The sequence below is a fragment of the Paramormyrops kingsleyae genome, chromosome 16 (genome assembly GCF_048594095.1).
Source record: "Paramormyrops kingsleyae isolate MSU_618 chromosome 16, PKINGS_0.4, whole genome shotgun sequence".
NCBI classification, from domain to species: domain Eukaryota; kingdom Metazoa; phylum Chordata; class Actinopteri; order Osteoglossiformes; family Mormyridae; genus Paramormyrops; species Paramormyrops kingsleyae.
Genome location: NC_132812.1, coordinates 10,385,019 through 10,457,107, shown reverse-complemented (window position 1 = coordinate 10,457,107; position 72,089 = coordinate 10,385,019). Strand labels below are relative to the sequence as shown.

General features: G+C 42.9%; 2 protein-coding genes and 1 long non-coding RNA gene across 6 annotated transcripts in view; all 3 read left to right on the top strand.

The window, feature by feature from the left end:
* The window catches only part of LOC111845441 (SH3 domain-binding protein 4-A-like), a 23,247-nt gene extending 1,137 nt beyond the window's left edge, over positions 1-22,110 (top strand). For 2 of the 4 annotated variants that reach the window (XM_023814856.2, XM_023814857.2), the window contains exons 2-6: positions 11,351-11,409; positions 11,537-11,743; positions 11,896-14,264; positions 19,973-20,161; positions 20,550-22,110. In XM_023814856.2, coding sequence (XP_023670624.2) covers positions 11,623-11,743; positions 11,896-14,264; positions 19,973-20,161; positions 20,550-20,774 — 2,904 coding nt within the window. In that variant the 5' untranslated portion in view covers positions 11,351-11,409; positions 11,537-11,622 and the 3' untranslated portion in view covers positions 20,775-22,110. The remainder of the gene's footprint in view (positions 1-11,350; positions 11,410-11,536; positions 11,744-11,895; positions 14,265-19,972; positions 20,162-20,549) is intronic. The other 2 variants (XM_023814858.2, XM_023814855.2) reach the window with 2 other exon arrangements.
* A 19,500-nt stretch (positions 22,111-41,610) lies between these two features.
* LOC111845390 (ADP-ribosylation factor-like protein 4C) lies at positions 41,611-43,271 on the top strand. The gene has a single exon (XM_023814781.2). The coding sequence runs from the start codon at positions 42,260-42,262 to the stop codon at positions 42,836-42,838; it is 579 nt and encodes a 192-aa protein (XP_023670549.1). The 5' UTR covers positions 41,611-42,259; the 3' UTR covers positions 42,839-43,271.
* Positions 43,272-64,762: 21,491 nt separating this feature from the next.
* LOC111845387 (uncharacterized) lies at positions 64,763-71,348 on the top strand. The gene is made up of 3 exons (XR_002838600.2): positions 64,763-64,872; positions 65,029-65,129; positions 71,079-71,348. It is a non-coding gene; the product is annotated as an uncharacterized lncRNA (long non-coding RNA).
* The last annotated feature ends 741 nt before the right edge of the window (positions 71,349-72,089 follow it).

The window sequence follows — 72,089 nt, the reverse complement described above, 5'->3', positions numbered from 1 at the left end:
TCGATTACTAAACAGCATAATGATTCCGGAGCTTTGCCAGATTAAGTATGGTCAGAGACGTGTGTAGCCTCACCGTGTTTTCTTTGCTTTACGTTTTGCTACCACAACTGCTTACGTCGTCTGAATATATTAATCAGAAAGAATAGACTGAATAAAAAGCAGCCATTAATGTGTTTCTTAATTGGAAAGCACGAGATTACGATTTTCTATGGGCGGTTAATTAAATGGCTAATTTGTAGACATCTTAACTGCATAATAGATGGAAACAATCTTAAGGGTAACATCTTCTAGACCAGAACACAGGAACCTCATCCCTAACGCACTGCTACAGCGCCTCCTATTCCCAAGTTCTTGCTTAATTATTTATACACTAATGCATGTTTTATTTATACCGCCAGACCATAAGAGGTTCTGCTTTGTTCTGTTTCCATATGTATAATTTTATACTGCAAGGTTTTCTAGGTGCGCTCACTGCTTGTGATGATGGACAGCTTCATTCTTTAGTTCATTCATTCATTCATTCATTCCACAGATGTTTGAGGAAATTATAAATACCTTTGCACAGGTTGCACTGAGACAGCTGGAATTAAAACATGCTTTTTCGTAAGGAAAAGGATTGAATGGGTTTGGATGTACTGGTTTGTGGGGTATTACCAGTCACCCTCAGGGTCAGTCACTCTCGGTAACAGGGGGAAAAGGACCGTGGTGACAGCTATGGTCACGGTAATGGCCATTATGGGTTTGGTCGTGTGGTTTTTTTTTTTCCTCCCCAGTATCAGATTTTACTTTATTGGCTAGGTACACCTACATGTACCAGTTGTATTGGTGGTATTAATGCATACCTAAAAAATCATTTAAAAAGACGCAGGACATAAATAATAATAAACAGATGCTTGTGCCTATGGTAAGTACTACACAGAGCCAGTATATTCTGTCACGCACGCGCACACACGCACGCGCACACGCACACACACACACACACGCACGCGCACACACATACGCACACACACAGTGCTCAGCATTTCAGCATGCTTTGTAAGGCTTCTGCCTCATACCGCTCAGTGTGCCTCTTGGCTGCCCAGTGCACCTGTCTGTCAGGCGAGGACAGAAGAACATATTTGCATGTTGAAAGGCGCACAGAGGGGGGTTGGGTTCATCCAAGGGCGCATTCAAGCTCTTGGAGCAAACAGACCCCTCAGAGGTGTGACCCATATGCTGTGGCTCTCCACTGCTACTGGGTACCGATCCTAGATCATACTGGAGCAAAACCACTATGAATAAGGTCTCAGACTGGGCCTTTTTATCATGCCCCCCCACCCTTATTTGTACATATGAGTTCAGAAATAAGTGGTGGATGGTGTGCGGATGGCAGTATATGCAGTGCGCCAGGTGCTGGGCGGTGTGCGGACGGCAGTATATGCAGTGCGCCAGGTGCTGGGCGGTGTGCGGACGGCAGTATATGCAGTGCGCCAGGTGCTGGGCGGTGTGCGGACGGCAGTATATGCAGTGCGCCAGGTGCTGGGCGGTGTGCGGACGGCAGTATATGCAGTGCGCCAGGTGCTGGGCGGTGTGCGGACGGCAGTATATGCAGTGCGCCAGGTGCTGGGCGGTGTGCGGACGGCAGTATATGCAGTGCGCCAGGTGCTGGGCGGTGTGCGGACGGCAGTATATGCAGTGCGCCAGGTGCTGGGCGGTGTGCGGATGGCAGCATATGCAGTGTGCGTGGAAGGCATTATATACATACTACAGTGTAGTTTCTCCGAGTTTCTCGTCCATTTTGCTCCATAGACAAAAAAAGAAACATCCTGTTTCTCTTAATACACAAATTACTTCACTGCCTGCCTTTCTGGTATTTTTTTTATTCTTTATCCCAGGCAAATACCCAGCATGATATTTTTATCATGGAAAAATTAGACCAGGGAGGCTATTAGTGTATTATTCACAGCCATTTAAGGAATTAGACATATGGCTGTTTGTGGGTAGCATGCCCTTCCGGCGCAGCCAGAGCCTACACTTTAATCTACTCTGCATCCTAGGATAAAATATTCAAGGATTCAAAGGATTCAAAAGTGTTTGTCATTTGTACAATGATATACTTACTTGCATGTCTCCCTGGAGACTTCAACAACATGTAACAATAAAGAACAATAAATAGCAACAGATTGAGAGGAATAAATTGAATTCAATATACATACACATGTACAATAACATGCAAGTAGGACAACAAGGTTGTCAGGTTAGAGTGGCAGTGGTTAATAAATGACAGTGGCCTTACCTGTCTAGTTTTGTTTTTATGTAAATGAATCCTTACTTAGGGGGGAACAGAATTAACCTTTCCTGAGATGAAACGATAAGAATGAAAGGTAAAAAAAAAAAAAAGGTCATTTTCAGTGTTTCATTGGTCGCTCACTGCTTATTGGTTACAGTGTGTCCAATCAGCTGCCGCTTGACTTGAAAGCCTGTGATGACAAAGTGCCTCATTTTCTCCATAGAGCCTCATCAAGCCGCCTGGCAAAGCATGCAGCCGTAATTAGAGTGCTTCTGACTGCAAGCCAGGCAGAGTTTAGCATTTCTTATCTATGAAGATCTTGTGAGGGATTAAGGAAAATGAACTCCCCTAAATTTTAAACAATTCTGTGCTTTTTCTGAATAGTCAGTGGGTATTATAAAGATGCATAAATTTTTTGGGGGCCCAGAGAAGTATGATGGATTTCTTTTGAAATACACGCACTTTATGTCCAATGCCTGTTTAGGACTTGACTAATAGAATAACAGTAATGAGTGTGGATGACCCCCATGACAGGTAGTGGATCGGGTGACAGTCGAAGGCAGGAGCTTCGGCAGACCGATCGTTGGTGACCAAACCTGGCTATAGGTACATAGAATGTAAACTCTCTGGTGGGAAAGGAGCCTGAGCTGCTGTGGGAGGCACAGATGTACCAACTAGATACAGTTGCGTTGGCGGACAGGTATGGACTGATGTCTGCACATGTGTACCCAACATCAGCAGTATCTGACCTTCTTGGAGACCTTGTATGGATGCTGGAAGGTGCTCCTGCTGCAGATTCCATTGTTCTTGGGGACTTTAACGCTCACATGGGTAACCACAGTGAAACCTGGAGGGGTGTGATTGGGAGGAAAGACCTGCATGATCGGGATCTGAGCAGTGGTCAGTTATTGGACTTCGGTGCTAACCACAGTTTGTCCAGGACGGGCACCATGTTCAAACATAAGGGTGTTCATAAGTGCACCTGGCACCAGAGCAGCCTAGGCTGCAGTGCAATGATCGATTTTGAAATTATATTATCAGATCTGCATCCGCATGTTTTGGACACTCAGGTGAAGGGAGAAGCTGAGCTGTCAACTGATCACCATGGTGGTGAGTTGGACAACGGTGGGGGAAGATGTTGGATAGACCTGTTAGACCCAAACACAAAATGAGGGTGTGCTGGGAGCATCTGGCAGAGGCCTCTGTCTGGGAGATCTTCAACTCTCACCTCCTGCAGAACTACTCCTGCATCCCTTGGGAGTCAAGGGACATTGACCCTGAATGGGCCATGTTCCGGGACTCCATTGGTGAGGCGGCTTTGAGGAGCTGTGGCCGTAATGTTGTTGTGGCAACCCCCGTAGCCAAAAAGGGAGCCGTCAGGCTGAAGAAGGAGGCCTTTGGAGCTTGGTCGGCTTGTGGGACTCCTAAAGCAGCTGACGAGTACCAGCAGGCTAAGCGGAATGTGGCTTTGGCAGCTACTGAAGCAAAAACTTGGGTGTGGGAGGAGTTTGGTGAGACCATGGAGAAGGACTTTCAGTCGGTCTCAAAGATTCTGGCAAATCATCAGGTGACTCAGGAGGAGGAAGCAAGGCTTAACCCTTGCTGTTTACAGCAGAGATGGAGAATTGTTGATCTCAAATGGGGATATGGTCAGGCGGTGGACGGAGAATTTCGAGGATCTCCTGAATCCCACTGATGTGCCTTCCTTGGAGGAAGTAGAACTGGAAGACCTGGAGGAGGACTTGCCTATTATGAGGACTGAGGTCACTGTCTGGTAGTAAGGCTCCGGGGGTGGATGAGATCCACCCTGAGTTCCTGAAAGCTCTTGATATGTTCTAATTTGAGGGGGATCACACTCCTCCAGCTCCCTGGGAAGGTCTATCTTAGGGTACTGGAAAAGAGGGTTCTTCTTCTGGTCAAACCTCGGGTTCAGGAGGAACAATACGGATTCCGTCCAGGCTGCAGAACACTGGACCAAGGATACACGGGAGTTTGCATGTATTTTCTGGACTTGGAAGAAGAATATGATCGTGTCCCTCGGTCTTGTGGGGGGTGCTCCAGGGGTATGGGGTACGAGGTCTGTTGTTATCGGCCATCGGATCCCTGTATAAATGGAGTAAGAGTTTTGTTTGCGTTGCCAGCAGTAAGTCAGACTCGTTCCTGGTGCTGGACTCTGCCCGGGCTGCCCTTTGTCACTAATTCCATTCGTAACATTTATGGATAGAATTTATGGGCAGAGGGGATTCAGTCTGGTGGCTTCAGGATCATGTTTATTTTTGCAGATGTTGGCTTCATCGGGCTGTCACCTGCTGGAAAAGGGTGTATTGCCATCTTCTGGTGAAGGATGAGTTACTGGCTCAAGTGGAGGAGTTTAAGTATCTTGGAGTCTTGTTCACGAGTGAGGGAGGGAGGGAGGATGAGATCAACAGTCGGTGCAACATCAACAATAATCAGACACTGTACTGTTCTGTCATGGTAAAGAGAGAGCTGATCCGAAAGGCGAAGCTTTCAATTTAGCAGTCAATCTATGTTCTTATCCTCAACTGTGGTCATGAGTTAGAGGAGGTGGCTGGTGTGAGGGAGGTCTGGGCATTCCTGCTTAAACTGCAGCCCCTGCGACCTACTCTGGATAAGTGACAGAAGATGGATGGATGGATGGATGGAAGGCGGAGGCCAGTTTTGCATGTTTGATAAAGTATTTCTCTATGGGGATCTGGAAATATTTTCACCAAACAGGACAGTTTTCACATTTCGTTTGTAATGTTTATGTAGTTACCAAATTACTGCTGTAGGGGGAGGTTCACCTTTTCTGACTAATGTAAAATATTGATGCTCACTGGCAAAGGAGCTCTTTGCGTAATGTCCAACAGGTAGTGATGCTGTAAGCACTCGTGTATATAATTGAATAGTTCCTCAGGAATTTCACAAGGATCCAGGATGCAGCTCCCAGTAGCATCATATTTAGTGAACCTAAGGGTATCTGATCAGTACTACTGACCACAAATGATCTGCTTAATGAGTCAGTAGGTGAATGTCTGCCTCTGTGGTGACCCATGTGAAGCCCTGTGGAGCACCAGTGAGGCGTGCAGGAGCTTTTTATAGTCTTATAACCTTCTCCCCAGATCATCCCAGAATAGCCAGACCCATGGCATGCTTCCAGGATGGAGGACATGGAGTAATTAGGAGATCTGGGCTTATCTGATGACCAGCTTTGCATTAGCCAAGGTCATGACGGTGCTGGATAACACCACTTAGCTCACGAGTCACGGTCACATCTGCGTTTCCCGTTTCCTCTGGGTTCCGACCATGAATCATACGCTGTAGGCTCTATAAACCTCGCCTGGCTTATCGGGCTCAATGATGTAGAAAGCAAACACACAAGATTTGTCTTTGATCTTAATGTGACTCAATCACAAATACTGCTGAATATTATCTGCATGAAGTTATGGCAGATAAACATGCAAAGACACCACATTCCTGATAATGTAATGTGACCGCAATTATGCACAAATAAAATGGTGTCCAGATTTTTAATATGTGCAATACACTGTAGGTCAGAGTGAAAGGTAGCAATGAAATACATTAGTATTCAACTGTATGGACATAACTGAATAACATTAATTTTAAGGGCAATACAGTCCCATTTATATGCATAATTTTATATAATAGGTGGGGGGAATCAAGAAGGGGGTCATTGGCTTGCTGGTGGACTTTTGCCATGGAAGCACATGCATACAGTTGCTCCAAAAACGACGACGACCTCAGCTCGAGGCCCAGCAAATGCACAATTCCCACACATCCCCCACCCTGCTCCCCCAGACCCTAAAATAGGCCCGGGAACACTGTCTTAATCATCCAATGGGCTTTTATGAGGTTTCTTAGTCTCAGGGAAAAAAAAGAACTCTCAGCTGTAGAGTGATAAATGAGGCAGACTTGTGATGTGTTTGAGTGTAACCTCTGAATGGATCCCCAAGGGGTGTTTATACTGTAGCTCATTTTATAGTATCGATACACAGCCGAAGTCAAGCATTGATTAAGGAGTTATCATCACATGTTGACATTTGAAGCTTCCAGGTTTTTATGGCAGCCGATGCATCTGTGTTTATGTGGTATGAGTGACGAATGCTTTTCAGATGGATGTAGCGTAGTGGTGTTATATTTTGTAACTCATTGGCCATGATTTACTTGATGGACCGGTGCACCTGCTATTGTCTCAGTTCCCTTGGTCCCAAGGACCCCAAACACACCAAGACTGTTCCTGCCTAAACAGATGCTCCTTTTTTTTTTTTGGACCCTTCAGTGCTCAATCTCTCAGTCCTCCTAGATTTGTTTTTGTCAGGCTTGAGCGTTTAATAGTTCTGGGTATTACTGATTTGTTATCTCACACTTTGGGTGATATATGCAAAACAGGCATTTGGAGTTACGCAATCACCCATTGGTCTGACAGTTTCTCAGCCCGGTCCTTGGTGACCTTCAGACTGTCCAGTTTTTTGCTTGCTCCAAGCTCCCTGCCAGACTGTCCATGTTTCCACAAAAACGTGGACTGTCAGAGGTCCCCATTGACTGGGTGGAGAAATACTGGTTTATGATATGACCGTAGCTGGATTTCAAAGATATATTATCTGTTTCACTTCCTAGTTCAAATAAGCATTCTAGCTTATCTTGGCTTCCTCAAAGGAATGAGGCCAAGTCATCTTTATATTTTGCCAGCTATTTCATTGACTGGATGAATGTTCAGAGGGCAGTCCTTCGGGAATTATCCAGAACCATGTCCAAGCGCTGTTTTGGCTCTGTGCCCTACAAAGTATTGGTACATTAGCAGTACTACACTAGGATCTACGTATGTTATCAGAAGTGGAAGCAGTTAAGATACAATGATACGGTTCCCATCGGAGATGCAAGGTCTTATTTGTGTGATGAACTGGGAGAAGGGAGTAACCAATACACTCATCATAGACTTCTCACAGAAATGTGTGCTGCAGTGAGTATTTCCTTGCATTCATCTGTCCTCCGGGGCCCCTGTGGTTTTCTGTACTGTAATTGTCAAGTTAACATGGGCCACTGGGCTTGGGTTACATTTTGTCAGAGCCTGACCAGCTCTACCCTGCTGCCTGCCTCTCCAGTTTAGGTTTTGAGCCAGTGGGATAATGCTACAGGGTTGAAAGCGTGGAACGGGGTGTTTGAGTCTGAGTGAGGAAGTGAGGTAAGGATCCTGAGTCATTCTTAGCTAGAGGCACAGCCAAAACAAACAGAAGTGCTATAATAGATGGAAACGGACACATACTCCAAGGAAGGTTTCTATACACTCCCAGACATAGGGCAGGTTTTTGCAATCTAGTTGTGAAAAAGTGAGTCCTCTGGGCTCATTGAGTTTGACTTTGTGGTGGTGGCTGGCCTTACGACCAGAACATGCCATAGTTTTTCCGTATTATTCTGTAATTTGACTATACATGAAATTCCAGCAACAATACTGCGAAGCATAATAACTAATGCATACTGGTGAACACCTTCTCTCCCTGCAGGGTTTCAGTATTTTTTTATGAATACAGAGTAGCTGGATTTCAGTTTGTGCTTGTTAATTTACAAAGAGGAATGTAGCAGTTCCGCACACAAAGCAGGGCCAATCCAGTGGGGGAATTAGGAATGGTGTGTGACCAGTTAATTACAGCATTGTTTTGTTGCTGAGTTTCAGTTGATGCAGCATTTTTAATTTGTTGAAAGGCTTTATTTGAGTTCATGCTAATCCCTTCCCTCAGCATGGATTGAATATTGAAATCACCCACAGACACAAAGGCGTACACATCGGTAAGGTTTGATGTGCTGGTGTAAAGTGTGTGTGTGTGTGTGGTTGGGGGACTTCAGTGTATTTCTGGTTTCTAAAGTCTGTTTTGTCTCTCAGAAGCGGAACTTTTTTAATGTAATCTCGAGGGCAGGTGCTCAAAGGTTAAAAAGGGGGCACTCAGTGTCTATAAAGCTCACACACAAGTTCACCTTAATTAGTTTGGACAAAACGGGCAGCTGCTTTGGAACAACCCCCACCCCCCAACCACCCCCAGCACATGCCTCCCTCAAAGGGCCCAAAGGTGATACGATAACTTTACTAAACTTGGGTTTTATACCCATGACCATCCAGGCAGGTCTCTACCCCACTGAGATAAACACCACCCTATGTCCACTATAGGCTGCAGTAACCGTTATCTTTTTTTCCCACTGGGAGTCTATAATTGTGGTTTGCCAGCTCAGTGGTGCAGTAATATCAAATATCCAGTAATATTCACGTGACCTGCAGGAACTGAGAAAACAAGCCTACAGCCAGAACCTGCCCAGAGCCGAAGATGCTGGCTGCCAGGATTTCGCATCCCCTCGTGGGTTAATGCCCGAGTGCCTTCATTGTGAAATCCCATTGATCTGCTATTAGAGACTGTACACTGGAATAGGTTGTGAAAAGACTGTGACCTTTACAGAGAGATAATCTGGGTTGTGTCTGATGTACCAGCAAATAGTGTCTGGCATGGGGGCTCCCTCATCCATCATGGTGGCTCTTGACTGCTGTACCATATAGAGGAAAGCAGACCACTGTGTTCATGGTCCACACGCATTAGAGACGTGAGGAGCCTAGTTTGCCCACAAACTCACTGCACTAAATAGTAAGCGTTCCTTATTTATTAGATGCTGAAGCAACATCTGCCAACTATAAGATCTTCTGAGTTTTACTTGCTAGCTATTATAATTTTCAAATCTCTTTTGGGGGCCCCACGCAAGTCAGTTTTGGGCCCCCGATAGGACCAGCCTGCCCATGGGACGTCACACTGCACACCGCATACTACATGCAAGGCACGTCTCAATATATTTTCCTGGGAGGTGCTGGGAGCCCCACTGCAATATGCAGTTCCATATGTTTTTGGAAATTAAGGGAAGCTGGGGGGAGCGTGTGGCTCAACAGGTTAAGACCCATGATCAGAAGGTTGCAGATTCAAATCCCGTGGTCGGCTGAGTGTCTTCCCCACTGGGCCCTTGAGCAAGGCCATTAATCTCAGTTTCTTTAGAGACAGGCTGACCCTACTTTGTGTGTTGCTATGGATAAAAATCTTGAGCTGATATTGCAGTGAAATTTGGACATAGCTGTGCTGGCTTCTCCCAAAGCGGACGTTTGTGTTGCAGTGACCCACTTCATGTTCCTGGCAACAGACTGTTATGTGGATACCACACCGTGCCAGATGTGTGCGTTTCCCGTGCCGACACGGAAACAGCTTTAACGAGAGGCTATTGGACGGTTTGCTGTGAGGGAACATCTGCACTTCGCTTTAAAGACGCTTTTGGGTGCAATGCTGTGATCTTGTCCTTTTAGAGATTTTGCTTGCCTGTTAAACAGCAGCTGTACAGGAAGTTAGCAGATGTACCAGTTAAGGTGCTAGGGGTGGGAACGCAACCTACCAGCGAGAGATTATTGGTGCAAACTGGTCTGCAAACTGGTCTGCACACAGGATGTCCATTCTCAGTCAGTTCTTTTACCTACTTGGAGTTGGGAAGGTGTTACCTTCCCAGAAATGAAGGCTTTGAGAGATTTTAATGCAGTTTGATGTCTAAGACATTTTCTGGAAGCATCTGTAACACCCCTACTGGTTGAAGTCAGAGGTTTATTATCTTTTTCCGGTAATTCGTCACACTAATAAAGCCAACTGTTGGCCCACCACCGAAAGTCCGTCTAGCTGAGTAAGAGGCAGCAAACAACCATAACGGCGGTGGGCTTTTTCAGAACATTCACCACCTCCACAGCTAAAACCATTTCCCGTGTTTATCTACCCTGTCGTTGCTAAATCACTTTTCCCTGTCGAGCTTTTACTGTGTGTATGACTTGGAATATTTCTTTTTGTGTGTTTTATTTGCGGTTTATCAGCAACCCCCCCCCCCCCCCCCCCCCTTCACATTAGATATGCCTTTGATGTCTGTCTGGTGTATGACCCACTGCTGCTGCAATGGGGGAGACTGCTCCAGATGGATTGAATATAAACTCAATTTAGATTTCACTCTGAGCCCCATGATTAAAGGTTTTAGGGATGTTATCAGAAAACCTCTTATATTGTGTTCAGCAGATATTAAAATGGGGGAGGAGAGGGAGGGTTAATAGCTGTAAAGTAATGCCAGAGTTTGATTTTTATATTAAGATTCAAACTTCTGAGATATTAAACATCTGTATATTTTACTTATTTTTGAAGTATCTCTAAAATCTTCAAATCTTTAAAATCAGGAATGAATCTCAATTGTAAGACTATCTTGATTTTCTCTGGCATCTCATATTAGTAATATGAATGATATGCAGTGCTCTGCTTGTTCATTTATTATTCATCATAGCAGGGTAATGCAGCTTGAGGCCAGAGATCAGGGAAAGAGTGCAGTGAAAAATGAGCTCTGTGTGTTTTTTTTTCGTTAAGCTGTCAAAGGTAGACCCCAATGATTTTTCTTTGTTTGTCTGGTGCTTATAAGCCGTGACCCGGCTCTTTTCCATGTTTTCCATACTACCTCCACTAATCCAAAAAACAGGAATGGAATGAGTTCTAGATCTGTTGCAGAAAGTACCTGGCATGCTGCAGGAGGCATCCTGGGTGGAGTTTCACTCCCCCAGTCACAGTGATGCACCATGGGGAGGTTTAGACACTGATTCACAGAATGTGGGAGGAAACCTGAGTCAACATGGGAGTAACATGGGAGTAACATGGGAGTAACATGGGAGTAACATGGGAGTAACATCACACGCATGACAATAAGATAGGGATAATTGGAATTCTGAGGCCTGGAGCACCAAGCCACAGTGACAGTTAATCAGTTTACATGCTGGGGGAAAGAATAATGAATAAGTATGAATCCAGGACCAGCTCTTGTATATTCCATTTTCCCCCTCATGTTAGCATGGATGGTGAAATATTTTAATGATAGACGAAAAAGAAACACTGAAAGTTTCACACATCGGCAATAATTAATCCTCTTGTTTGAATTAGTTTGTCTGTGCTGGGATGTTGTGGTCTTGTTTCTAAAATGGTTCTTATATTTATAAATTGAAAAACATTTTTAAACACCCCTTAGGAACACGGAGGCTTCTGATGTGGAGATGTATAAGCCCCCCATCTGTGGTTTTAATCAGTGTAAGTGTTTTTGTCCTAATTGATTTTGCAAGCAGATCACAAGGAGCTCTTTTTGCTGCGTCCAGGTTCTCAAATGAGATTGTCAGGCATGGCTAATCGGGATTTGCCTCTGTTGCTGTTCATGCAGGCCGAATGGAGGCCCACCAATGACCAATTTTCATCCTTGATGGGTTAGCTGTGAAACGGTAGCCTGACTGGGGAGAGAAGCCGACAATGGCAGCCCATCGTATCCGAGCAACAAGCAACAACAATGTCCTCCCTCGCTGCAAGTCCGAAGGGACGCTCATCGACCTCAGTGACGGAGTGTCTGAAGCCAGCCTCATTGATGTCAAAGGTCTGTGCATCTCAACACAGCATCCCCTTGTGGTGTTAGAGGTTTAGGGTCCCTTTGCTAATGTCAGTCTCCCTGCTTTGAATATTTTACTCTAACTTCTGCTTTAACATTAGCATTGACACTAATTGAGCTTCTAACTTCTTTCTCAACAGTGCCTTCTCCCAGTGCCTTGAGACTGGATACGTCTGCTTCCCTTGGGACTGCACGGGAAGTCGTTGCCATCAAGGATTACTGCCCTTCTAGCTTCAGTACTTTGAAGTTCTCCAAGGGCGACCACCTCTTCGTGCTTGACACATCGGGGGGAGAATGGTGGTATGCTCACAACAACACAGAGATGGGTTATATCCCAGCTGCCTATGTCCAGCCAATAAACTACAGAAACTCCTCTTTTAGTGACAGTGGGATGTTTGACAATCTTGGGGATGGCTGTGATGAGGGAGCCAAGGAGCTGGACCTCCTTGGGGAATGGACTGGGGTGATCCTAAAACCTTCTCTGCATTATAATGGCAACCCTTTCATCACTCGTTCCTCGACAAACCCATTCCTCCCTAGGGGTCCAATGGGCACGCTCGATCAGAACAGCAATGAAAAGAACAATAGTGTGGACCTTTTATTCTTTGATACACCTACACCTTCTCCACCCAAATCTTCTGCTACTACAGCTGCCACAGCTACTTTGTTTAGCAGCAGCTTCTTTGACATGACTCCCACAAGTCCAAGCTTGGATTTTGCACAGTCAATTAACAGGGACAATCCATTCTTCAGGAGCAAGCGATCCTACAGTCTATCCGAGCTCTCCATACTACAGGCCCAGTCCAATGGTCAAACCCCCTCTACTAGTTTCTTCAGTGGTCTGAAAGCTCCATGTCCTGAGCAGTTTCAGAGCCGGGAGGACTTCAGGGCTGCATGGTTAAATCACAGGAAGCTAGCACGATCCTGCCATGATCTCGACTCCCTTGGCCAGAATCCCGGCTGGGGCCAGACACAGCCAGTGGAAACCAATATCGTGTGCAAACTGGACAGTTCCGGTGGGGCCATCCAGCTGCCTGACACATGCATCAGTGTCCATATTCCAGAGGGACATGTTGTGTCAGGGGACACACAGCAGATATCCTTAAAAGCCTTGCTGGATCCCCCACTGGAACTCAACAGCGATAAGTGCTCCACTGTAAGCCCAGTGGTGGAAATAAAACTCAGCAATATGGAAACAAGGACTTTCATCACCCTGGAAATGAAGGTGTCTGTCATGGTAAAGAAGGAGAGTGAACAGACCGCCAAGGTGCTATGTGTTCGAAGCGACTGTAAGGAGGGCCCCTACACCCCCATCCCCCGGACCTACATGTATGGAGACACGGTCCAAGTCCAGCTTGACAATTTAGAGCCCTGTATGTACGTGGCTGTCGTGGTACAGGCACAGCAGATCTCTCAGAATTCAACAGTCTGGGATCATATGATCAAAAAGTTAACCTTGGGTGTCTATGGTCCCAAGCACATCCATCCATCTTTCAAAACTGTTGTGGCCATATTTGGGCATGAGTGCGCCCCAAAAACATTGTGGGTGAATGAAGTGGGGAAGCAGGCTAATGCTGCCCCTCCTGTAGCCCTCCAGCTGTGGGGGAAGCACCAGTTCATCCTGGCGAGACCTCAGGATTTGCAGCTCGGTGTCTATTCCAACATGGCCAACTATGAGGTCAAAGGTCAGGAGCAGGCATGCGCTGTGCGGGGTTTCCAGCTCAAGCTGGGCAAAGTGAGTCGACTGATGTACCTGATCTCCTCACGGAACATGGAGGACATATCTGACTTCACTCTGCGTGTTCAGGTCAAAGACGACCAGGACTGCATCCTGGCGCAATTCTGTGTGCAAACGCCACAGCCCCCGCCCAAAACAGGGGTGCGCTCCACAGGCCAAAGAAGGTTCCTGAAGAAGAAGGAAGTGGGCAAGATCATTCTGTCACCTCTGGCCATTACCACGAAATATCCCGTTTTTCAGGAACGTTGTGTTACAAACTTAAAATTTGGAAAGTTGCTTAAAACAGTAATCAGGCAAACCAAAAACCAATACCTTTTGGAATACAAAAAGGGGGATATTATTGCACTACTGAGTGAGGAGAAAATTAAACTTAAAGGACAACTGTGGACTAAAGAGTGGTACATTGGATACTACCAGGGCAAAACTGGGCTTGTCCATGCAAAAAACGTCCTGGTCATTGGAAAAGTCAAGCCTATTTATTTCTGTGGGCCTGACCTTACCACCACCATGTTACTAGACCAAATCCTGAAACCCTGCAAATTTCTCACCTACATCTATGCCTCTGTGAGGACCGTATTGATGGAGAACATTGGAAACTGGAGAGCGTTCGCAGATGCCCTGGGCTACAACAACCTGCCTTTGACCTACTTCTGTCGGGCAGAGCTGGACAGTGAGCCAGAAAGGGTGGCTTCTGTGCTGGAGAAGCTCAAGGAGGACTGCAATAACGTGGAAAGCAAGGAGAAGAAGTCGTTTCAGAAGGAGCTCATGGCTGTGAGTGTCAATGCATGCATCCGTCATCACTTCGCTGGCAGGAATTCAAGGTTCAGTCCTCTGTAACCGAAACTACTTTCTCATTACAGTAGCAGGATCCCAATTTAGCTGAAAGTCAGGGAGTGAATACATCGTCTTCGGGATTATAGAGTGCAGGGGAAAGATTTTGACTGGATACTCCTTTGAAGGATTCTGTACTTTTATCCTTCAAATCTCATATTTATTCGTTTTTCTCTAAAGCTTTTGTTTCTGCTGGCTTTCACTTTTCAATGTAGGAAAGGGGCGAAATTGACGGTGAAGTTACACTCAACCATGATGAGCTTCTGGTTTCTGCCGTCAGCATGGTTGTGCATCATAAAGCTTCAAATGTTCATTGACACTTTGCTCTTGGGTGCAGTCATAAATCCACGCACTAGTCCGTTAAGCCCATTTTTCGTCAATAGTATCTGTCCCATGCCATCAACTCGTATCTCACCAAAGGAGGGGGGAGTCTTAACAGTGATTATAAAATATGGTTTCCATTAACATTGATAGAATATAAATGCAAGATAAGAGTATCTCATGAACCTGAAGTTTGCATATCTCCCTGGTATTGCTTGTCAGTCTTGGTCAACAGTCTTTTTGTCCTAGTATTGTGACTGCTATGTTCCTTTCCATTGTTTGTAGTGGTACAAAAGAAAGCGTTTACCCAAATGTAGCCTCCACAGAGAGACCATCTCTGTGTAACCTGAATATCATTAACCTGCATCTAAGGGAGTTCAGGAGCATTGTGCAAGCACTTTAGTGCACTTAAACATTCATGTACAGCCTGTTAGAACAAGAACTTAGAACTGTGGTGACACACTTTTGGACTGTTACTGTATTATTTAGAAGGGAATGTAAGTGCTGGATAGGGCTGGATAATAGCCTTAGTGTTGACTTTGTGTTGGTAGAGATGCTGGTCTCCCCACAGGAGAACCATACCAGTTTCTTAATAAATGATGCCTGATGTTAAGGTTCTCTTATGGTAATATCTGTGTAGTCTTCATTAAGTAGTTAAGAAGCAGTGATTTTCATATGTGTTTTGCTCTGGTTTATGCCTCTATTCTGACAGCATGATTCCCAGGCTGTCCGTTTGGGATTCCATTTCCCCAGCTCCAGGCTGAAAGCCGGCCTTTTGAGTGTTTAGCAGTGGGCTGGAGGAGACCAGTGTAGACATGCACCGCATGCATTTCCAGCTTGATGAACCGCATCGCTCCGCCATGAGCCTAACAAATCGATCTCACTATAGAGGCATTTGTCTCAATAACGGAACCTCAGCACTGAAAGATACCTAAACGCCTTTCATGCCACATCCTGTTTCGGCGATTATGCGACGCCCCACACTGACCCCCCCTAGTGTCATCCTGCCTTCCAGTCTTGTCAGGAGCAAATATTTACCAAATTACAAAAGGCACTGAGATTTTTCCCTCTCGATGGAAGCGGTGTGACATTTAAACTACGTGTGGCATTAATTTTTAACCGCCAGCAGCAGTACTGCGGACAGCTTTCAGCATTCGCTGTTAAGCTTGCTCTCTGGAGGACAGCCGTACGTGCTGCGCCCAAACACAAAACTACAAAGTCCATCGGACGTGTTCCCCTACCAGCGGTCCTTCATGTCTTACTGGCAGAAGGATGGAAGTTTGTAACGTTTCTTCCTAGTGCCTGAACTTGTCTGAGGAGTTCGTAATTCATTAGGGGAATCTAAAGCTAGTTCATGCTGAGTCACGGTCATGAGTCAGTCACTCCCAGCCAACCGTCTCATGTTAAGATAAATAGGAGGTCAGGCAGAGTGTTGGCATCAGCACAGCTCTCTTAGATCAGCAGTTGAGGTGGATCTGTAGAAACACTGCTGGGATTCTGTATGGTTCTTCAGGACAATGGTTCTTTGTTCTTGTTCCTCCTATCCTCGGTGTTCAGCAGTAGAATGATTTAGCTTGATCTTCAGGAAAGAGATTGGGTTTCAGCCTGAACAGAGTGTATCGGGGATGAAAACCAGCCTGTAGATCAAAACTGCAGTCACCTCTCCTTCCCGCTGTTTCTTGCAGTGTATTTGCACTTTCCTCTTCAGTCCTTTGATGGCTGAGCTGATGCCTTGACTTGCTGCAAGAAATGAATGACGATCTAGTCACACTCTGTAGGATGCAGTTAGCTGGCTTTGGAGCAGGGCCTTTTTAAAAGACAAACGACATCAGACAACATCCATTGTGTTTGATGCGGATCTTTATCTTGGGGCAAAACAGATTTAAAAAAAATATATATATTATTAAAATGTTTGCCAAATGTTGGCATTAATCTGTACCAGCAATTCAGTAAACGGTCGTACATAAGACAATACTGCATTTCTTTGCAGTATTCCTGCATATTTTAATAGCTCCAGAAATTACATTATCATATAATTTATCTTGTTATATAACTACTGAGTCGATTTTGCATATTTAAACCATTACATTCACGGCACGACATGAGTCTCAGACTTTTTCATAATACCAGTGTGTGACATGCTTATTCTTCAGGAGCGAGAATGGTTAAGCTTATGGAAGTTCAGGGTTTAAGGGATGTAAACAAGCATGTGAAGTCAAACAGACTTTCCACTCTGCTCTAGGAAGGGAATCCAGTGACTCTTTACTTGAGGGAACACAAATACTTTACTAGTCAGTCAGTTACCACTGAAGTACAAATCATGAACAAATATAGTTCCTGCTGGAGATAAAATACACATGATTCATTAACGATGAACAAACATGAGACCAGTATTTCACTTATGTTATACATTATTTGTTATGTCAGTAGTTCCTTAGTATTTCACAAAGATTTACAGAATTAAGATATAGTAACAAATATAGTAACTGCTTGAGAGAAAACATGAGATCAGTATGTAACTGATCTGTATGTAAAGAATTAGTTTGTGGTTAATTAATACATAAGTAATTACATAATACTACATTATTTGTGCCCCCTCAGTTAAAATGTTACCAGGGGATCCTGTAGATGTGGACCAAAGCTGGGTATGGAGGTGTCTTCGGGGAGACTCCGTAAAAATAGCTCCCGACAAAAGAGCTGTGTTCATTACTGAGCTATGCATGTTACATCTCAGGCTCAGTCTGGAGGAAAAGCAAGTGTCACACATCACCCAATCTCACCAGAAAGTCAGAGGAGGAAAAAAGAAAACTGAAGAATCTTTGTTAAATACAGTGTATTACACTCTTTTTATATATATATTTCTATAATTTCTGAGTTACTCTTGCAAAAAAATGTAAATCTGAATGCATGTACATGTAAGATCATTACCAACACACTTTAGATTCAGGGGCGGATTAATTTTCCTGGCAGCCCCAGGCTTGCATCAGCTTGGACTGTCAGGTATTCTCATTTTAACTGACCGCCCCATTTTCCCTGAGGGGGGGTGGGGCCCTGATGTTTGCTGGGGCTCTGGGCTATAGCCTAGGGCAGCTTATGCATTAATCCACCCCTATTTAAATTGAAATAGTAACCAATTGTAATTGAATTACAAATTTGAAATTTTGATGGAATGGCTTAAGGACTACAAATCCAAAGACATAATTGTTGTGATTCAGTGACCATGTAGTGAGCTGTGTTGTTGCTCACGCCTTCCTGTTTCGCTTGCTGTGTGAGGGGCTACATGTCCATTTTATTTTTCCAGTCAATGTACACGCAGATACGCCAGGGGTAGCGGTAGCAGATGAACCTGCAGGCCTGTCTAGATGAATGACCTCGCGGCTCGATTATTTTATTTTTTAAAACCGTTTCATGAGTATTATCGAGTCCCCCGACGCGTCATTTAAAACACAGAGGAGCACACATTCAAAGAAACGCACACAAAGAGACGCTCACACAGATGTTTGCTCTGGAATGGGTCATTTCCACTTCAGAGCTAAAACTACAGAACCACAAGAGAACACAACAGTGCCTGTTTACCACGATCCTCTCTGTCACACACACAGACCTCATTTGCAGGGGGTTCACAATTCTTGGCTGTAATGAAACCTCCTTTCTTTATCTTCCCTTTTTCCCTGTTTCATATACCATTTTGTATAAATGGTGTAGTAATGTATTGCCACACACTCTTGTCAAGTGCCTTGGGGCAACTGTGTTGTGAAAGGCACTATATAAAAATGAAATGACTATTTTAAGATCGTCTTTACAAAGAGATGTCTTCATAATATTTCAGCCTATATTTTTGGCAAAGTGTACACATATCTGCAAAAATGCACAACATGCTGATGTGAATCATGCATCACTGTTTCCTGGTGACCACAATGACAATTGCCTACAGTGTAGCTGATACTCATGGTATTGTGTATGATGACGGCTAACACCAGAATCGCATTTCTACAGATGTTTCCTCTTTATTGTTAACTGTGAAATGCGAGTTGCAGTTTGGGTAAAAATCCATGCTTTGGAGAGCTATATATGCCAGGCTAAGAAGGTCTCCATTTTGACATGGTTGGAACTAAAACTGGTTTCACCAGTTCAGCTTTTTTAAAGGACTTTGAAATGTGGTTTTGGATGATTCGGGGTCAAGGATCTCCACAACCGTGTCAGGCCAGCTGAAGTGGGCTCAGTTCCTGGAACTGGGTATGGGGTTGATGAGGTCGTCGCAGGTTCTAGAAACGCTGTTTGCATGATTTTAAGAAGTGTCTAGCGATCTGCAGAGTCTAGGCATTACGTGGTTTCATCTCAGAATCAGCTGCCCCTCGCGTGGGAACAAACTACACCATCTTCGCTTAGACTGACGTGTCTCTCGTGACTCACCCCTGTATATAATTTCGCTTTGCCTTACATTCTTTGTTTTTTGGGAGGATCTGCAGCCTGAAGGGGAACATTTTTAGATCAGGCCCCAGCTCCGTTAGGAGTTTCCGCAAAGTAGGAGTGTGTATGAGTCGTCACGCCCCCCCTGCATGCTGTCACCATGCTCCCAAATTCCCAGATGTGTGTACCTTTCTACATTTTTGGTGGAAAGTTGACCAAAGTATCTGTACTCCCCATGCTTCTCCAAATATGGCAGTTAAAGACTTGATATATCTAGAAAGTGCCAAATCTAACAATGTAACAACTTTCATGTGTTTTGGAGTTTTTGTTTGTTTTTGGGGGGGGGGGGGTGGCACTCTCAGCCATATACTGCATTAAAGAGTCAGTGTGTGTCTGTGCGTGCGTGTGGCACGGGGCATACGAGTGTTACTGCCATTGTGCTTTTTGATTGAGTGCAGAACAGCGGGGCAAGAGAATGCAGGCCGGACCCAGGGGGGTGTCCTTGTTAGTCCGCAAGGCTGGCTTTGTGAGTGGACATTCTTGGCCGGTTTTTGTATATCTTTCTTAGATTAGTGGAATTTTTTATTCCCGCACTTTAGACCAAACTAATTGTACCCAAAGAATCTTAGGATTCTTTCATCCACCCTGATAAAGTGCTTAGCAACTAGCTGGCCTGCACCCCGGAATGAGTCCATCAAATAAAGCAGGGAGAGAAGCGCTCCGGCTGATTCCAGAGCTGCTCATTTGCTCAAGTTTGCGAGGCTACAGCTTTTTAGACCCGAGCAGCTCCAGTGGTCGATGTTCCTTATGCGATTTCTAGGTTGAGATTCATACTTTTATATCAGTGCACTGTCAGCTGTGTTCTAAATTCTCTACCTAAGATGTCTGATCTGCTCACACGGCCCCCGTTTCCCCAGGCCCTGCTGAAGATGGACTGCCAAGGGCTGGTGGCCCGGCTCATAATGGACTTTGTGCTGCTGACCACGGCCGTGGAGGTGTCCGCCCGCTGGAGAGAGCTGGCCGAGAAGCTGGCCAAGGTATCCAAGCAGCAGATGGATGCCTACGAGGCCCCCCACCGGGACAAGAATGGAGTGGTGGACAGCGAGGTGGGCGGAACCCTTAAGTGCCCTGATGCATTATGGGACACCCTCAAAACCCGACTACCTGAATGGGTGGTTAAAATTCATCCATGTGATGTCATAGCCTTCATTTTCTGCCTATGTCATCAAACCCCGCAGGCCACAGCAGGTATTCCACTGGTGGCAGCAAATGACCCCCCCCCCCCCAATTGATTAGTTATCCTAAACCAGTCCACAGACATCAAAAGGGAGGAGTCCCCTATACTAAATCATTGCTACCATATATCATGCATGAATTTGTGCAGTTCTGGCCTGTCTCAAATATATAAAAGTGTCGCTTATGTATTGACTGTGTTATTGCCTTCGTTAAATGTTACATCTTCGGTCATACGTAACTCTTTCTTTTCTGACGTAGTCCATGTGGAAGCCTGCCTATGATTTCCTGCTGACGTGGGCGGCACAAATCGGGGACAGCTATCGGGACGTGATCCAGGAGCTGCAGGTGGGCCTGGACAAGATGAAGAACCCCATCACCAAGCGCTGGAAGCACCTGACTGGCACGCTCATCCTGGTCAACTGCCTGGATGCCCTGCGGAGCTCCGCCTTCAGCCCCGCCGCGCAGGACGACTTCGCCATCTAGCCCCACCCCAACCTCCCCTCGCCCCACCCCAACCTCCCCTCGCCCCACAATTTGACTTTGGGAGAGACTCTGAGGTTTGGCTGTAGCCTTTCTTTGTAGATGGTCAGCCATCCCAGCCAAAACAGTCACGTGTGTTAAATTATTTCCCAAAAGTATTATCGTTGCTATTATCGTCAATATTGAAAATATATATATATATATTTTTTACTCGCAAGTGCACAAGCGCAATTTTAGTACCACTTGATGAATTTTCTACATTCATTAACTGATTGTCGAATAATTGTGATATAAAAAAAAATCATGAATTATTTCATATAGTCTGATGTTTATAGCCGGTTGTTTTTCGTGACAATACAATAATTTGATAGTGTTCTGGATTTTTGTCTTGCTGTATATTTCATTACCTTAACAGGCTGAATAATTACCCATAAAGGTCAGGTTCATGTTCGGTCACAAAACGGAATAGGATGATTTCTGGCTAAACAGCTATTTCTCTTCTGCATACTGACACTGAAGTTCCCTGTTTTCCAACAGCAGCCTTTATGGAAACATCCCTAGACTTATTCCGGTTTTTGTATTTTAAACTACTTCAACCTGGGTTTTATAAATGCATTTAATATGCTTTGTATTGTCATCTAAAAATATAATTTCAACCACTGTTAGCATATGTATTATACAACCACCCCACATCGTTAATCCAGTGTAAAATCACTCTCTGCATTGTAAAAGGCTTTTTGGTTGAATTTGTTTCTCACTGCAGAATGCTCTATAAATGGTCAATGCACAAAAATTTTGTATAACTTTTCGTGTGCATCAAACTGTTGAGACATACATATGTAAATATCTGGAGTGAATGTTTAAGGTGAATGCATAAATGTTTAATACTATTTTTCTTTCTGACTGCTTTTTGGAGGAATATGTAGGTAATATATTCTGGGTTGTTTTGAAACACCTTTAATGTATAGTTCCCATTTGTTTTTGTTTTTCTGTTTAAGATTTTTTGTTTCCAGCAAATGTAAGGTTGCATGTTCATAGTTAATGTCCTTACTGTTGTTTTACCATTGAATACTGTCAGGAAAAAAAATGGTTCATTGTTTTGTCTTTCATTATGGATTGATTAAAGTGGCCCTTTGCCAATTTTTTTGGGCTGTAACCCTTATGAAGTCACTTGCCAGGGCTGAACACTACACAGCCCATGATATTCTAACTTTCCACAAGACATGAAGGTATTTGTATAGGCATTTAATGAAATCATGGCGTTTTATTTGTGTGTGTACGCATATTTATGTTTATTTGTAATACAATTGTGCTTTGTTATAAACAGGGTAGCAGAGTAGTTTTTTGTCATGTCTTGGCTCTATGGACTGATTTCCTCATTGTCAAACATGGGGAGAGCGACTTGTATCTCCTACACGAACAAAGCTGGTTTTAACCTCCCATGTGTCCCGGCAGGAAGGCGACTCTTTCTGCCACACATCCGCCTGCGTACAGAATGGAGTGACTTTAAGCAAGTTTGTGTTGCTTTAGGGTGCTACGATCAGTGTAACGCATCAGAAAGCTAATACTTTATTACAGGAACTGCTGTTTGTTGAAATGCAGAGTATTTGAATTATGATGTACATTTCTGCCCACATATTTTCCAAGGATAGTCGTTTTCTCTCTCTGAACACACTAGGCCTATATATAAGACACTAAAGCACCAAAGGGAAATGGAACACAATCCCAGATTAAACTGTCAAACAGGTATGAAGGGGAAAATAAAAACAAAACTCTGTGTTGTCCCTCATCACACAGAGAAACAATTCAATTTTGTTTGTTCTTGAGGAAAAACAGCCCATCCTGAATTCTTTTTACCTTGTTGCCTTTGTCTTGATTCTCTCTAGTTTCTTGCAGCTGCGGTGCTTTTTCTTTACCAAAATGAAATGTGATGCTTCACAGCTCTCCCCATGAAACAGACGACTTTATAAATAATTGTGCGTTCGTTTGTATTTACCTACCCTTCTCTCTGTGTATTTGATTTGAACTGCTACAGCTCTTATATAGACACTGTCTTTAATAAGGTAAGATCCTAAATTACACTTATTACATCTGAAATAGCTCATTGATATTTTTTCCTCACTACCTGTATTCATTTTTTTCTGTGAATTGGCACGGAGAGCAAAGTCAATGTGCCTGATACAGAAATGCCCCCCCCCCCCCCCCCCCCGTGGCTTTTGACGTACGTCAATCTAAACGCATCGTCGTCTGACAAGCTGACTCGGGGCTGACCCAACCCGCCCGGCTCATTCCAGCACCGACCCGACTGGCAGACAGATCCCCTCCTAAGTGTTTACATAATGTGCCATCTTCATCCTGACATTTCATCTTCCTAGTGGGTGCAGGGGGACACTCCTTTGGGGGTGGGGGGGGGGGTTCTGTCAGGGTGGCAGAGATGTTCTGGAGGATTGTCACTGTCTGCAGCTCAGGTGTAAGTACCCAGATCACGTAGACGTGCTTGTGCTGCCATGTTCGTGTCGGAAGGCCTGTCGTGAAATTTACTTGGTCCCATTAGAGTTATTAGCCGTGTGTTTGCCACATTTTCAACACTTTTAACCAAAGTGACGTACAGTCAGGGTCAGACAGTCCCTGGAGCAGTTGGGGGTTAAGGGACTTGCTCAAGGACCCAATGGTGACATCACTCTGCCGACCTTCCTATCATGCACACAATGTCCGAGTCCACCGAGCCACACAGCACTCCGTATGTTTTTTCCATATATATTTCATGAGATGGGTTTCCCAGTCTGGTATTCCAGTATCCTTCAACCGAAAGAAATAGTGTAGCCATATTGCACTAATTTCAAATATTTATATGCTGAGAGTATGATGCAATAACTGGTAAAGAACTTTACACAGTGGTAAAAAAGTAAGAATGGCCTTCTCATCGTAATGGTATAGTAATGCACCTTTGCTGCAGTCTTCTAAAGATGTTTCTTTTTTGAACAACAAAGGAAAAAAAGCAGAAAATCCAGAAGACCGTTACACCACGGACTCTCGACTGGCTCCCTGCTGATTAATCACTGCCTGTAAAATCTGCCCATTAGTTAAATATCAGATTGTAAGCTACAACTTGTAATATTGAGGGCAAATCTTACGCTGAAACAAGAACAAAAGTTCAACGTTCAAACTACCCACATAGCAGACAGGTCTGGCCCAGATCTGGCGTCAAGCCGGCATTGCTGGCTGAGTTCTGGCATGGCAAGTGGTATGTCAACCAGATATGGGCCAGGTCTGGCAATGATGGCACTGTTTACATTATGGCATGCCAGATGTGGCCCGATTGTGGTTTGGTCTATGTGGCCCAGGCACATAGAAGACAGGTCTGGCCCAGATCTGGCGTCAAGCCGGCACTGCTGCCCAGTTAGCAAGCACATGTGGGCCGATTCTCGCTGAGTTGTGGCACATTCGGTTCACTGTCAGCAACGGCAAAAAATTGCGGGCCGATTGTGGGCCTAGCACGGTGACGATTCTGGCTGACTGTCGGCATTTTTAATCTGGGCCAGAACCATTCTGAGCACGGCGAGCGATTCTGGCTGACTGTCGGCATTTTTAATCTGGGCCAGAACCGTTCTGAGCACGGCGAGCGTTTCTGGCTGACTGTCGGCATTTTTAATCTGGCCCAGAACCGTTCTGAGCGCGGCGAGCGTTTCTGGCTGACTGTCGGCATTTTTAATCTGGGCCAGAACCGTTCTGAGCGCGGCGAGCGTTTCTGGCTGACTGTCGGCATTTTTAATCTGGGCCAGAACCGTTCTGAGCGCGGCGAACGATTCTGGCTGACAGTCGGCATTTTGCGTGTCGGACGACTTTGGCTGACAGTCATCCATTTCAGCATTGGTAACATGATTTGTGTCCTACCTAGCCCTCACCTGGCGTAAAATTCTGGCCTGATGTCAGATAAATATTCTCAAAAAAATTCGAACCAGAACTAGTCTTAACATGGAAGATCATTCTGACTACAGTCTATAGGAGGGGTCACCAACATGGTGCCCGTGGGCACCAGGGCGCCCCCAAGGACCACATGAGTTGCCCACGGTGACTGTTCTAAAAATAGCACAACTCACCATTGAGCATGGCGTCTAAAATTTAATTTTATCCTGTTGATATTCTTCTTTAATCACATTTGCATTTATATAGATTTGAAAATGGCAATATCTAAAAGAAAGCATTTAAAACGCGTTTATTATACATGATTTAAGAAAAATGTATCAAACTGGTAGCCCTTCGTAAGGCTCAGTACCCATGAAGTAGCTCCCAGTTTCAAAAAGGTGACCCCTGGTCTTAGTCTATAAGAACATAAGAAATTTACAAACGAGAGGAGGCCATTCGGCCCATCAAGCTCGTTTGGGGAGAACTTAACTAATAGCTCAGAGTTGTTAAAATCTTATCTAGCTCGGATTTAAAGGAACCCATGGTTTTAGCTTCCGTTACACTAGCAGGAAGAATATTCCATACTCTAACTACACGCTGTGTAAAGAAGGGCTTCCTCAAATTTGTTTTAACATGTTCTCCCGCTAATTTCCACTTATGGCCACGAGTTCTAATATTTAGACTAATACTGAAATAGTCATTTGGCTGAACAGCATCCAGACCCGTTAGAATCTTATAGACCTGAATCATATCCCCCCTTAGTCTCCTTTGCTCAAGGCTAAACAGATTCACTTCCGCTAACCTCTCCTCATAAGACATTCCTCTAAGACCAGGAATCATTCTCGTTGCACCTTTTCTAAGGCAATATATATGAGGTTCTCATTTCATTATGTTGTATATGTAAATCTGCAAGATGTCACCTGGGTCTGTTCGAGCATTGGTAATGCTTTGTCCCATACCTGACCCTCATCTGGCATAAAATTGTGGCTGAAGGCTCTGCCCTCTATTATATCATAACCACTGTCTGTTTGGGATAAAGCCTATACTAAAGATCATGAGAAACACAATAAAGGGCCAATGGCTGACATACAAAAAGACTCCAAGCACCAGCTGTTGACATAGTACAGTCCCACTGATATGATAATTTTTTTGTTTAACATTGGAAAACCATTAAAACTTATTGGATATTTTTTGTTAACTACGGTATATCGTCAATCATTATTTTTCATCTGACATGTTTACTTAAAAAATGAAAAGTAAAAACAAATGAAAACATTAATTTATCTTCTCTAAAATCTTGTCTTTTAAAAATATAAACCCGTTTGGAATACTTTGTGTATAGGGCTTTTCTATTGACCGTTCGGTATTTGATCATCTACGCTGAACAACCAATCCTGAAATAAGTGGGCGTTAACGTTTCAGTTTAGACCAATCAATGTCCTTTAGACGTCACTGCAACTTCACCGGACTTTGAGGCTGTTGACGGCGTCGATCGACTTTAGATGGCTGATTCAGTTTGAATAATAACGAGCGAATTGTAGTAAGTGAAATATTTCAGTTACTTTTAAAGTTCCATTTAACCTTTTTAGTCAGAGATTTTAGCTTAAGATTCTGTCGGAACGGTATGTTGGGAATGATCGTTCATTTTAAAAAGTCGGTTCAAACAAGTCACACGCCTTGACATAATATTAAATACAGGGCTCTCGAGTTTAAATCAGATGTTTAACGTTAGATTACATCTGCAGAGCTCTCAAGTCTCACGTATTGTGTGTGGGACACACGCATTTAACACAACAATCTCCCACGCCAAACGACATTTCTCTGTCTGAGAAGTGATAAAGCTCGCGCCACAGCTAATCCAAACCTGCACCTTCTATTTTTTTCTTTTCATGGGGGACATGTCACTTCAGTCCACTGCTCCTTTGTTGCTGGTGATATCTGAAACTTGTTTGGTTAAAAATGAGCACCGCAAGGTCCAATTTACGACTTTGTGCATTTAATTCCTAGTGATGGAAATATATCCTTATATATATATATATATATATATATATATATATATATATATATATGCGCGTCTAATTGATCAATCGACAGATTTATCAGTTATGCATGATCATAAGTTGGTAAAGTTGTGTGTCATATTAAAGTCACAGTAAAAAAAAAACAGGGATGAAATTCATATGGAACAATCATATATTCTGTGCAGTATTGGATATAGCAGCCTTCTGGACAGTTACAGTTCAGCAATGAGTGTTTTTTTATGTCAGATCAGAACAGATATTACATTTCAGATTGCATACATATATGCATACAACTTTGACGTGTTGTGAATTAAATGGTGAAATTAACAACCCTGTTTAAATATTGTTTACTTGTTCATGATATTCTGTCATGGGCATAATGATTCATATCTCCTTATTTGTGTACTACTGTATGTGTTTTGGAATTGTTTTATACTATAAATGTTGGGTGCTGTCTTGATCTTGATGGTATGATTTATGTTCTAAAGATGGCTTCAGTTGGCACCTGACAGGGATGGAGGAATGAAGGAACATGCAAAAAGGGCAAATGACACTTAATTCCATTGTTTGTGATGTATTTACTTGTTTTGTATTTGGATTTTTTTGTGTGTGTTTTTGACCACCCAAATTTCACATTTTATTAACCAGTTTTACAGGGCCATGTTCTTAGATATTTTGTATATTGTGAAGTGCTTTAAACGCCTCATCTGTCTGTTGATGTTACAAAGTAAAGTGTAATTAAATATCAATCAGTGGTTTGTTGAAAAGCATTTATATGTTGTTTATAGTAAAAGTAAAAATAAACTTTATTGATATCAATTGTGTATCCATTGTGCTTTATGATGTCACTGGGCCTGTTATAGCCCAAATCAGGTAGAACCATGTCTGGGCCATCACTGGGCCTGTTATGGCCCAAATCAGAAAATCCATGTCTGGGCCGTCACTGGGCCTGTTGTAGCCCAAATCCAGTGTTGGGGAAAGTTACTTTTAAATGTAATATATTACAATACTGAGTTACTCCCCCCAAAAAGTAACTAATTGCATTACTTAGTTACTTTTTATGGAAAGTAATGCGTTATATTACTTTTGAGTTACTTTTGCGTTACCTGGCTAAAGCTTTATGTTGTTCAGGCCTTAGACGTGTTTTTTTGACTAAGAAATTCAGCATTCAACAACAGCCTTTATGACCTCATCTTAAGGGGCAGCGTGTGGCTCAATGGGCTAAGCCTGCAGGTCATTTTCTTTTAAAAACACATATATAGAATAATAATATAGAATTATATAATATTCTCAGAACTTTCAGAGCTATGCATGCCATTTAAAAAAATCTCAACATTAATTATTGAAAGTTGAAAATTAATGTGTTTGTTAAGTTTTTATTTTTGTTTTGGTAGGCTATGGCCTACATAAAGTAAATTCACTGTCCAATGAGATAATAAAGAGTGCAATATAGGCTAGATAATTGCCATTGTGAAATAAGTTATATTAGGGCAAAAGACAGATCTTAAACATTTAAAATGTTTAATAACTTTTTAGAGAACAATGAAATTGTACTACAGAACAAACAACATCCCCAATTAAACATAAATCTTTCAGCTATAATTTGAAAAATTGCTTGACATAGCCTAAACAAATGTAGGCCTATAAGCTGATTGCAATAGACCAAAACTCTTGAGTTTGATTTCTCTGTTCACGCTCCACTTCATCTGCCAATGAATTCAACGATCTTATCAGATCTCCAGCCGCCATGTTTCAAACGATCTAAACGTAACGCGCTTCCGCCAATCCCCGCCTTGACGCAATGATTGCCGTAGGGTGGGCGTGGTCAGCTCGGAATGCATTTTCAAAGCAGCACTGAGTGCGTGATTCTACGTGACTAAAATATATTTTTAAGCAAATTAATTAAAATAGAAAAGTAACTCGCGCTACTTTTTTAAAAAAGTAACTCAAATATTAATGTGTAAATCTATAAAGTAATGCGTTATATTACTCGTTACTTAAGAAAAGTAATATTATTACGTAACGCACGTTACTTGTAACGCGTTACCCCCAACACTGCCCAAATCAGGTAGAACCATGTCTGGGCCATCACTGGGCCTGTTATGGCCCAAATCAGAAAATCCATGTCTGGGCCGTCACTGGGCCTGTTATGGCCCAAATCAGGAAGAACCATGTCTGGGCCGTCACTGGGCCTGTTATGGCCCAAATCAGGAAGAACCATGTCTGGGCCGTCACTGGGCCTGTTATGGCCCAAATCAGAAAATCCAGGTCTGGGCCGTCACAGGGCCGTCATTCTTTGCGGTATCTGGGCCAAAGGAAAATGAATAGTGTGGGCCAGATCTGGCCCAAAAGAATTTTGCTATCTGGGTAACAGCAGTAGCTGAATGTGGTTATGTTTCACCGGCTGCTCGGTCTGGGCGCCGTATTCATTAGGGAGTATCTCTGAAGAACGTTTATGTTTCTGATGATATTTCAGGAACAAAGCACAGCTTGTTGTTAGGGGTTAGAATGCCACAGGTATCGCTGACAGGAAGCTAAAATGGAGGAAAAGATATTCTCCACGTACAGACAACCCGAGGACTCCTGTGATTGTTTTTCTATCCCTGTCATGGGCGGATTATTTCAGGTTTGTTTGTCACACACACAAACTTTCACTCTACACCTCTGTAGTGAAACTTTTATCCACCTGGTTCCTGGATTGTGCTTAAAACGAAATACATAATATAGGCGAAAAATAATATAAGATGTAGAAAATATATGAAAATATAGATAATAATAATAAATAATAAGATTAAAATGAGAAAAAAATTTTTTTAAACAAAACGCTATTTCCTCTAGCATTTCTGGTGTGATTTTAAGTGAACCTATTAGCCTTAATTAATTTGAGGTAAGACTAGTACCGTTTTCTATACACCTGCCTTTCTTCAGAATACTCCAGGGTCACTCCCACGTTGCTATTCGCGCCTGAACACTAGGAGATTGTTTCCAGGGTCATGTCACTCCATGGAGAGTCCTCACCAGTAGATGTTTGGAGCTTTTAAGCAGACATGTAAGTATCTCCTGGTTCTGGGCAGGTGGTGACTTGAAGCTCTACTGAAGATTAAAAATCTCTGAATAATAAGGTTATGACCTTACTGTTGTAAGGTCAAAAACTTCCCATTTTTGCTGAAAATATTACATTGCAATCAACAGTGCCCTCTGCCGTAACCCATTCCTTGAAGGCTTTTGTCAATATGGCTTTTTAATTGAACCATCGATCCTGACTGAGCTGCACTTGTCTGCCAGAGGTGGTCATTAAATATTCCACATAATAAAGACACAACAGTCAATTTCACTGACGACATGAGTCCTATATACAGACTGGCCATTTTCATTCTGTTAGTGATGGTGTGTGTGTGTCTGTCCATTATTGGTTTTTGAACAGGAGAACAAAACACATGACCAATGACAAAACCTCCCAGACCAAGAAGGGCCCGCGATGATTGCTTGTCTCCATGGCAACTCGTCTACACGCAGGCCTGCTATCAGTGTCCTCCTCAGCCTACTCAGATGCCTCTCAATATTGGAGGGTCTGGCAGGCGAGCACTACTTTCTGCAACTTTGCCAAATCAATGGCCGCACCTGCACAGAGCTCACAACCTCTACGGCGACTTACGACTTCATGCTTGGTCTGCGATGCAAAGGAGCATTTTTAGCTGAAGGCCTACTTTCACCCATGATGGAGTATCTGAGCATGCTTAGAATAAAAGTAACCTTCCACTCTGTGCTAGAAGGAAGCACATTTGAAGCATGGATCTAGGTGTGTGGTCAAAATGCAGCTAATATTACATGGATGGCATTAGCATGATGATGAGTAAAGTTTTGATCAAGAAAACCAGCAGTAGGCCGATGTCAGATACCCGTTCACAAGTAGTAAAAGGAGATGTATGAGTCTGGGTATCGATTCCCTATCCACAGAACCGCAGCTAACAGTGAAAAATCTACTAGGAAGTATTCAATGGATGTTTTATCAATCTGTAAAAGTCATCCATGTGTTCTATCCAATGAGCAGGTGATGAGTAGTTGTAGAAATCTAGGTATTCCTGAAAATGCACCTGCAGGTGCTCTGAGCCGGGCATTTCTCCAAGTAGGGCTATTCAGACGACACAAACCTAGCTGTCTGGTGCTCTATGGGGACAGAGTAATGTCCTGGATCTTTATGTCTTTGGTAGAGGCACCAGTCTCACAGGATACAGAGTATTAAACCCTCATTACAGCTGCTGCATTAATGACCCATGGGGGAGAAGGATACATGTCTTCTTCTGTGTTTACAGGGGCGGAAATCCAAGTCTGCATGCAGTGCATATAATGCAACCACCCATCTACATTTCGTCATCCATTAATCATTTTACTTACCTTCCACTATTTGGCCTTCGAATTGCAGAGTATTTTCGCTGCATCATTTTTCTTTTCTTTGGAATAAAAAAAAAACCATTGTCCCTGAAGAACACAAAAGATTTTTTTAAATGCTAACAAATGCCCTAACCCCCCCACCCCCCACCACACACTGCCAAATAGAGTGAAACCAGAGGACAGAAATGGTATTTTGCCTACCCCACGTGACTCGCCCTTAACAAACAGCATCTGGTGACAGGTAGGCATTGAAACAGAAGCCAGAGAGTATGACTGGGCAGGTCTGCAGCCAATCGCAGGAAAGCTTTGCATCCTTTCATATTATGTCATTTTAGACATTTTACTGCCATGAGTTTTTTGGGGTAGCCTGAAGCATCTGTGGCGTGTTCGTGTTTCTGGAAAACGGGCCCCTCTGGGTTTCCTCACGTACGCCATCTGCCAGGACTTCGGTGATATATATATATATATATATATATATATATATATATATAGATGTTTTCTCTGCCTGTGACCCTCAGGACAGCAACACGGCTGCCGGTTTTGGACCCATTGCGATGGAAATCGGGTGGAAGGGAAAGCGTGGTGTGACATGGATGGTGAGCTGGAGCGATTCCAGGCAACATCAAACGGGCATTCAAGGCAGTGGGGGGGCTTTCAATGGTGTCACGGGGGTAACAAAAGGGCAAAAGAAACTTCATGATGACATGATGGGATAGCGGAACACCACCCAGAGAACAGCGTGGGAGAAGCGGTGGGATAGATGGAGCAACAGAAGAGGGGGAGAGAGAGACAGTGAAAGACAGAGACTTGTTATGAAAAAAATAATTAGCTTAATTATAATCCTAATAAAGCTATCATAGTGATGCTTTAATTCCATTCCACTACTTGTATTTAACTAAACTCAATTTATATATATACAGTATATATATATATATATATATATATATATATATATATATATAATAGCAACCTATGAAAGGAGCAATCAGAATCAATAAATACGACACAGGATGAAAAGCTAAAGCGCCTTGAAACAAAAGCATGAAGCCGGACACCATGGCAACACGTACTCTGGAGGAGCGAGTCACTGCACCCTCTGACACATCAAAGGGATGCTGCTCCTTGTGTGTGTCTGTGTGTGTGTGTGTGTCTCTGTGTGTCTGTGTGTGTCTGTCTCTGTATGTGTGTGTGTCTGTGTGTCTCTGTGTGTGTCTGTCTCTGTGTGTGTCTGTGTCTCTGTGTGTCTGTGTGTGTGTGTCTGTCTCTGTGTGTGTGTGTGTGTGTCTGTGTCTCTGTGTGTCTCTGTGTGTCTGTCTGTGTGTGTGTGTGTGTCTGTGTGTCTCTGTGTGTGTCTGTGTGTCTCTGTGTGTGTCTGTCTCTCTGTGTGTGTCTGTGTGTCTCTGTGTCTGTCTGTCTCTCTGTGTGTGTCTGTGTGTCTCTGTGTGTGTCTGTCTCTCTGTGTGTGTCTGTGTCTCTGTGTGTCTCCGTGTCTGTGTGTGTGTCTGCGTGTGTGTGTCTGTGTGTCTCTGTGTGTGTCTGTCTCTCTGTGTGTGTCTGTGTGTCTCTGTGTGTGTCTGTCTCTCTGTGTGTGTCTGTGTGTCTCTGTGTCTGTCTGTCTCTCTGTGTGTGTCTGTGTGTCTCTGTGTGTGTCTGTCTCTCTGTGTGTGTCTGTGTCTCTGTGTGTCTCCGTGTCTGTCTGTGTGTCTGCGTGTGTGTGTCTGTGTGTCTCTGTGTGTGTCTGTCTCTCTGTGTGTGTCTGTGTGTCTATGTGTGTGTCTGTCTCTCTGTGTGTGTCTGTGTGTCTCTGTGTGTCTGTGTGTCTCCGTGTGTTTCTGTGTGTCTCTCTGTGTGTCTCTCTGTTCATATGCACACACTCGTCGTTTTGCTGCAGACATTATTCAATCAGAGAGGCTTTTCACAATGTTACACTTTTTCTGGATTGCTTTGGCACATTTTATGTAATATACTTAACATTCTCAAGACTAAAAGGGCATTTCTCAGAACAGTTCATGCATATAGCACAACACTGCCACAGCTGCAAAAGGCTGTAACTTACCTAAAACAATTAACTCACGTCTCAAAAGCGAATAATTACACCAATGAATTAGTCAGTGCCAGCATTGTTTTAATCATGATGCTTAGATATATTGTCAGTATGTCAGTGTAAGTATGTACCTGAGGGACCGTCGGTTCCCACTTTCTCGTTGTCACTGACTGATCATTTTTCATTAGCCAATTGATACTTATTCGTGTCCAAGACACCAGCTTCAACATTGCAAGGCTCTACAGTACATTACAGTATATAAAGTTCACTGGCATGTAACTTCTTCACAGCATTTTATAACACAAAACAGCAAAATAGCAATACAAGAACAACATCACGTACGGTGGGAACCAAAAGTATAACAATGCACACAGACAGTTGAAAACTATTTTGACCAACAAGACTAAATCAACTGAAAATTGTGTCAAATGATGACAATTGTACAAAACCATTAGCTTATATTTACTAAAATATTCAGGAATTTGTGTGAAGCAATGGGAAATGATGTTCTGCTGTGCAAAAGTGAAATTATGTTGTGGGAATGACACTTGTTGTTTTGCAAATGTTAGTTGTCATTTGGGATATGCTTCAAAGCAATCGAGAAAGACTGTAAGTCTCATTTTTTGGAATTCAAACACATTGGTTGATTAATTGTATCACTATTCATAGAAGTGCTCTTTTGGGGTGCTATCATTTAGCCAAAGTGGGTTACAGCAGGTGAAATACTGCTCTAGGTTAATACATCAGGACACATCCTGGGTCTTGATCTGCAACCTACTGGGTTAAATAAACATTGCAATGTTCGCCATTGTTTAATCATTTAGCCATTGCATTGTTTAGCCATTTATAGTTGTTTTAATACAGAACACCCCACTAGAGTCATAACACAAACACTACTCAATCATAACACAAAAAGAAAAACACTGTGACAGACAGACAGACTCTCATTCGCGGGTCAGTAAATGAACTGTTTACCTGTGAAAATATATTCCTGTAGATACCATTAAAGAGGACATTGGTATAAAAAAGTGTGTGTGCGTGCATGCGTGTGTGCGTGCGTACGTGCGTGTGTGTTGTTTTTAGAGCATGTAATGTTATCCAGGTGTTCAAAGAAGGTGTGACATTTTGACTTTGTATTACATTTGACATCACAAAGCCCTGTTTCACTTTCCCTGTCTTGTGTGCATACCAAGTACCCATTTCAATATAAACGCCTCCACACATTTCAAGATTAATTCTGGTAATTGCTCAACCAAGAAAATGAACAAAGGGTATGTTTTCATTAATACTGGGGGGAAACTCTTACTCTAAAGCTTGCATCATCTTTAAAAGGTTTAGAAAAACAGCCGGGAGGTGAGTTTGCTCACTTCCCTTCCAAACAGGAAGAGTGATGTCGAGCAGAAAACCAAAGCCGTCTTTGTGAAGCAGTCATCAGCTGAAGTCATTCCTCTTGCCTCCTCTTTCTGCTCCACAAGCCATCCCTCACTGGCTGTCCTTCTGCAATTTGTTAATGTCGGCGTTTCTGAATAAGGACAGAATTTACTGTGCGTGGAGGGTGAGGGTGCGGTCCTTAGCAGCAGAGTAATTTGAAGCACAGAGTTGTTTGGAGAAGCAGGATATGAGGCTGTTTCCTTGGAGACTGGAAACTCTCTGCCCTCCAGTGGTCCAATATCAGGCGTGATAACACACCATCTGTGCTCACCTGCGAGGAGTTTCCTGCTCACGAAGCAGCCGAGGTCCATCGCGCATGTTCTCAGAAGAGCAAAGGTCTCCATCGACACTTTTAAGTGTTTTAATGCCAACTCAGTGAGAAGAACAGGACCCCCGAAGTAGCTGCAGCATTGTAGGCATGAGGGAGCTTTTGAAAGTTCGGCTTCATTATCTGTTACTTTTTTTTGGGGGGGGGGGGAGTTGTTATTCAGGCACTTTTCCAGAACCTTCAAGCCAGTTCTGTCCCTGGCAGCTGAGTACCTCACCCCACCCCCCACGAGTTGTCAGTATGATTTTTGTGTCGGCTGGATGGATTCAGAACACTGAGTGAGGTTCCGAGGCGATTATTTTCTATACATAAACCCGCAAACGTAAGGATGTCGATTAGATTGCTGATAGGGTCACGGCTCAGACGATTTATTTTCTTTGAGGGACACAGGTAGTGTACTTTGTGTACTTTGATCTCCCCGAAATGGGTTAATAACCCCCCCACCCCTTTCCAGCGATTGTCAGACAGTGTAAAGCTCTGTTGTCCCTCTGGGAATCTTCTGGTTTCCTTCTTACTCTGAGTGTTTGAAAATAGCCGGAACCTTAGCTTTTGTTCGCTCTTCCGCTACTCCACTGCACCCCCCCTCCCCCCATCTAATTTCGTCCCGACGCCCTGGGCATCCCAGCTTCAGTTACCCAGCAGGCCTGGCTCAGACCACATGTCATATTTTCCTGTCAGGCTGGACATTAAAAATTAGCCTCTTTATCCTGCAAGGAAATGAGCCACAGTTTGGCTAATATGTCTCTCTCTTACACATTCTGTCCTACCATTGTTCAGCTTTTACTATTTAAATTTGTCATTTAAAGTTGTTCTTTCTGTACGCATTGTGCTCTCTGTGAACATTTTCATCCTCCATTAATTTAAAGGATCATTGTTTGCATCATCGTTTTTGCCTTAAGTGTGATTTAAAAAAAAAAAATGTTATTCCATATACTTGGAATTTTGTATTGATTGAAAAGTTTACAATGGCCAATAACATGATTGTTTTAAAAAGGAGAGTTTCTCTGGTGCTCTACTGCCATCTAGTGAGTCACACGTATATATTCACCTTCACAATTCACCTTGGTTTGCAGGCACCAGAATCTGTTTATTGCTAATCCTGCATAGTTTTGCTTGCTTCTGTCATTTGATGCCCATAGATGTGTGTCATACTGGTAGTTATTGTTCAGTTAATCAGTGATGATGAGCATTAATTCCACAGATGTTTTGGCCTCTAAAGAGCATCGAAAACAAGCTGTCATATCTGATCAGGGAATCCATGAGATGAATGACCTTTTAAGAGGAAACCAGTTTTACTGAATCTTTACATATGCTTTGGATATTATATTAATTAAACTTTTAGTCACTATGGAATATTTATTATTTAGTAATTTATTACCATCGCGTATATGAATACCTACAGTATTTCTGAATTGCTAAAACACTAAGCCCCATTCTTTGAACAAAACTGCCAATTACCAAAATTCAGTCACTCCAAAACGTTAGACAGTGCTCACCTAGTTAGATGTAATTTGCAGATCTGGGTCACCTGAGTCACTCTAAACACATTCTCATTCATTGAACACCATGGTGAAAACACGGGTCATAAAAGTGAAGCAGAGCCAGCAGACAGTAGTCATCATTTAAACAAAATCACCTACAAATGTTCACACGTGTTTCTAAACATATGTAGAAGCCAAAGAGTGACTAGAACATACAATACATACCGGATGAGAGTGCAAGCGCCATAGGTGAGTTGAATTTTGCCGTCAAGGTACAAATGGGTCCTGCAGAGGATTCTTCCCGCATCGCCAGCAAGGGAGAGCATTTCCTGTGATGCGGACAAAGTTCTCTGTCCTGACTCAGCCTTGAGACACGGTGATGAGAGAGAGGGAGGTATGGAGCGTGCACTGATTACAGCGCACAGCCACACCCACCACACGACAAACCACCTCAGGGATGAGAACCTGAGTGCAGCCGTGTGGCAGGTGATACCTCAGCACCACACTAGTCCAAATAGACCAGTATGAGTTTTTTTTTCTGGTAATAGAGTGCCAATCCTGCCACCAACCTCCAAGTTTTTCCCTGTAAGTTGGAGGACCTCCTTATAGGGCTGGATGTAGGTTAACATCATACCCAGGACAAAGCAATTGCAGGTTAAGGGCTTCATGGAGTAAAATCACTCCCGGCATTCAAACCAGCAACCTTCCAGCTGCTGGCACAGATCCCCAGCACGAGAGCCTCCACTCTGCCCAGTGGTAATGAGGCTCAGGCTTGGCAGTTGCACAACATTTTACTACAAATATTACATATCGGTTTAGTATAATTGTGTACAAACACATTTGGTAGACATTTTTTTTTTCTATAGTCTTGAGCTTCCAATTTTGCAGCTCAACATGCAGAAGCTCACATGCACAGTAAACGTTTCTCTACATGCCAGCAACAATTTTGACTGGTAGTGTTCTGAGCTTTTTGCTGTAGTGTGTAATTAGTCTTGAAAGAGATGAGGGATATTATTAGCCAACCTTTGACTTTAATATTCCAGAAATCGTTATCTGCGGGTGTGGTACCATCAGATTGGAAGCATGCTAATATAACACCCATATTCAAAAAAGGGGATAGAAGTAATCCGGCAAACTATAGGCCAATCAGTTTAACTAGCATTACTGGAAAAATAATGGAAGCTATAATTCAAGTGAAAATGGTAGATTACCTAGATGCAAATAACATTATAAAGGATAGCCAACATGGATTTAGGAGAGGTAGATCCTGCTTAACGAATCTGCTTGAGTTCTTTGAGGAAGCTACAAGTGAAATTGATCACAAAAAGGCCTATGATGTGATTTACTTAGATTTCCAGAAAGCCTTTGATGTTGTCCCCCACAAACGGCTCTTGTTAAAGCTTAAAGCTGCAGGAATTTTAGGAACTGTGGCAGCTTGGATCAAAAACTGGCTAACTGATAGGAAGCAGCGAGTAGTTATTAGAGGCACTATGTCACAGTGGGCCTCCGTTTATAGTGGGGTACCGCAGGGTTCAATTTTAGGACCACTATTGTTCCTAATTTACATTAATGATATTGACACGAATACATACAGTAAACTGGTTAAATTTGCAGACGACACTAAGGTGGGCGGGGTAGCAGATACTAATCTAGCAGCAGAGAGGCTCCAACGGGATCTGGATTTAATTAGCGAATGGGCTGATACTTGGCAGATGAAATTTAACACAGATAAATGTAAGGTAATCCATGCAGGGAGCAGAAATATACAGTACAGATATTTTATGGGTTCCACTGAAATAAAGGTAGCTGATTACGAGAAAGATCTCGGTATGTATGTTGATGCTTCCATGTCCCACTCTCGCCAATGTGGGGAAGCAATAAAAAAGGCGAACAGAATGTTGGGTTATATCTCTAGATGTGTGGAGTTTAAGTCAAGGGAGGTGATGTTACACTTATATAATTCCTTGGTAAGACCCCACCTAGAATACTGTGTGCAGGTTTGGTCACCATACCTCAAGAAGGACATTGCTGCCTTAGAAAAGGTGCAACGAAGAGCTACGAGAATGATTCCTGGTCTTAGAGGAATGTCTTACGAGGAGAGGTTAGCGGAACTGAATCTGTTCAGCCTTGAGCAAAGGAGACTAAGGGGGGATATGATTCAGGTCTATAAGATTCTAACGGGTCTGGATGCCGTTCAGCCAAATGACTATTTCGATATTAGTCTAAATACTAGAACTCGTGGCCATAAGTGGAAATTAGCGGGAGAACATTTTAAAACAAATTTGAGGAAGCACTTCTTTACACAGTGTGTAGTCAGAGTATGGAATAGTCTTCCTGCTATTGTAGTGGAAGCTAAAACCATGGGTTCCTTTAAATCAGAGCTAGATAAGATTTTAACAACTCTGAGCTATTAGCTAAGTTCTCCCCAAACGAGCTTGATGGGCCGAATGGCCTCCTCTCGTTTGTAAATTTCTTATGTTCTTATGTTCTTATGTTCTTATGTCTGTTCAGTAGTGTCTATTCACCTGTCCGGTTTGAATCGTGATCTGAAAGCAGTGCTTGCTTTTCAGCAAAGATAACATAGTTTTGAGAAGATAGTTTGATTTTGCAAGACGAGTCAATGGTTTTGTGAGTGTAGCTTGAATGTTAGGGTCTGTGCTTAGTGTTTTGAGAATAGAGGAGATCTTATAGGAAATGTGTATTAGCAGTTCAGAAAAACTGTAATTTAATCATATAAATCTAACAAAAATACTGTCAGCAGAAAACAGGTGAGGACATATCTCTCTGATCATGCTGTTTTCGTGGGGTAATTTTGGGACATACCTAGTTGCCCAGGTAGTAAAACAGATACACATTCAATGCCACAGCCCCCATTTGGAAGGCAAGGCACCCATAGGAATGTGAATCAGCTTGTGTTCCTCGAGTTAGCTGGAAAGCTTCCCTTTCAAGTGTGGAGCCTCCAGCGTGTGGAGCGAAAAACCGGCAGGTGTCTGACAGCGCGCACATCAGAGGCGGAATGTGCTCGCCGGCGCCCCCTCAAAGGATTGCGTGGGAAGGCCTCTGAGAAGCTGAATAATTAGCGATTCCAAAATGGTGGGGGGTGTAACTTTCCTTACTTCCTGACTTTATGAGGACTGAAGTCTCGGCACACATCCTGTTTGTCGAGTTGGTATATTTATGACTAGGTAAATTCGTACCAGTGGGTGAACATCTGCCAGCTTATAAACCCTTTGGCTAGCTCAGATGAGATGATAATGTACACCAAGTCACACTTTCAAATGTCACGATAAAAATCGCGGGGGTGGGGGAGTCACGGCTGGGGAGACTAAGGTAAGAAACACATCACTATATCTTGTAAAGGTGAATACTGCAATATCAATAAGCAGTTATCTTCAGAGCCAACAATTCCGGCGAAATGCAGGAAGCGAAGCAAAACATTTCCACGTCCGCAGACATAAACCATACGATTTTCATAAATGCACGCCATAATCGTGGCATTGTTGCGTCTTGTCTGTTAGAAAAATACACAGATATAAGCTGTTATGAGCATAAAAGGTCTTTCAAGTTTTGGGGGTCTGTGAAATCATCTTAATATGATAAAATGTACTTTGCGCTTGTAAACATTGAATCTATGTGCTCTTTTGGGCTTGTATTGTATTGTTAATTTATATATGCTTAACACACTATTTGCATAAAACATATATGTCTGTTATTATATGTTTTGGCCTTTGGGATTTATGCAGCGCCGCAATATCATTGCAAGTAGCAGCAGATCTGTTAATAAGAAAATAATGATTCTTTCTTTATCTTTATAAGTGTGAATCTCTGACATGGGTATACTGTTTTAAAAGCAGTATTCGCATGCATAGTGATCAGTATTTGTAAACCGTTTCGTCGAGTTATTTCGAATTACAGCGGAATAGACTCGATCTGCTTAATATTCGGTCGTTTCAGGTCTGTCCACTAGGGGTCGCCAGAATACCGCCAGGAATATGGCCGTTTCGTAGGAAAACGTTACATGCAGTCAATTTTCAACGGAGCATTAAATGAATTCCTAAAAATAATGTTTGTTTTTTGTTACACGGCACAATGAAAATAATATCCCTGTATTGTAACAGTATCCCTGGATTAAATTCAGCAAGCACGATACCAGAAACGCACACGCAGGGTATTATGACCTTTAATTTCCAAATTCCACAAATAGTTTAGCTAAGGCAAATCATATATCGCACATTTTGACTAAATCGTATACGTGTTGGTATATGTGTTGGAAACGCCCAAGAACAGGTATACAATATTTTGTTAGGTCATCATGAATATGACTAAACAATTGTAAGTTAATGTCTTGCTTGTTTGTGCCCATTTGAGTCTTTAGCCTATCCAAGAAGGCGTAGGACGCAAGACAGGTGACACCCAGGACAGGAATGATATTTTTTTGCCACTTTCATAGTAAGTATAAGTTACTAATAAGTGTATCTGCCAGTTTCCATCAGAGAATAATGGTTCATTTGCAATTTTTTAAGTAATAGTAAGTGTTTATATTATAATAGGGATTAGAAGATGGAGCTACTGCCAGGGTGCCCATAGGGGGGGAGAAAGTGGAAGACTTTCAGGGGTCCGGACACTGCCAGCATTTTATCGCCAGGGTTGGGCGGGTCCTACTATCAGGATTAGTATCGACGATACTAACCTTAGTATAGGATCGAACCGAAAATCAGTGGCATTACCCATCCCTACACCCTACAAAGTTTTTAATTTACACCTACCATAGTTGTGCATAGCTTGGCCAAATACAAATTTGTTGACCCCCTTGAGACGCAGATATCAGATCATAATTTATCACATTTCTGTCACAAGCTGAGCTGCCGTTACAGTCCTGCTGCAGTCTCCGGCCTGCTCAAATCGTGTTTTTAGTGCCACGGTTTCCCTAAACCGGGCTTTAACCCTTTCATGCAAAACTTTAGGTCAGTTTCTCCGCAACATAATAGATTTCATACGCAGTAGTGACTTAGTTCTCCTTCTCTTGGGAGCAGAGGTGAAACTTCACCGTTTTCGACTGTGGTTACCATAATCTTATGTTTACTCCAAATAGCTTTACACCGTCTAAAAATGCAGACACTTTGCATGAAAGGGTTAAATGAGTGCCATGCTTTGGCCGGCCCGTGTGGGCGGGGTCTTCTGATAGGGGGCGGGGTCTCCAAATGGGGGCGGGGTCTCCAGATGGGTTGCGCGGCTCCTCCGGCTTTTCTATCGGTGCCTGAACGCCTTTCGCCACTATGTATGCAGAAAGGGAAGCTCTTGCGACCTGAACAACTGTTTTTAGATGTTTCATAGGACTACGCAACATTGAAACAAATCCTGGAGTTTTGTTCTTTTTCTTCTTTAAAATTTGCGTTGTTTTTCTGGATTACTTCCAAAATTGGGGGACCCACCGTCCCCGCAGGGCATCTGGTGGATTGCGATGCGTTTCTAGATCTGCGTCTGCTGCGGCACCGAGCTGACGGACACCAGAGGGACCCGATCGGCAGTCTCGGTGGACGGGGGCAGGGCAGGAGCGGCAGATGCATTGGGATCCGGGTGTAAGGAAATGGTATTTTAAGTGGGATGTGCGCGAAGAATGCTAATGCGAGCGCCGGCACCGCATTCCCACGGCAGAGTCCTTCACTGCTGCAGAGGGACCGGAGGAGGTGATCGTGCCACTGACATGCATGTTTTTCATGCACCGATTCATGCAACATTTTGGTTTAAGTGAAAACCGCAACGCTGAAGAATTTAACCTGCTCTGATTACTGAATATTTCAGCAAACAGATGCTTTTGACCAAGAGCCACTGATATGGTCTAAGCATCATTTTATTAATCTATAATTAAAATAACTGTGGAAAAGATGGGGAATAGTTTTTCCAATATATCTGCGTTTCAGTCCCTTCATATTGTCATGCTGGGTCTGGACTCTGCCGGTAAGACGACAGTTCTTTACCGTCTGAAATTCAACGAGTTTGTGAACACGGTGCCTACGATCGGCTTCAACACGGAGAAAATCAAGCTGAGCAACGGCACCGCCAAGGGGATCAGCTGTCACTTCTGGGACGTGGGGGGCCAGGAGAAGCTGAGACCTTTGTGGAAGTCCTACAGCCGCTGCACGGACGGCATCATCTACGTGGTGGACTCGGTGGATGTGGACCGCCTAGAGGAGGCCAAGACCGAGCTGCACAAAGTCACCAAATTCGCGGAGAACCAGGGAACCCCTCTGCTGGTGATCGCCAACAAGCAGGACCTGCCCAGATCCCTGCCGGTGGCCGATATCGAGAAGCAGCTGGCTCTTCATGAGCTCACGCCGGCCACCACCTACCACGTCCAGCCGGCCTGTGCCATTATCGGCGAAGGACTCCACGAGGGCATGGACAAACTATACGAGATGATTGTCAAACGCAGAAAGTCTTTAAAGCAGAAGAAAAAGCGATAACGGCAGATTTTTATAAATTTTATTTTTATTTTCAGTTTTTGTATTATTCTTCCTTTTAACACAAGTACTGTAATCCAGCGCTGTCCGAGTATGCCACTGATGCACCCTAAATAAATCTTTACTTTGCAGTGATTTATTTCGTTTAATTTCTATTGATGGATCAGAGAGATGCTGTGAACGCTCTGCTATAATATTGCACGCAAGATGCTGTGTATATAGGGTTTGGTGTTTTCACTGAAGTTGACCAAAATCTCGCAATGGCTATCGAAAAAAAACAGTAAAACGGGCTGGCTCCTGTTTTTTGCTGCTTAACCATGGATTATTAACGTAGCTTCACGATTTTTATAAAGGGGCTTTAAAAAGCACTGTGATATACATCAGTAGAACATTCCTTACAGTACCGTTAATAAAAGCAAGCTATTGTTTTAAGCTATTTTTTAATTTTGTTCCTGTTTTTCCACCCTGCTTGTATTGTAAATAATGCATATTGAACCTGACCATTTGCAGCACGTGTTCAGATTATACGGGAGTTCTTTATGACATTGAATCTGACAGTCTGTAGATGTTATTTGCCTGAGATGGTATAACGTGATATTATTTCCCCTACTTAGTATACTGGGTTTGCCATGAATATTAATCTGCCTCTGAAATCCACTTTGGGACTATTAACTTTGAGGACAAATAGTGTCATTCCTGCTAATATGTTTACCAGGTCTGTAACAGTTGCAATCACTACTCTGCACTTTAGAGAGACAGAGAGAGAGAGAATGCATTACACTGTATAACAAAAAATCAATGTGCATTATACCCAAAATCATCTGAAGTATTTTTAAATTAAAGTGTTAAAAACCAACCCACCTATAGTACCTTACATTTATGACTGAGAAATATGTCTCAGCCACTGTTTGTTTTACACGGGTCCATGGCCGATTCTGAAAAGCTCAAAACAAAATGATGTAAGACATGATTGTGGGTTTATTGACTCTGTGGGCTGGGTTGTGGTCTTATTGTTTATCCCTCAGAAGATTTTAAAGGCCATTTACAGGGAATAATTTTTAACTAAGGAACTGGAATCGCCAAAAGACCTATATTGGTATATTGGTCTTGAAATCAGTATTGAACTATATTTAAATTTTGTTTTCCAGCAATGCTATCTACATAATGTTTTGGCAGGTTGGTTCCTCTGGGTGCACTGCGCCCATGACATCTGTGATGATTCTCCATCAGGAACCAGCATGGGGCTTCCGTAGGCTCTTTGATGGTCCAAGGCTAATTTCTGAAATTTATGCAACTTCAGGGCAGATCTTTACTGCTGCACAAGATCAGGAGCCTGTATTACAAAGCCAAATGTTTTGCTTAGCTGGATAACTTGTCGGATTTAAATAGTCTGGTCTAAATGTAGGTTAACGACGATAAAGTCCATTTAAACTGGGGTAACATAAATCCAACAAGTTTTCCGGCTAAGCAGGAACACCTGCATCATCACAGGACCCTGGACTCTACTGGATGTTCCACCTGTTATTTCTGCCAAGGTGGATCTTTGGATTCTCCATCGGCTACTAATTAAGGCATTTTCAAAGGCAGGAACTAGGGGTGTGATCCTGTGATCACATCATGACAAGGCTGAAGACATGAGAGGGGAAAAGACATGCAGTTCTGGATATGTGCCGCCTCTATGGGCTTGTGATCCATTCCAGCAGAGCATCCCAGTCAAAGTGCTGTTTTAGCAAACGAGAGACTTGATGGACGGTGTCCTCTTTGGGTCAGAATAGAGTGCCACTTGCAGCTGAGCCCTGTCACACTGTGAGGGAGACTGCCATGATAAAGTGAGTTTGGCTGCACACAGCTGTACTGTTGTGCACATGGCTGATATTTGGGTTTTGACTGATCAGAGCTGCATGGTGAGACTGATGTCCAACCTGCTTTCCAGTTTATCACCCTTTAACCTTTTCTAAACATTACCTGACTGGTAGAATTATGAATAACATAAAACCTAAAATATCCTTATAATGATCTAAACGATTCTTCCAATCTTACATAGATGATTGTGGCGGGGAACACTACATCACGTACATTTCTTTTTCCTTAGTCTTCAGAATTGCCACATTGCCATCGCAATTCCAGCTCTTATAACTGGAATGTAATTTAGCAATTTTATTTAGTTGAATTTAGCAAAATTAGCTGCATTGAAAGATAAATATAGATGTAGTTAATATGAGCTTTAAGTAAATTGGCCAATGAAATGAATAATGAATTTATAATATCTTGTCACTTATGACAACTATGCAAATTTCACAAAGATCAGAAATGTCTGTTGCTGAAAAAGATGCCAAACACCTGCGGCTGCATTGGGTGGCTTTGTATAAATAAGCTGCTTAACCCGGGACATTGAATAATTCAGAATATTAATATCACATTCAGACTGTTATGTAAACTATAAATAGTAAAGGGAGATTTTACTGTTAAGCATTTATTTAAGAGCTCAGAGGAAGTGATACAGTAACAGCCTATCAGACATGCAGAACCTGAACGGCTACTTATGATAATATTATTTATTAAGACATTCATTAAGAAAAGGCAAGGACTTGTGAATGTATGCATATACATTTGGATTATATTTATGTAATTTTACTTCTAAAAAGTCATGTGTATCTGGCACTTTGGATGTCTTTCCCTGGAGGAATTGTATATGCTTGGTGTTTTAAAGAGACATTGGTAATTACAGTATTTATCAGGAAAATGAGAGCACAGCCTGGACAGGGGAACCTGCAGCGGTCAGAATCTGCTGAACATTCCACGTACGTCCTGAGCACCAGCAGTCACGTTCAGGGCACCAAAGTGAGTTGAATTAAGTCCCGTATAGACAATGGCAGGGACGCCTGCTGGGTTGTTCCATTTTAGGGGCTGGGGTGGGGGGGGGGGGGTAAGTTTCTTTTCTTAGTGGGGAGGGAAGTGGTTAGGCTGCACTAGTCACCACCGGCTCAAGCGAGCCCTACCCTGTTCTTTCATTGTCCTTCATTCCGTTCACATTTACCAAATTGTCACGTTTGGCTAGTGGGAGGAGACATGGTTGGTGTGGTTCACAAGACCCATTATCTCTCTGTAGGTACAGAGAGTACCTACAGAGAGTACATTTTACTGTCAGTATGCAAATCACTTGAGTAATGTGAACAGAGTAAAAAAAAAATGTAACCTAGTTAAATGATTCCAGTAAGTATGCATTAGGAAATTGCATATACTTCTAAAAAGTGCAAAAACTTTCTAGTATGTGTGTTGTGGGAAAAAATGTCCATATGTCAACAGTCTGGTATAGAAACTGTGATTTTTCAACCAATGTTTAGCTCCCCCCCCCCCCCCCGCCCCTCCACTGTAGCACCTCTGAAGCTCACCAAGCTGCAGAGCATCCATCCACCTTTCATAGCAGCTTATCTACTACAAGAGTATCTTCCTGTCCGGTCCTTGGGGACCCAGAGACAGTCCTTGTGTGGGTCCCTGAGGACTGCATTGGGAAACACTGCACTACAGATCCACAGAGAGCCCGAGGCCCATCCCCGGAAGCACAGGGTGCGAGGCACTGAGGCACTCAGCAGGAGAGACACCGCCGTGCTTCCCACTGAGACACCCACTGTTATATTACTTATATAAATCATGTCATTATCCCAGGTTTATACATCTAAAATTTGACAAAATTAACCATTTTGTCAAATGGTTGCCAGTTTTCACAGAAGTAATAATTGTAATTAACCTGAACAGCGTGTCATAATCGTGCTTTGAAATGCGTCTTTGGAGAATCTGCTAAGCACTGGCAGCATTTCAGTGAGAAGCCCTGCGAATGTCGCAAAGGCTGCTGGGTACAGGGCCCCCAAAAGGCCGGCTCGCATTCATGCGTCTGCGCTTCAGCTTCATACTCGCTACAGGCCAGTGTGCGGGCACCTCCGCTCTCTTTGAAGCCGGGATGTGAAAGGAGCTGTCGTCACGCCGCAAAGCCCATTACGGGAGTGAGGGCGATTTTGATGATGGAGAAGAACAGAGGAGGTCCAGGCCCAGAGCTTCTAGGATAACAATGCTAAGCTGTGCTGTTTATTTAAATTTCTTTGTAACAAGTCATTCTTTGTTATAACCGAACTCACCTCACACTGAAGATACCACCCAATCATTATAGATTTATTGAAATGATTTCAAAGGATCTTTGATTTCTTCTTCAAATGCTATTAGCTGCATGAAGGGCTACGTTTGCTTACAGCCTCCTCTATTATCCACACACAGGCAAGAGTAAACAGAGAAAGGACCTGAATTACAGTTAAGTTCTCCTCAAACGAGCTTGATGGGCCGAATGGCCTCCTGTCTTTTGTAAATTTCTTGTGTTCTTATGTACAGCTTCAATGAACATGCTTTGTTACATCAGAGCACTATTATATTCTATTTTGCTTCGTTATTTTTGTGCCATACTCTTAACTAGGCAGGATAATGAGATGTAAAGCCGGCTGCGGTGGCCTCCTGCTGAATTTGTGTGTGAGTAGGTAGAACGATCCTACTCAAATCTGGAAGAAGGATGAAGATAACAGAAGAACAAAATTGCAGAATTTTGTCATTCTGCATTTTTTCCATCTAGGCTACAATTTAATAAGTAGAACAAAAGATGGGATTTAATGCTGTAATTCACATTAATCTCACAGAAGATACATAGTAATTTAAAAATAATTCTCTGCAGAGACTTCAAGTCTCACCTTTGTCTGATTCCTATAAGATGCCAGGTCTATCTTGACATCTATTAACCATCTCAGCTATTTTGCAAATGACTCAAGTGAATATTTAGTTTAATGTTATGGCTCATATTTAAGGTAATTCATTCACGTGATACCAGTAATTAGGTGTATTTTAGGCAACAAATGATCCTTTATTGACCTAAAAGTGAGATACCTCGAGTTTCCCCTGAGAAACTGGAATGTACAGATACAAGATGAATCGGTATACAGTGTGTGCTTTAATGGGTGGGGACATCTTTAGTAAATATACCTGCTTGTCTGTGATTTACTATAGTATCAGTGAGAGGAGACAATGCTAGTGGGGGAGGGAAAGCCCCATGTGGGGGGGTTGGGTAACGATGACATCACTGTTAAGGTTTGGTTAGAACTGTGCCATTTTTAAAGTATTGATCAATGGCTGAATAACTGGGACCTATTTACAAACATTCTAATCACACTACATATATAAATGAATATATAAAGTAACCCATAAATATTTGTCTCTAAATCTGGCATAGCATGTATAACAAAAAGAAAACAGACTCTGTATCCATATCATATATCAAACTAATAATTACAGTCAAAAGAGAAATACTTCATGCACGTCTACAAGACAAGACACTCAGTGACTGGAGCCAAAATGGAGTCCCGCCAGTGGGGTCTTTCAGACGCCGTGGCCGTTTTGCAGAGAGAGACAGATACCTTCAGATAATATGACAAGACGAGATTCTATTTGAAACAAAGAATGAAGGACAGCTGTGTCACATGACTCCCATAATAATGTTAAAAAAAAACAGCTTCATGTTACGGTGAAATTGAGTTCCTAACAGAGCGTCCATAAGTGTAAACGTTTTTTTTCAGGTACCTGTTAGACTAATTCGGCATAGCAACATTATTCAGACTTTTACTTACAAGACTGAACAGAGAAGTTTATTTATGGCTCTGCCGAACAGTCAGTATTGTTGGGTTGGCGTGGAAGCATTCAGAAATAGAAATAGTGGCAACAGGGATTATTTAATAAGGCAATTATTGTTTTACAATGCAGGTGGCCTCAAAACAAATATATGCGGTCTACAGAGTTGAGTAATTCAGGTCCAGAGAGTACAAATCCAGACCAAGATTTTGTTTCAACCAACCAGTTGAGCATAAAGAGTCACAGTCACAGAGTACTCAACTGGTTGGTTGAAACAAAATCTTGGTCTGGACTTTTACTCTCTGGACCTTAAATCTCCACCTCTGTGAAAAGTCTAGCTAACCATATATTACCCATAAACAATAAAATTATGTCATGTAGCAGATTTTATTCTGGAGTCTCAGAAATCTGTGATTGACTTTATTTTCCAAGCCGCTTATCTCATGCATGTTCGGCCAAACTACCTTTCATGTCAGTGCACAGTTGTAATTAACCTCATGACAAACAGGTTTTGTCAAAGCAACAGGAATGCCTCTGATAGCAGTCAGTCATTTCAACCCACGTTAATCTGTGAAAAGGTAACGACTCTATGTTTGAATTACCAGGACAGGGACACTTTGAGAAGTTGTCCCTTGTGAGAAGGTCCCCAGAGATAACAGCAGATATGGGGTTTTTGTGCCCTGTTGCCGGCCCTTTGCCCCGAGCGTTCTTCTGCTGTGCTCCAAGCCCTAAAGATCACTCTAATTTCAGGGTCAGGAACACAACCTGTTTCTGCTCTGACGGCACCTCCCCCACCTTCAAAGCCTCCAAATGGAGTAAAACAAAAGTTAACCCGCAAGCCAACCTCTAAATTGTCACTTAGGCCATTGTTTAGACTCGCCTAATGAGTGCTCCGCTGTTGGATTCAGGCTGTAGGCCCAGTTCAAATGGGGAGTTTATCCCCGTGGCTAATACTTTGATCTGAACCTGAATAATGTTGAGATAACTAATTGCTGGCCTTAAGGTTGCACAAATATAGAATATGACCGTGACCCATATTCACAAGATTTTTACTGTAGCCGTAACCTGTCCCAGATAACATTCTGCACGCAAATGGCTGTATGTGCTTTTCATAGGTGAAGGTAACCAGTGATACGGGATGTCACTGTAAATGTAACCGTTTTCACAGATAACGACCCCCCTGTAACTCTGATCAGGATATTCCATTAGAAAATGGATGGATGGTTCGGTATGACCTGCTGGCCAGATCAATTTCTCCAATAATCCATTTAAAAATCTCATCCATTAAAACATGGTACGCACATCCAGTTTCTTCCTGCAGCTAAAAAACATTTGATTAAACAATCCTGAATTACTGATGGGCTCCAGGATCATGGTGACCCTCTAGTGGAAAACCGGGGTGGAGGATGAGTGACGAGAGAACGAGTGACAAAAATACAGCCTCTGAATTTTAAACTAATTGTTTAAAATTTAAAACTACTACTGCTAATGCTAATAAATCTTGTGTTCAAGTCTTTGAAGATCTACAGGTTTTTGGCCAAAAATCTTGAATAATAAACCTATAATAAAATCTAACACGACTGTTATTGTAGCTTTCATGGGACGTGAGATTAATTATGTAAAAGTGACCCCTGTTTACACTGGGAAGCTCGGATTTGGTTTTCCACAGAAAATAATTGCCCAGGCCTGAGCTAGATAGTTATCACAACCGAAATGGTTAGAACAACGATGCTCCTGTCTCATGGATCTGGCTGGTGGCAGAGAGTCACAGAAGCTTAATGAAATCTGTAAATTTGATCCATAGTGGGATTCTGGAAGCATGTAGCCAGTAATGGTCCCATTATCTGTACGAGACTGCAAGACAAAGCCCCTGTTCAGTCTAGAAATTGCTCCGTCCCTTGTCATAGTCTCTAATATGGTGTGCATGAGTGGGGTTTGGGTGATGGGGGTGGGGGTGGAGTTTAGGCACCAAGGGGGGGTTAGGGGAGAAATCCCAAAGCAGGCTGATGGTTATGCGTAAGACAGCGACTCACCCCCTCACCCCCAGGAGAGAAGGACAGTACTCAGTGAGGGCACCCCCCCTCTCCACATACACACAAAGGGAGTGATTTATTAACAGCATCTCCTCCCCCCCCCCCCACCCCCTTAGAAACATCAGTATGAATGGGGAAGGCGGGGGGAAAAGATGAAACACACTGTCACTGCAACACTGGAACTCTGCCAGAGGTGAAAGGTACCAAAAACATGGTGATCTTTAGTACATGTGTAACACTAACATTCTCACAGAGTCACACGTACCCAGGCATGCACACGCCATTGTGAAAGCAGCTGAGTGCACAGATAAGCAGTGAAAATGGGCCCCATGATGCATTCTGGCATCTGTATGTGGCGCTGAAGGACGTTTGTTTTGATAAACATGGAAGATCACCCAGTGAGAGCGATGTGAACATTATATGCTTTTCTATATGTCTGCTGTTTCTTTTTCAAATGAATTCTGCTTTGTTTGCACCAGTATATTGGAATGTGTATAATTTTTGCAGATCTCTTTTGAGGTATACACATGTATAGAGATGAGGGCAAGTTTGGGGTCAGACATTCATCCAGCACCCCTAGACCACAGCCTCATGGGTGAGGCTACTCTGCCAAAGCGCAGGATTTGAACCAGAGTCCATCAGATCACAAGCACAGAGGCCCGACCTGTTGAGCTACACAAAGAGTAATGCGATTGCTGTTCTAGTCAACTTCAGAGCTGGATCAACATGTATAGGTTGGACATCTTCTCCATGCTGGCGATCTAGGCCACAGTGGGATGCTTTGGTGTACACGGTCACATCGTCCCCCAATGGATGATCTCTGTCCGCCTCCACCCGCTGCCTTTCTCCCCATGCCAACCCAACCAAATGTATCTGGTGTTAATCATCCTGTAAGATTTAAATGCCCACCTTACTCATTTAGTCAACGGAAATCCAGCCATAACTTTATGAGTGCGTGTCTCTTTTTTCATGTAACTAAAAATGTATTTGCAGTAGAAAAAGAAAGCTAAACCCCCTATTAGAATTGTTTGTTTTTTTCCCAGGCAGTAATGGATGGATAAATAATTAATTTCTCTGATGACAGAAGACCGCTGTCAAGCAATGAATAAATAGGCAGATGATTAATTTGGAGAGCACGGTAAATTCTCCAGTTTTGGAGAAGGGTGCCTTGAATCACACCATCAATCTGCTGCCACTTGGCTGGGCATAAAAGATACACATTCACATTCAACGCTTCTGTTTACTGTCCTGAAACTGTTCTGGATCTCAACCACTGCAGTCACTTTAACTGCACTGAGTCACTAAGATACTTTGTATCACTGGTCATTTTCAATATGCTACCTCTTGTTTATCTTATATAATTTTTTTGTATTTATTTACTGTATTATGCATATCTTTAGATTTTATTTCACTGTACTACTATTGAACATGTTTTCTTGTCATTTTGTAGTCCACAAGGAGGGTATGCAAGGAAGAATTTCATTGTACTTATTAGTACATTGTACTGTGTGCATATGACAACAAAGCATTGACTCTTGAATGTTGTTTGCGTGTGGCTTTGTGCAAGCAAGATAACAGATGGGAGCACACCTTGTTCTGCCTTCTGTGGGAACCGGGAGCTGTACTCCAGTGTTTACAAATCCAGTCCACGGGGACCCACAGACAGTCCACATTTTTGCTCCCTCCCGGCTCCGGGTAGGAAGCAAAAATGTGGACTGCCTGGCAGGGAGCTCGAAGGGAGCAAAAACACGGACTGACTATGGGTTTCTGAGGACTGGATTTGGAAACACTGCTCTACATAACTGGGAATCAAAGAGAGTTCCATAAAAAAGGACACCGATGTACTTTAATCATTCAGATAATGCCATTTGCCATATTCCTTTGATTCCTATTGTCAATGTTTTTCTTTCATTATTTTTAAATCTTAATTGGCCTCCTTTTTCATGTTGAGACTATGACACATTCGGGACACATTTGATTAGTTGCTTAGCAGATTCTTCAATATGAGTTTTATAGCTTTTAATGTACTTGTACTTCACTGTAAACGTGCAAAGTAATCCATGAAAGTAACTGCAGCCCTTTGCCTAAGATTATGTCAGAGAACTTTACTCGGATGTGAAAGGGGCTGCCTTTCGGTTCAGTGCACTTCGACGGCTGTGCTAACTGCTGCTTCCAGAATGGAGATTTTGGGAGTTTCAGGCCAACCGCGCTCTCCAAACCCACGACAGTGTTAAGTGGAAGCAGCGTCTGGCTCTGCCTATGATCGGAAGGTCGCCGGTTCAAATCCTGGTGCTTGGCAGAATGATTTCACTGTTTACCCACCAATTACTCCAGGCACTATATGACCCAGCGATATCAAAAAAAGTACATTGCTTTGGATAAAAGAGTCTGCAAAATAAAATGTGAATGTAAAGAGAAAAAACAGCTTGATCCCCCCCCAGCCCCCAGAGAAATCCACTCCACAAACTGCTCCCAGTAGAATTCTGCAAAGAGCTTGCCCTCAATTCCCTCCCCCTCCATTCGCATTATCTCTCCCCCACACCTCCCCAGTTTCACCTGGTCATTCTTCCCTCCTCCCCTCCCCCGTACCATTACCCCATCCCAGCCCTATGACTCACTGCCCTGTGGGGTTTCCTCCCTCACACACATATCAGCTTAACCTTCCTCACCTCGAAGCCCAAACTCACACAGGAAAATAGGGCAGAGAGGGCTGCATACCTGCGGAACACCTGCGCGTGCGATGTTGTGACACGCTGCAAACGACAGAGCAAACGAGCGTAACCCGTGGCTGAACTACGCTCAGGTGCCGGGAATGAAAGCGTTTTGTCCTGGAGACAGGAAGGAAACACCGGTTCAAGAGGCTATTTTACACTCTGTGGAAACTGCGCTTTCTGCCCTCTAACTTCCTATAGGCTTGTTAGTTTATAAGAATATTTATTTGCTTTTGTTTGATTGTTTGTTTGTTTAACTACTCTTTTTTGTGGACATCCAGGAGCTGTCAGTCATTTGATGTTTTCCAAGAGTTTCCCCTTCCCACTCTGTCCAGTCAGATTTCAGTCAGATCACGTTACTGGTTTCGACTGATACCAGCTCATTGTCTTCTGTTCAGGATGTTCTAAAAGTTTTTTCCTTGACCTTTAGCTAATTTTTTAAAGTGTGAAGTCAGTGAAATTCCATAACTCTACCCATTAATATGATTGGAGGTTTATTATTTTCTTCAGTGATACCTAACAGACTTCTGTTTGAGAACTGTTTGGTACCGGAAGGAATATCACTGGAACCCTGACTGCTGTTAGGACTGTGAACCCGTTTGCCGTCTTCTACTATAATGTTTGAGAAGGAACCCAAAAAACAATTCCAGCCTGCAAATGTGCCAGTTTCCCAGTCTCCTACAGACTGGCTGGCTAAGCTAAATCCCAGCACTAGTAGTGGATTTTTCTCAACAAACGGAGTTGTTTAGATGAGCAGGAGACCAGACATGGAGGGCGAGATGAGGAGAGGCCAGAGCTCGACCTCAGTGACCGTGTTTCTCTCCAAGCTTCTGCTGGGTTTGTTTAGTTTTCATTCTGGGGGGGGGGGGCAGTGGCCTTAATGAGCCTGCCTCTGCGGAGCGGATGGAGGCAGTGAAGAAGAAGATTAATCCTCTGCCAGGAGAAAGAAAACAGACCAGGTCTTGACAGGGTCTCTGCGTGTCTGGTCCCCGAGCCTGATGGGCACTGTGACGTCCATCAAAGGGAAGCAGGAGTGATGAGGAACATGGAAGATCTCCGCTGGGCGCGTCGGCAGCCGGCCTGCTGAAGTAGTGGGAGGTGTCTCGTGGCGGAGTGAGGGGAGGCTGAGATTGGGGGTCATCAGGGGCGGTGGGGTCATCCTCACCCCCCAGCGAGCTCCAGCAAAGCAACAGCTGATGCCAGAGCAATTTCCTCCCCCAGCCCATGCAGGGCAGCTCCTTTTGCATGGAAATAGAACTGAGTTTTTGTTGCCCACGTTTTTTTTCACTCTTTTTTCTCCCCCTCTTTGCAGAGCTCTGTCCCAGTACTAATTCATGCATGAGACTGCATTGTCAGTTGTTATCTGAGTTTATACATTTCTAAAACATCTCAGGAACATTATCAGTTCCCTTTCCCCATATGATTTTGCCATTTCCTATTTTGCCGCGGGTTTTAAACAGTCTATTTTTCACCTGGTAATCCAGAGACTATCTGTGCTGACATCAGCGCAGTTCTGCCACAAGGAAAGGACCGTTTTTTGCTTTCACTCTGACTCTCAGACTGCTGAAGTTGTATATTTCCCACAATGCACTGAGAGCCATTTCGCCTGAGTTTGTTTTTTGACTGGGTAGCATCAGCCAGTTTAATTTGTAGTGCAATTCACAGTCCCGTTTTAGCCCAATACTCTAAAAGGTGTCAAGAACATAACAATATGACGTTTATTTCATTAAAAAAAAAGGAGCATGTTCATCAGAGCAGCAAAAATGGTTCACCTAGCATGAAACTGAAGCAAATTAATGGACTTTGACTAGCAAAGTTAATCAACACAACCATAAGCGAGGTGGTGACACTAAGATCAATTGCTGGTTTATTTTCTGACAGTCCTCCCAGTGTTTTCCATTATGATTAAGTCCCTTTGTTTTTGAATATGCACACCACGCTGCAGCAATATTAAGAACAAAAAAAGCATCAAAATCTAAATTCTAGATTTGTGAATTATCGTGAAGTGCTGTGAAATCTGATAGGACCTTCCATGCGAGAGCTTCCACAAACAGTCTCGCATGAACTGCTTGGATGTTCACACTGGGGCAGCTCTCACCTTTGTGTCTGCCACCGTGGGCGTGTGAATGCGAGGCCTCCCACCCCGAGGGTCAACAATTGGACCCCCTGCTTCCTGGGGACAGCTGAACCGACACAGGTCAACCCTAGGCTGTCTCGACCAATTAGAGGGTGTTTATGGGTGTTTTGTTTGTTTATTTGTTTTTTTTATTTGTTTTTCTGTCTGTTGTTTGTTTATTTGTTTGTTTTTTGTTATTGCTGTTATTACACTCACTCTGCCAGGCACCATCCATTGTAATTGCTAAATTGCAGAAAGCTTTATATTTATTTATATACATATGTGTGTCATGTACTGTACGTTACACCACTATAGTGCATAATTTTCTGTCAGTTGCTAATACTTCATGATGTTAATGATGTTAAAAGTGCTTTGAGTTTATTTTATCGATCTTTGCTGGAAACCTTGAGTTGCTTGCATGAGAGAGCAGGTGAGGGGAATGGAACCTTCTGAGGAGGATCTACCTCAGAATGGGAGGAGGCCTGATCCTCCGATCTCCTCCACCTACACTTCCATGCACTTGTTTCTGTTCCAGACAGTAGCTTTAGGAAACATCCACTTGTCCACATTGCCTTTGGAGGCGTTGGATAAACAATAGGAGCCGTCACGTCATGTGACTTAACTTCCCAGTCAGAGGGAAATTACTTGCTTGAGGTTAGATATAAGTATCCTTACTTGCATGAAGCTGATTGGATCAAGCAGTACACAGAAGATCCTGTTTTTCAAAAGCATTTTTAAATGACTTTATGCTGCGTTCCATTTACCTCAGAGGTTGGAACTTGAAACTGGGAATGACGTCACACGCAAGTTAACCACGTTCTAGTACAGCAAGTCAGAGAGCCATTTAGCAATACCAGAGATGTTTTCAAAAAGCAAGATTTCATGCTTAGCTGGATAATTTGTCAGATTTAATTTACCCCAGTTTTAAATAGCCTTTATCTTAGTTCACTGACTTTTAGCCAGTAAGTTGTCCGGCTAAGCAAGAAATCCTGCTTTGAAACGGGCCCCAGTTCTAGCCCGGTTAATTGTTAACCACTGTTGGCAATATAAGTTCACAACATCATTACGTGGTATTTTGCGCATATTAACATTGCAGCAACACATCCACAGAAATCAGTTGGACAGTACAGTGTGTACGACCAATTTAATGAGTCAGAAGTAAAACATAAATGCTAATAAACAATTTAAAACTACCGCTTTAACCTCTGTTGATAAAGGCCTTGAAATTTTGAATTCTGAGCTTGGGGTTGTATTGATTCCTCAGAGTTTGCGGGTCGTAATTCCGACTTCAGGGGGCATCCCAGTTGAAACTTCTGAGTAGAAACTCGGAATTTACAAGTTACAAGTTCAAATGGAGCACAGCATTAGCTCTGCACCACAATATGTCCTGTTTCCTCATTGTACACACTTCCTCATTATACTGTCATTTTCATTTCACCATTTTTATTTTTCAAAGGATTCCTGCCGGCTTTCTCTTCTGTGCTGGCTCATCTGATGCTTGAAGAATCTTAATTCCAGGGCCCGTCTCATGTCTCATCTTTTTCAACCACCTCATTAGACCAACCTTCGCATTCCATGGGAATTTTTATGCCGAGATGAATATAAAATGCAGCACACAACATCCTCACTCTGCAAAGTCTGCACCTGACGAACGCCCTGCTTAGAAGCTGAAGCCTATCTGGGAACGAACGACCTGACACGTGTCGTCTTAATATGCTGACGACTTTCAGGCAACAAAGACCCGGGATTTCAGACAGATCTCACACTCTCACCCTTTCTTATTCCCACAGAAGCGTAGCAGTAGCAGCCGGTAACAGAAGTGAAGTTAAAAGGTTCTGCTGGTAAAAATAACTTGCTGGTTTTGGAATAGAGATGCGTTCTGTTTTGAACCAGAAGTAAAAATGAGTCATGATTCAGGCACATGGCTAGACGAGCAGATACTCAGGATGACACATGGCTACCAAGGCCTCTGCACAGACACTCCTCTGTAATGCTCTCAGAAGCGTGTCCTCACCACCAGTGGATGTGAAGAGCAGAACCGGAAGTGCTATCTTCTCTCCAGCTATAGTGTCAAGTCCCAGATATCACAACATGGGTGTGATATCCATATCATGGCCTTATCAGGATCTTGTCAACCATCAAAGCAGGCCTTTGGATCTAGGTGAAAAATACAACCTAAGCTACAAGTCTGCAGCACCTGGATAGTGGTCGTGTTACTATTTAATTCATCGTACTTATGGAGCTTTTTCACTGGCATACAGGAACCAAGCCGTACCTGATCCGTAACACGAAGAGAGACTAGTTACAGCACAGTTCCAGCTTGCTTTGGTTTTCCACTGCAGAAGGGTCGGTTCAGTAAAGGCGTTGCCAGGTTTGGAGAACAGAAGTGACATAAAACCAAAGAGATGCTTCTTGACTGTTCACATGGTGTGCATTTACTCTGCGTTAATTTCTGCTAGCACATCTGTGAGAATCACCCTGTTATGTAAGCATCAAACGCTAGCGGAATTAGCATTAGCTTGCATAAATTTGCATTACAAATCCATACTGTTCTGCCTTTCTCTATAATTTTTAAAAGTATAAAGTTGAAAATGTTCAAGTCCCGAGTTTTCATGAATGTGCAATACTACTAATAATGATTAATATATAGAATATGCTCTTTTTGTTTCAGATAGTCCATGTATATTGGCGCAGAACACTGTTATATCCTTGCATATCGACCAATCAAATGGCAGTGATGCAAGCAGCTTAGTAAGCAGGGCCATGTCAGTGCTGGTATGGTTTGGATACGGCTCTGATAATTTACAATGGAAAACCGCCATTATTCTCATTTCCCGTTTATACCAAAATAGCAGAAAGACCTGGTAGTATTTTAATATCAAGTATCTAATAAGGACTAGGGACACCCTTTGCTTTTAGGACAGATTTTTTCTCTTGTTTCTTCTTATTTGGTGGTTTGCTTTTTAAATGGTCTTTCTGCAACGGCCTTGTAACAAGCAGGTTCTGAATGTACAGTTCATGCACACATCATACACACATCATGCACACATCATACACACATCATACACACATCATGCACACATCATACACACATCATACACACATCATGCACACATCATACACACATCATGCACACATCATACACACATCATACACACATCATGCACACATCATGCACACATCATACACACATCATACACACATCATACACACATCATGCACACATCATACACACATCATGCACACATCATACACACATCATACACACATCATGCACACATCATACACACATCATACACAGAGGTCTCCTTTCAGTTCTCTGCTCATTGTTGAGCTACCTGGTTAAATTTCCCCCTGGGACCAATAAATTTTATCTAATGTAATCTAAATGTCCAACTATCCCTGTCAGTGAAGTTCAATCTGCAACTACTATTCCTCTTTGCCAGCACAAGTCTGCCCTACTTGGCCATCTTTTTTAACATTTTAAGTAATTTAGCAGTTTGTGGAACTGACTCACCTGCAGTTTGAGCAGCGATGATTTGGAACTTGATAATTAAATCACGCTGTTTTGAAAACTCATATATCAAAGTATGATGGGAAGATATCTTTTACAGGTCACACATGACTGACTGGTATTCAGCCTAATATGACCATTGTCCCATTTGTAATTATGATTTAGGTGTTTCAAACATAAAGTCTTTTTTCATATGTCGTCCATTATTTTATCCACCTCCCGTACATATTTTAGATAAAATGTTGCTGTAGTTCAGTTCTGGGAAACACATGTATAACCATATTTTACTGCTGAGAAATAAAGCATGTTTTTGGCAGATTGGCTCTGGAGGCACATTGGAATCTTTGGTCAACAGCGTAGATAATTTATAATCCCTAATCCTTTGAGCAGTTGACATAATTCAGGTGTTTCAGCTGAAGAAAGGGAAACTGGAATGTGGAATAGAATGTGCTGCCTTGGATCAGACCTCACATAGCATTTCAATTTTTAGCTTCAAAAGAGAAGCAATTATTTTAAAGAAGTAAAACTGTTTGAAGCTGAATAAACTCAAATACTCCCTTTGCATTATTCTTTGGTAGGCAGTAGTTAATGTAAGAGAAGTGTGTACTGTTGTCTGTCCAAAAGGCAAAGTCCTTTAGCTATCAAACAAACCCCTGAACCCCCAACACACATCTTGCCCCAAATGCCCTCTCAGCTGCAGGATATAACATTTTCCCAGTATGGCCAGTCCCTTCAAAAGCCCCACCCTTCCTATCTCCTTTAGAATTAAAATGACTAAATCCTAGTGGCAAATTCCCAGAAGCACTTATGGATATGAAGCAGAGCCATTGAGATTGGGCTATTCACCTGTCAATCAATCCTGTTTAAAACTATAAAGGTGGGAAAGGCTGGGAAGAAAAATCTAATACATCCTTCCTCCAGGCCTTCATAAACGACCTATTGGCAAACAAAAATACTGTTTATAGCCTGAGAAAACTCATCTGGGTGAATTGGGCTGCTTTGCTGGCTCCTCTCGTGCATCTGGCGTGACGCACACACTTTCTGACTCTCATACTCATGCAAGAAATGTTACAGGAAATGTGTATTATTCCATTACAAACCTAAAATTAGCTACATCAAAAGCGTTGGGGTAGTTTGCAAACCCTACAGACTATTTACTGGGTAATAAAGCTGTTACATGCATGATAACTTAATAAAGTTAGTCTGTCTGGCTGTCTGTCTGCCTGTCTGTGTATGGGTGGGTGGGTGTGCAGACTTGTCTCAAACTGAAAATCTCCTGCCAGCCAGCTGACCAAAGTTGCGAACCCTGGTGCTGATACTGTTGGACCTTCTGCTACTTCTACAACTGTAGGATAAGGCTGGAAAGATGTGGAACCTAGTTAGAAATGCACAAGTTATGTGGTTCTCGATTCTATAATAATTAACTTCATGAGCCTTTATAGCAAGTGGCCAGCAATGGATTCCTCAGAGATGAGTTACAAGTGCTCCTTTGTTAGTTCTTTGATGTACTTAAGTCCTGGTTTTAATTTGAGTGAATCAATTTCCAAGGTAGTTTATGTTAAGCACAATGTTTCTTGGACAGTAAACACTACTAAGGGTCACGTTGTAAATCCTCGAATGATGCCCATACTTCCCTGCTCCACTTAGAGGGCACGGAAGGAAAGAACAATCATTTGTTTTTCTGGACTGTGATCCAGTAATCTCTGCAGATGATGTCTCTGCACTATGCGTAGGTCACCACATGGTCAGGTACCCAGGTTCACGTGTTGGGATTTGATTGGACGAGACGCTAAATTTCTGGTGCCCAGTGTGTTTTGGGGGGTAAAAATAACTGTATGGATTCAAGATTTGACAGTTGATTGTTACATTGTTACATGCACAGCAAACACTCAGCTGCGCTACACAATGAAAGTCTTGTTCTTCCATCAGCATGAAACATAAATGAAATAATGACATCTGTTTATTAGCATTTTCAACTTTGCAAAAAGCACAATGGCCACTATAGTGGCTCACTGTCTAAATGTACATTCCGTGTTTTGCTAAATTTACAGCATTTATCTACGTGACATAACCTATGAATTGTGAACTTGTGACCTTCTCCTATCCCTAAATTTAGTTCTTTTTTTTGGGGGGGGAAGCAGTTTCAGTTCTCCACCATGTGTAAAATACCACATAGTGCAAGCTTTTGGTTCCCAAATGTGGCTGCGGTTTTTCCCATCAGTACATTGGTCACTAGGCGACGTTGCAGCTAAGGACACTGCATGGTACGTATTCTGGGTGGAGCCTGCGTGACATGCTTTCAGCTGGCTGTCAGACCAACATGATTAGGGGTCAAAGGTCACATGGTTCAGCAGTGGATAAACAATAGGCTCCAAGCAAAACTGAATGATCTACTGTTTTTAAATCTTTGGGGGAGAGAGAGACAGACAGAGAGAGAGAGCAACAGGCTCAATGTGCATAAGGCTTAACAATCCAGCAAAGGGCTATTTCACTGGGTGACAGAGACTAATCCCTTCATAAGAGAAACCATATTCTGGGAATTGGTGCTGAAGAGGGTTTAAGAATGGGAAGTGATTTGGGTTGCCTATTCAGAGTTATACACACAGGCAGTTAATTTGGAGCAGCTCTCTGCAAAAATAATGACAGTTTTACAAGAAGGTTTCTGTGGTTTAAACTGACAGTCTGAAGAAATAGCAGTTCCCTGACAAAGGAAGCCATTGCAAACATTTGTCATGTAACGTATTAATCAATATTCATTGGTATTAGTGTGTCTTTAAAGATCTGTTTTTTCGCCATATGTCAGAACAAAGAGCTTCGGCGCTAATTCGGGTCTTGCTGTGAATCATGCCGTTTAATTCTGATTGTACAACGTGCATTTATTACGTGGGTACCTCAGTTAGCTGAGTTTTCAAGTCTTTCCTGCGTAACAGTGAACACCAGTTAACACAATGAGTGCAGTAGTTAAATATGTGGTTTTCTGGCTTTATGAAAATACACTATATGGATCTGCTGCAATCGAGCAAAGGCATTGAAAATGTTTCATTGATCATTTAAATTCAGACCAAATACAATGATAGTCTCTCTTGAGTTACTGAAACAGAAACAGGTCACTAATGGATGAAACCATGTACAGGCTACAGGGGACTCAAATACGCTGGAAGATTCCAATGACAAACCGTAGCATCCATTGCATGCAATTAACCGGTAATTATGTGATAGTTTTGTTGTGCTCACACTACATGATTTTAGCACTGACTTTCTGCTCCCCAACAGTTTTTTTAAATCACCCGCAAAACCACCAGATCAGAGGCAAAACAGCCAGCAATGGCCGTCGGATATCTAGCAGGGTAAATATCTGGACCTGTCAGTGATTCCAAATCCCGTAGTGTTAAAAGTGTTGTGACTAGTAATGAGTGCAGTGATGAGCTACAGCCAATCAGAGTGCAGGACATGGGGTGAGGTGAAACCTGACGGAGGAGTTTAAAAAAGGTGAAAATTAGTGATGGGAAGTTCGGTTCAATTTACAGAACTCATTCTACCAAACTGTTCATTTAAGAAATTGAATGTTCGATTCCAAGAGTCCGTTTTAGCAACACTACATGCTGCTGCACTTTGTTCAATTACTTTTATTGAAAATGCCTGTTTAGTAAAATCTTATTTTTATTGAAATATTGGTCATCTCCAAGTCTTGTGAAGGTATATCAATCACTTCCAGTCTAATTAAAATGAAAATCACGTAAGCAGGCTTTAGCATTTTAAATATAAATGAACAGTAGGCCTCCAAAAGCCTGATAAAATCTCGAGTACCATTTTGCAAACATATAATGTAAGTTTCCCAGAACTTTCATAATAGAATAAACTACACTAAAGTCATAACATTCTGAATACAACAAACGCTGTTTGCAAAGGTATTGGGATGGGAATATTTACTACCAGGAACGCTTAGCTCTCAAGTAGACTTTCGGCACAATCAGAATTTGGTCACTCTATTAGTAATGGGTTGTGCAGTGCGTAAATCACAATGACTTCAAGATTCCCGATTACAAGTCAATAATTTGTGTAGTGTGAACATGGAAAGTCATGTAGTGTGAACTTAGCATTAATCTCTACAGCCAACACCCTGAGCATCAGTAGATCGACAGACATCATGGGAATGTCTTTATTCAACGCGTTTACGTCTGCTGCTAGTTACTTATTCACCCATTGTTCCTTATCCATTATGGCCAGCACAGTTTCTAGCTCATTTTGCCTTTTGTCTTTAATATAAGCTCCATGGGACCTTGGACACAGATGGGCACGTGAATGTGGGACCTCCAGCCTTCCTGCCTTTATATAGGGGACAATCGTGTCCTTTGTTGCTCAGTGAGACGCATCTGCTGGGGCACCAGGGAGTCCGCGGTGTCTCTGACCTCACACACGGTGAGACCGCTGGGACTGTGCTGGGGGCTGGGGGCTGGGGGGAGGGGGGAGGGGCAAGTGTCCGATTCACTCCTAGCCTGAAGGCAAGCCCCAGCTATGGAAGTACAGCCTTGGCAGGTTCAAGATCCTTCATTTGCCTTTTGTAGGTCAGTGTATAGGAATTCTTACTCATGCCATACAGAAAGTAGCTTGTAGCAGGATTGGACCGCACAAAACAAGACAAAGGCACTCACAAAATACCAAAGCAGACAAATGAATGTGAATTTCATTCTGCAATATTCCGCATAAGTAAAGCTGTTTCTTAGTTTATGAGCCAGAAGTGAAGGGGTACTGTTTAAATATAATTATCGATGACTGTTCAGTTTTAAACCATTACATTATATCTTGTGACAATCTTATTTAGTGGTTTGTTTTTGCTGACAGTGGGCAGTTACCATGACAACTTGGGAGGTGGAAAGAGGAAGAAGATGGCTGCAATGAATATTGACATCTCTGATATGCGATTGCCATCAACTCTTTCCGAAGGAAACATTTGTCACGTGTTGACTGTACAAAGATTAGATTTGCTGATGTGCACTTTAACTCCGGAGCCTTTGTGAACTGCGTGGCTTTTCCGCTATTGATTAATACTAGGAGCTTCGTATTGGGCGGTGGTCTAGAGTGAGTGCATCGTAATTTAACACCAGACTGTGTCACTGGGCTCTGTCTGTCCATCTTTGTGATCCTGAGCATTTCAAGGACTGCAGTTAACAGTTCAGTATTGGCCCCATTTATGACCATCCAGTGCCTCTCTAACCTGCTCTCACATACTGTAGCATAAGGAATCAACGATGCAGCCTGTCATTGATTTCCTATTTTCGTTAAAAAAAAAAAAAAAAAAAAAGTGAGCCAAGCGACTATCTCCATGGCAACCAGGGATTTTGGGGATAGTGGAAAAAAGGAATTGCTGTTTGAAAGAGGTTGCTGACTTACATTATTACTGCACTCAGAGCTGCAGAATAGCTCCCTGCAGATTTTTTTCAGGCAGACTTCATATTGGCAATCTATAATGGATTGGGGGCTAAATGGCCACAGAACCGAAATAAAACAACAACAAAAAAAACTTCTAAAAGTTATTGAGCTGAAGTAGGGCCGCAACCTCAAATGCTCATGCGGACGGTTCATGGGAAGAACTTTTAACTAATTTATTTATTTATGGACACCCTGAAAGTATCAGGGTAAAAGGTTGTGGGAAGTTGTCACAGCAACAGGCTGATTGGTCACAGACCAGCTGTTTGTCTGAAGGAGAGCAGGGGCCATTGGATAGAGGGGAAGACACCCGCCAAAACACAGCAGGCCACAAAGGAGGGTGGCGGGGTAGTCTCTGCCACTCCATTTGCTCTCCATAGCAACAGTTCCTATTTGGCTACAATCCAGGTCAAGGTTGCCATGGCCACCCGGTGGTATTGTGCGTCAGACAAAGTGTGGATCAATGTTTTGGCCAAATAGATGAGGATACATTGAGCTTCTTCAGCACAGCAGGAAAACTTCGCAGCAACCAAAACATTTTATTTACGAAGACCAGAAACCGCATCAAAAATAAGGTAGTTAACATTAGAGTGTTCTATGTGAGATAATATTTGGATGCGACACATTAATATTGGTGCTCGCGTTGTCTAATTAATCTCTTCAGTGCTGCTGAAAATGAGTTCCAAGATGACAGAGCTTATTTAGCCACTTGTAGTTTTGTTCCTCTGTAGAGAATTTCCTGGAGAAACAGAGTAGCGGATTCTGCATTAGAGCTACAGCCTCTTGCCTGTCACTTTCAGTACGATGTTGGGGCCAGTCCTTCAGAACAAAGGTAAAGGCAGTTCTGAGGGCTATGCATGATTAAAAAGTGCCACAGTAGAGGCATGCTATTGAAAGAATAAAAGATTAGAGGTACACTCTTGGATTTAATGCAGTTAGAATGTTTTGCATTTGATCATGCAGGATTAAAAAGGCGAGAGAGAAAGCTAATCTGCGCACTGCAGCACTTTTGTAGAGGAAATATGACTTATGAGTTTGGGTGCTGATGCAGCACATAGCACTGTATCACCCACCAATGTGCTTTATAAATGATGTGACTCTTACCTTTAAAGGCTTCACCATTTCCGCTGAGTGCACGGAATTTCAACGCCACTCCTTTCTCACCAATGGATGTGATCTCGCTAACAAATTGCTGCGAATAACTCGAAAACGGGCTGACTTTCAATGATTGAAAATAGAGCCTTAATGTATGACAGTTTCACAGGACCGTCTTGTACGTCGATGTACGGTGTACAATATCCAGACAGCGGCAGCTGGCTGCCAAGTGTAGGTCTGTGGCGCAGCCTTTTTCAAGATCTCCAGAACAATTTAAGTGGTACCTGCATGGATCATCAGTGAGCATTGCAGGATAGACACCCTAGTCTTGTTGAAGAGTACACAGTGTTTAAATGTATTATGTTGTTTCTGACAACATCTTGACATCCTTTTTAGATGTTTTTTAGATGTTTCATTTTGCAAAAACTTATTGCATGTTAAGTTTGTTCAGTCATTAGCAGCTTTGGTAACACTTTCTGTGAATATCATAAGAATCAATGAACATTCAAAACACATTATAATGATTTTGATTCATTATAATGTATTCACGAAGCATTATAAACATGGTTATAAATATTTATAACACATTATGGCTGTGTTTATTATGCATTATGAATGTTTTACAAAACTCTCATCTATAATGCACTACAGATACCTTCATAATGCGGTACACAGCAACCTTAATTGTTATACCGACCATTTTACTGCATTATGAAGGTATCTATAGTGTGTTACAGAGGCGCTTCACTGGAGCTTATTAAGTATTATAATCAATACTATAATGGTTTATCAATGTCAATAGAAGATGTTTTAATGTTTCATTAATTCTTATACTTATCATTATAATGCAATATGAAGGTATCTGTAGTGCACTGTAGATGGGAGCTTCACAGAGCATCCATAATGCATTAGAAATATGACTATAATGTATTATGCATTTTTAAACATAGTTATAGCTGTGTTTATAGTACTTTATGAATGCATTATAATGCATTATGCAGGTGTCTATAATGCATTATGATGACCACTTTAGGTAAAGTTTTTTTTTTCTTTTCTGGTGCAAGAATTCCATGGTTATCAATTTCATAAAGACTATCAGTAAGTGTTTGGAGGAGGATTACTCTTACAGACCCTTTAAATTACCAGATCCATAGATAGTCCATGCTCTAGTTTTCATTTAAACAAAAGAAGATGATTTAAAGATCATGCTGGACAAGTCCTGAGAACAGCTCAGTTATCACCCTCCAGAGAGAAGCTATTTATATTAAGGAATGGAGCATTTTGTCGATGTAAAATGCATTATGTTCAGTGTTTCACCCCAATCGAATGGTTTATTGGAAATATATCAATCCCTTCCTTGGCTGAAATCAAGGCAAATTTTTCATTTAGGGACAACCTGACCTACATTATTTAAATACACACCACATCTACATATCACAAATGCATCAAGCATTTGACTGAACATTTGGGACGGTTACCATGACTGGCATGCATTCATTCCTGTGCCCATGTCTGTCCCCATGTCTGTCTCCTTGTCTGTCTCCTTGTCTGTCTCCTTGTCTGTCCCCATGTCTGTCTCCACATCTATGCCCATGTCTGTCTCCACATCTATGCCCATGTCTGTCCCCATGTCTGTCTCCTTTTCTGTCCCCATGTCTGTCCCCATCTCTGTCCCCATGTCTGTGCCCATGTCTGTCCCCATGTCTGTCTCCTTGTCTGTCCCCATGTCTGTGCCCATGTCTGTCTCCACATCTATGCCCATGTCTGTCCCCATGTCTGTCCCCATGTCTGTGCCCATGTCTGTCTCCACATCTATGCCCATGTCTGTCCCCATGTCTGTCCCCATGTCTGTCTCCACATCTATGCCCATGTCTGTCCCCATGTCTGTCTCCTTGTCTGTCCCCATCTCTGTCCCCATGTCTGTGCCCATGTCTGTCTCCACATCTATGCCCATGTCTGTCCCCATGTCTGTCTCCTTGTCTGTCCCCATCTCTGTCCCCATGTCTGTCCCCATGTCTGTGCCCATGTCTGTCTCCACATCTATGCCCATGTCTGTCCCCATGTCTGTCCCCATGTCTGTCTCCACATCTATGCCCATGTCTGTCCCCATGTCTGTCTCCTTGTCTGTCTCCTTGTCTGTCCCCATCTCTGTCCCCATGTCTGTGCCCATGTCTGTCTCCACATCTATGCCCATGTCTGTCCCCATGTCTGTCTCCTTGTCTGTCCCCATCTCTGTCCCCATCTCTGTCCCCATGTCTGTGCCCATGTCTGTCCCCATGTCTGTGCCCATGTCTGTGCCCTCTGCCGCTGTGCTATGTATCAGGTAATCCCCACACAGGATTTTTGCCCTTGAAAACATTGTGGCACAGCAGAATGAGACATGCAGTGACTGCATTAGTATAATTTGTTGTCACAGGTAAGGAGTTTTACCACCTTTTATAATTAATTTCACCAAATCTACAACTGAACTTTTAAACTTTAATATGAATGTAGAAACATGGCATATATACAAAGTGTCTGTACTGAATTCTGTTCATACTTAATACCACTCATTGTGCCACTGGGGTTAATCTAATTTTCCGAACAAATTTCAGATGTTCAGTCTGTGAGTTATACGTTGAAATTTTAAATTCAAAGCCTGATCTTTCAGGAGGAGATGGATTGCTGCACTGACTTTAGCATTAGCATGTTTGAAAAGTATAAGATCGTTTAAAAAGTGTAACTAATAAGTCATCCAGGTGCTTCTTCTATTGTAAGAGAGCTTGCATTAAGGGCACTAATGATTAACATCATCTTCTCTACAGGCTTTGTGCAGCTAATCTCAATGACTAGTAGGGGACCAGAAAGGGAGAAAGTTCAGGGTTTTCCGGGACGGTTTTGCAACATTTATGAAACACCAAAAATAAATCAACGCTGGATGCAGTAGAGGTGTCGCAATGTTTGACGATTGCTGCATGCCCTGGCTGTTAGCCTGAAGTTCTGGAGCCAGATTATGTCAGATGAGTCAAAGCTGTTGAAGGTGTGTTGCTCAGCAGGTTAGGACACTGTACCAGTAAGTAGCAAGTTTCTAGTTCAAATCCCAGGTTTGGTGGAGTGATGTCACTGTTGAGCCTTTCAGTAAGGCTTTTAACCCAAACTTAAAGAGCAAATTTCCAAAGCTCAATCAGGATTCAAGAAGATTTCTGAAGTTTTGGAAATTTCATGAAAGTTCTTACATGAGGGCCGAGTGAGACTGTCGCTTTGATAAAAGCTTCTGTTAAATAAACAGAATGGGGGCGATGGGGTTCGTACTGAGCAGAGTCTGACAATGGGAGTGAATCATTGGCAATGACTTCCACAGACACACCCTTCCATTCTGAAACAGTGCCACACTTACTCAGCCTTGAAGAGCAGTGGGGGGGGGGGGGGGTTATAAATCAATAACTACCAATTCCAAACTAACCCTACCCATAGAAATGAAAGACGACGACTCAGCATGAGCGCTGGAGATCTACAAACATCAGTGTGACACACCCACCCAGTGAAACAGGAAGAACTACCATATGGGGAAAGGAGGGGGGACAAAACAAAGTAGAATTAATGAAATTTGAGATTTATGAAGCACTTTAAGCAATAAACAGTTTTTTTCACATGATGAGAGGCAGCTCTTCGTGAAGGAGTACAGTTTTCAAAGGGAAGGGAGATCCATGGAGATCCATAGATCTATTTGTGAAATTTAGTTAGAAAGAGATCCATTTCTTGACATTTGACATACCTGTGCAGTTTTTTTTACTAAACTTAATTCCATTGCACAGCTTGATATGCAAGTTGAGGCCTGAATCCAGGTGACTGTCCATTTCATGGGCCAAATACCTTCTACAAAAACTGTCTAACAAGGATCATGTTCACCAGAAAACTGTATAAAACAGCGATTTTGTGTTCTGTGCGGACTTAATTGCAAGCCATTTTTCTTTAGTTTAAATGCAGGCAGTCTAGTATTAATGATGAATGCAGGCTTTCTGATGTATATTCAGATCGCCTGTGCTCTGTTTTATTCATCCTGACAGTTGCAGTCATCAGTAAATCACATACCTGTGATGTGTGAGGCAGCCGTAGCAGTCCTTTAATTTAGTCAAAAGCTTATATTTGCCTCAATAATGATCCATCCATACATCCATCTGATAACCACTTATCCTAGTCAGTGTGGTGGGGGGATTCAGAGCCTATTCCAGGCAGCACAGGACCACCCTGGGGTCCACCCTGGACAGGGTGCAAGTCCATCGCAAGTAGTGATGGTCACACTTTAATATGATTTATGGTATGAGTTTATGGTATATGTAGCCTATTTTAAATGGGTAAAAATGACTCGTGAGATCAGTGTTCAAAGAGATGGGTAAACTTCTTTGGGTTTAAAAATCATGCTGCATTCCCCAGGCCCTAAGCACATCTAAATTAACATGCTCTGCTCTCGCTATAGGCAGCGGTTGTGTTTACTACCACTCAAATCACATTTTTTGTATCGGGCCCCCGAGGTTTGGGGGGCCCCCTGCTGACCACAAGTAGTCATTACAGTAGGGGGGGGGGGGCAGCAGGCCGCCGAAAGGACTCTTTGGAGTGTGACACCAGAAACAACAAAGCCACCTCTGGGTATGAGCTCACATGGAAAAGGGGGGCAGGGTTGGAGTTTCACGGTTTGGTGACAAAGGGGTGAAGTTGGAGAGGCCTGTGCAGATACTACTCCATCAGACACTGTGGCAAAGACGTAACTAGCACTCAGATGGTGGAGGAAAGCTCTCTGTCTTCAGGGAGGCTATTTAAGGTTAAAGTGGTAGGTACTGAGGGAACATTCCCTTTTATCTGAGGTCAAACGGTAGGAAACTAACCAGGGAGATAAAGGTTAGCCTTATTGGCTAGCCTGACAAGATGCATGAAAAATAGCAAAAGCAGCTCGCAATGCTAAATGCTAAAAATATGATCATCTAAACAGTGAGGGATCAAATTCATTGGCCATGTGTGCTCTGTACACCGAACCAAGCCAAAAAAAAAAAAACCTGTGAAATGACTGCATGAATATTTTCTTTTTGTGATTCATTTTATAATGTCATTTACGGAAAAATCTTCATGAGGTCAACACTTTAGGATGCGGTGGTTTGCGCACCCAGACATTCCTGTCACAGAAGTTCCGTTTGATAATCCTGTGCTGTTAAATGATCTCTGCATGGGTCAGCTTTGAACATCCCAAGTGTTATTGGTTATTCCAGGATTTTGTGCGATCGCTTCTGCATGGGTTAGCCGTCGCAGGTCGGGCATCTGATGCTAATTAGTCGAGGTCACGGTCGAACCTCCGTCACTCTTGCAGATCTTTGCCCCATGGTTGTCCTCGGCAATTTCCTGGCCGGGGAACAAAGCGTTTGTGGTAGCTGGAGCGTGAGTAATTCTGAAATCTAAAGAGGCGAATCCTCCACAGCTGTCAGCTGTTGGAAGCCCGGGGGGTGTGTGAGTATGCGGGAGCATGGTGCCGGATCGTAGCGGCCACTGGGACACACCTGAAAGAGCAGCAGGAAAGAATGAGGCTTTTATCTCTTTCAGGTCTTGCTTGCTGTTTATTTTTGGGCATACACAGGGACACAGGGGCAACATTCATCCAAAGGAAATGAAATGAAAATATAAGGAGATCTATGATGTTTTTCTGCTTTGTTTCCCCTAGATAAAAGAAGATCATCTCAACATATATGGGATGATGTTGAGAGGAATGAATCAAAGGCACCCAAGAGCTTAAACAGTAATGGGATGAAGATGAACTGAACTTCAATGTAATGTCACACCTGTATAAATGGCCTTCAAAAAATAAACACCTTCTCAAGGAATATAATATAGCATACTTGAAATCAACATTTAGCTTTCAGGGATTTTGGGTCCTGCTTTGTATCCTGTGCTTGGGATAGGCTCCATGCTGACTATGGATGGATGGATGGATTTAGGGGTAGAATCTACAGGAGTGGCTTAGCAAAGCACCATAGGTAATCGTGGTTGTGCATTTTAACATTTACATAAAGTTAATATATGACTATTCCTTTGCATCCTAAGGCTACTTGGCAATCCTGTCATTCTGCTAAGGGCCTGAGTAACCAGGCAACTAGACATATGGATGAAGAAGAATTCCAAGCTGGCGCAGTCTTCTCCATTGCTAGTAAACACTGAGAGGCCGATTGGAAAGAACCTATCTATCGGGCACCTGTGATATATTAACATGGTATCACCAGGTGCAGGTTAATGCACAGGCTTTTCCAGGCTACAGCCCAGGGCCCTGGCAAACATCAGGGCCCCACCCCGCCTCGGGGAAAATGGGGCAGTTAAACATATTAAATGTGGCCTGCAGATCGATCTGCAGGCACCCCCTGCTTGGCAAGCGTTACTGCCGGCACCCCGTCGTTCCATCGTTTTTTTATTCTCCCTTGTTTCTCTTCTGGCTCAAAAAAATAGCTGCAGTTGCCCGCTTGGGAGAACAGCTCCTAGCCAGCGGTCCCCGGGTTAGTTAAGGCTGTGGCCCCCTGCGGTCCCTGGGTTAGTTAAGGCTGCGGCCCCCAGGTTAGTTAAGGCTGTGGCCCCTGGGTTAGTTAAGGCTGCAGCCCCCAGGTTAGTTAAGGCTGCGGGCCCCGGGTTAGTTAAGGCTGCAGCCCCCAGGTTAGTTAAGGCTGCGGGCCCCGGGTTAGTTAAG

Excerpts from the sequence above, each read along its gene's own strand:
- LOC111845390 (XM_023814781.2), top strand. The coding sequence starts at position 42,260 with ATGGGGAATAGTTTTTCCAATATATCTGCGTTTCAGTCCCTTCATATT.